The sequence below is a fragment of the Sander lucioperca genome, chromosome 10 (assembly GCF_008315115.2).
Source record: "Sander lucioperca isolate FBNREF2018 chromosome 10, SLUC_FBN_1.2, whole genome shotgun sequence".
In the NCBI taxonomy this organism is placed as follows: domain Eukaryota; kingdom Metazoa; phylum Chordata; class Actinopteri; order Perciformes; family Percidae; genus Sander; species Sander lucioperca.
In genome coordinates this window covers 25526802-25597727 of record NC_050182.1, presented here as the reverse complement: position 1 = coordinate 25597727, position 70926 = coordinate 25526802, and the positions used below count along the sequence as shown (strand labels likewise).

The 70926-nt window shown below is 40.6% G+C and overlaps 4 protein-coding genes across 17 annotated transcripts in view; 3 read left to right on the top strand and 1 right to left on the bottom strand.

Annotated features, from left to right (window-relative positions):
• ca14 (carbonic anhydrase XIV) overlaps positions 1 to 4440 on the bottom strand; it is a 12433-nt gene extending 7993 nt beyond the window's left edge. For 3 of the 6 annotated variants that reach the window (XR_004104879.2, XR_004104877.2, XM_036006406.1), the window contains exons 1-4: positions 4050 to 4440; positions 3653 to 3676; positions 1261 to 1440; positions 849 to 994 (exon numbers count right to left, since the gene is read on the bottom strand). Coding sequence is in view for 4 of the 6 variants with exons in the window: in XM_036006406.1 (XP_035862299.1) it covers positions 849 to 994; positions 1261 to 1440; positions 3653 to 3676; positions 4050 to 4119 (420 nt within the window). In the remaining 2 variants the exon portion in view is untranslated. The remainder of the gene's footprint in view (positions 1 to 848; positions 995 to 1260; positions 1441 to 3652; positions 3677 to 4049) is intronic. The other 3 variants (XM_031299371.2, XM_031299374.2, XM_031299372.2) reach the window with 2 other exon arrangements.
• A 7892-nt stretch (positions 4441 to 12332) lies between these two features.
• On the top strand, positions 12333 to 17929 carry LOC116049583 (circadian-associated transcriptional repressor-like). 2 transcript variants are annotated; one of them, XM_031299377.2, is made up of 6 exons: positions 12333 to 12643; positions 14208 to 14560; positions 14684 to 14759; positions 15115 to 15193; positions 15581 to 15764; positions 15892 to 17929. In XM_031299377.2, exons 2-6 carry the CDS (start codon positions 14210 to 14212, stop codon positions 16498 to 16500), a joined length of 1299 nt encoding a protein of 432 aa, XP_031155237.1. In that variant the 5' UTR covers positions 12333 to 12643; positions 14208 to 14209; the 3' UTR covers positions 16501 to 17929. The 2 variants fall into 2 exon arrangements, with proteins under 2 accessions (XP_031155237.1, XP_035862379.1); XM_036006486.1 differs by lacking the exon at positions 12333 to 12643 and adding an exon at positions 13416 to 13674.
• Positions 17930 to 26536: 8607 nt separating this feature from the next.
• On the top strand, positions 26537 to 33329 carry prpf3 (PRP3 pre-mRNA processing factor 3 homolog (yeast)). Its single transcript, XM_031299379.2, has 17 exons — positions 26537 to 26716; positions 27078 to 27231; positions 28171 to 28301; positions 28726 to 28893; positions 29003 to 29089; positions 29229 to 29479; positions 29572 to 29690; positions 29795 to 29982; positions 30117 to 30283; positions 30467 to 30549; positions 31218 to 31361; positions 31448 to 31547; positions 31662 to 31775; positions 31883 to 32001; positions 32559 to 32636; positions 32732 to 32787; positions 32885 to 33329. The coding sequence occupies exons 2-17, from the start codon at positions 27087 to 27089 to the stop codon at positions 33032 to 33034; spliced, it is 2100 nt and encodes a 699-aa protein (XP_031155239.1). The 5' UTR covers positions 26537 to 26716; positions 27078 to 27086; the 3' UTR covers positions 33035 to 33329.
• Positions 33330 to 34374: 1045 nt separating this feature from the next.
• Positions 34375 to 69035, top strand: LOC116049586 (threonine--tRNA ligase 1, cytoplasmic-like). 8 transcript variants are annotated; one of them, XM_031299382.2, is made up of 19 exons: positions 49590 to 49820; positions 53597 to 53650; positions 55419 to 55594; positions 55680 to 55794; positions 56292 to 56413; positions 56853 to 56961; positions 57467 to 57531; positions 57622 to 57700; positions 61194 to 61340; positions 61451 to 61549; positions 62554 to 62723; positions 63467 to 63629; positions 64235 to 64372; positions 65519 to 65596; positions 66394 to 66494; positions 67024 to 67125; positions 67230 to 67302; positions 68548 to 68662; positions 68759 to 69035. In XM_031299382.2, exons 2-19 carry the CDS (start codon positions 53597 to 53599, stop codon positions 68899 to 68901), a joined length of 2049 nt encoding a protein of 682 aa, XP_031155242.1. In that variant the 5' UTR covers positions 49590 to 49820; the 3' UTR covers positions 68902 to 69035. The 8 variants fall into 8 exon arrangements, 5 of the variants coding, with proteins under 5 accessions (XP_035861728.1, XP_035861729.1, XP_031155238.1 ...); XM_031299380.2 differs by lacking the exons at positions 49590 to 49820; positions 53597 to 53650 and adding an exon at positions 54408 to 54621; XR_004898441.1 differs by lacking the exons at positions 55680 to 55794; positions 56292 to 56413; positions 56853 to 56961; ... (11 more) ...; positions 68548 to 68662; positions 68759 to 69035 and adding exons at positions 34377 to 34621; positions 43433 to 43562; positions 43708 to 43925; ... (4 more) ...; positions 46629 to 46877; positions 47441 to 47608 and having other exon boundaries at positions 47747 to 49820; positions 55419 to 55592.
• The last annotated feature ends 1891 nt before the right edge of the window (positions 69036 to 70926 follow it).

The following is a 70926-nucleotide window of genomic DNA, read 5'->3' as shown; positions in this document are numbered from 1 at the left end:
GGGACTCAAACTTCCTTTAGTTCCACCATGTTTGTCAATTTTGCTGGAAAAATGACTGAAACGATTCAACGGCTTCATTTTCTGTCGATCAACTAATCAATTAATCAACTAATTGTTGCCAGGCACAAATATTTGCAGCTGGGTACTGTAGCTTTTAGCAAACCATTACTCCAACCAGAGTAAACTATGTATTTGTTGGAGACCATTTTCAACTGCGGATTAATACAAATTTGGTGAGTATGTATTTATTCGATCACATATTGCGTTCACAATAATGTGAACAAAATGTTAAGGGTTTGCTCGCTGACCGGTGTACTTTGCTTGAATTCAGACTTTCATGTCAATCCAATGGAAGCTTGTGTATCCAGTAGAAATATATTCATACACTGTTAAAATCGGCAGTGTGATCCATTTTGTATCTGCTGTTAAATCTTTGTATAATTATAAAGGCTCAATTAAATCACACTTATTGCCACAAGTTAGAAAATTAATTCCTGTAAACACCAGTTGGCAACCTGGTTCATCTTAATTTTTTTAACCCTACAAATGTCACCTCATTAGCCTGGTAGAATTGACACTTTTTCATCTTCCTTCATTTTGGACTCTTGATTCAGAGTCAAAGCTTTTTAAAGTAATTTTTTTATTTTGCCTTGGACATTGTTGTACATCTATTTGTGTTTTTTTCCCCATTTAAATAAAATCCGAATTGTCATATCACAAGTGGTACACTCTCAGTTTATATTTTTGTATAAATTATTATTATATTACAATTATTACACTACTTGACCGCCCCTTTACTCTATCAGTACTGGGTTTTAATATTTACAGTGAGCAGTGTTTGAACGTACCTCTGCATCTGCACTCAGTCCGTTGATGGTGTGTTCACTGCCCCCGTGACTCGGGCCGCCGCTGCCCCAGTGGAGGTGCATCTGCACAGCTGTAAAGAGCCAGGGCAGCCCCCCCAGTCCCATCCAGTCTGGCAGGTCAATGACCGCTGAGAGAAGAGCATAACAAGAGCTGACTTTCTCTCTCTGAGTTTAACAGAGAAATGGGGAAAGATAACTGGACAAGAAATAACTCTGTGGGCATATGATGAGAAAGTGCAATTTTTTATGAAAAATCTATATAAAAATCTCAAAATTTAAACTAATCTCCTGAATTTGTAAATGGAGAGTAAAAGGTTTTCTGCCAGGTTTTGATTGAGGTTGGTGCAATGTAAACAGATCAACTACCTGGGAGACGGCTAGCTGCCATGGTTACCTGTGTGTCCGTTGTTGTACAGAGTGAAGGGCTTGTTGCCGTGCTGGCTGTAGCCCAGTGGGGTCAGAGGGATCAAACTAGGGTCATATTTAGTCTGGGTGGTTACCACATCAACAGGGGACTGAGAAGTACCACCACAGTCGGGGAAATACTGCGACCACTCGGACTGACCCACCAAGCCTTTGACAAGAGAAAAGACAGAAAACCGTGATCTCACCAAATCACACAGCCCACTGGCTCCCAGTGAAAAGCCTCCATTGATCAGTCTCTTGTTATACAAGACAATTATTCTTGTTCTCTTTAGGTTCACAGGCTCGTGGTGGTGAATTTCATGAAGAGTATAATAAAAATAAATAAATAGGTTTTCACAATGATCATAATAGGCAGTGGAAGTACATACAACATATCAGTGACTGCACAAGGCTTTTTTTTAATGTTTGAGCCATTCGGGTTATAAATGATGAACAATGTTCTCTTTGCTGTTGATAGTATTATAAAATGAACAGAAAAATATTGAGATAGTAACTGAGGGAGATGAGAGTGAATCAGGCTCTGGTTCACTGAGTAAAAAAGAAACTGGTCTCCCCATTGCATAATAAAAGAAAGTTAGAGAAAAGAGTGAAAGAAAAAGAGAGTGACATGTGAGTCAAAAAATCTGAATTTCAATTGCAAGGAGAGGAATGCTTTAGAAAACAGACAACACAAAAAAATGTGTCTGCAGTGTGCAAAGAAACGTATCAAATCATATATTTGCAATTGTAAATGTTAAAGTTGTTAAAAACAAGCGTGTATGTTTATGAAAAAAAGCTGAAGGAAAAGTTATAGACCGAATAAACCCCACAATGCAAAACGGTGCCATGCTTATGAGATAGATCATGGTTTGGTTGGTGATTCCCCCCCCCCCCCAATCTGTTCTCTGCCCCCTGCCCCTCACTACTCTCCACAGCAAAGCCCACCACCATGACCCAACTTCAAAAGTGAGTCCCGCGGGCCGCTACTGGTCACCATGGAGGTCTCCATGGTAACCAGAGGCCGACAATTCTGTGCCTCTGTGCATGTTCTACCTCTCCTAGCATGCCATCCCGGTCCTGAATGCAGACAGAGACAAAGACACACACACACACACACACACACACATGCAGATTCACTCACTCAAAGCATGATCAGGAAATAATGGAATGTAGGACTGACTTTCCCTCAATTACTTTACATAACACTCCGTCTCTGGTGGAAAGAAACCATGTAATCCTGCTCTTTCATGTGACAAAATGTTGTGTACTTCAGCTAACGCTCAGCGAGGGCCACATCATGCAATGCTGTGTCACACAACATGCCACACACACACACCCTCAGTCCATATTATGGACTTTGGATGAATCCCAGTGACTTTTATTTTCAAAGTCTTGACAAAAAGACAGGTTAAACCCATCTGAATGCAAGACACATGTCAATAAACATATTGACAACCAGTCCAAGATTACACCACATGTTTCTGCACAATACACTTGCTTCCCTATCTACTATAATAATGCCTAAATGGCCTGGCATGTATAGATACCAGTTTGCTCCAGTCACAGCTTCTACAGTTTGCTGTGTATTCTGCATGTACTGTAGATCGGTGTAGCTCTCCTGAATACATGCAGAGAGTGGGGGTCTGTGTGCCCCATTCATTCCCACAATGTCATTGTCCACGGCATAGGCAGCCAGTGTGCATCCACAACACAATAAACACATAGGTTATTGTGCGCTGCTACAATACAGGGCACAATTTGGTATGCTTTTGCTTCATCCCGTCCCATCTCCCTCTCTCTGTCGAGCACCCTCATCCTTGTGCACCTGCCTCCCTCCGCCTGCCTCTCTCTCTCTGCCTTTTTCTTGATTTCTTCCTCTCTATCTCCCTCCACCCCTTCATCATCTCTGTGTGACTGCTGTGCTTATGCCAGCTTGTTGAACTGTAACTAATACTGACAGAAAGAGAAGTAGAGAAAAACAGAGGGTGAGGGGCTAGGAGATATGAGGGGGGAAAGCACAAATTCTTACACTTACAGGAGCTTTTATGATAATTTTAATATTTTAGAGATACATGTTTAACATGCGAAAAGACTGCATATGAGTAGTTTCATCGAGATAGTTGCAATTATTTTCAGTAAACTTCAACAAAAAGAATTAATCATATCAAATGCTAATCCTTTATTACAGAATTGACTTCTGGATTTTGCTTGTGGTCTATAAAGCTTTTAATAGCCTAGCCCCAAATTATACAGTATGTCTGACATAAAATGTATCTAAATCATATGTTGTATGTTGTTGTTTGTCTTTTTTTTATCATCATCTTTTACTCTTTGAATCACCTTTGCATGAGATTTTCCTCTACAAATAAACTTGAACTCACCAGTGTAGGTCCAGGTAACTTCCTCTGAAAAAGAAGAAAAAAATTCAAAATTCTTATTCTTAGCCAGTTCTTTAAGTTCACAGTGGTTCTAAATTTGATTTTTAACAAAAACTGACCACATTAAAAGCATCACATCTGTGGGATTAAATATTATATATGTTTACTTTCTCAACTATTTATGTTGTGTTTTCATCACTTCTTCTTCCACAACCAGTGCTGCTCCTAATATCATTACAGTACAACTCTAAACAACAAGTGCACAAATATTACTAAAATCCAAGTGTAATTTTTGTATTTTTACTACAGCTCACACTGAACACCCAAACAATCGACAACAGCAATATCAAAGCAAAACAATCTTACATGATGCTGATTATTTTGTAGATTAAAACCTTACCAGCAGCAGGGGCAGTTGTCCACTGGAAACACAGAAGCATTAGAAGGATAAAAAGACCCAAAGAGTCCATGTTAGCCCTCCTTGCCCATACACAGAAATGAATAAAAGCGAACGAGGAGATGAGGAGAAAGTGAGAGAGAAAGAAAGAGAGAGGGATGGGGGGAGACCGACTGGGTCCAGCAATCCCACCTGCCACAGCTCTGTTAACAGCCAGAGTGGGGGTGTTACATGCCGGCTCCACTCTGGCATACAGGGCACCACAGCAGGTCTCAGGAAGAGAGAGATGAAGAGAAGAGAGAGAAAGAGTAGGCAGAGATGGAGATAAATCCAGGAAGCAAAGAGGAACCAGTGAGTGAGAACTAATTCAGTGTTAGGGTAAAAGGACAGAATACAGCACTGAGAAAAGGAGGTTACTGCGTGGAGACAATGGATGGCAATAGGGGCCATATGATGCAAAAAAGCACAGATCACAGGGGAGAAATGTATGAATCTGAGACAAGGTGGCTCACTTGCTAAACTTAAAAAACTTTAAAATGTTTCTAAATTCTTTCAGTTTGACAATAAATTAACTCTGACCTCATTTGTCCTCATAACTTTATTAGCAAATACCAGATATAAGAAGATTCAAGAGATTTATTTGCCATTTGCACAGGTAGAGTGCAGTAAAGGTAGATTGTAATTATTGTGCATATCTCTCAAAGTCAAATTAATTATTTTCTTTTTTTAAATAAAAAAAAAAAGCAATGAAAGGAGCTGAGAGAAACAGCAAAGAGAGGATGAGGGTGTATCACACAGTGGTTCCTGCTTAAAACGAAGCAATAAACAATATGTGAGCAATCAATTAAAGAGCGATCTTCCTTTTTCAGACTGTTTTGAACACCATTGTACTTCAGCCTATACCAACATGTCAATATCTTTCATATAAATGTGAATTTGCTCATTTATGGTCTACACTTTGTGAGGAACATCTTTTTTATACTACGTCTTATATTTCTTATATTAATTGTATTCTGTATTGTATTTTCATTTTTTGTTTTTTATTGAGTGCTTTGGTACAATCATTTTATTATATAGATTGTTGTGGTTTATATACATGTTAGATGTATGAATAGCTGAAACTACACAGTGAAGTACAGTACAGTAAAATGAGCCTTTTCTTTTTACCCGAGTAATCATCTTATGACCCCTTGTGGTTTCCCACCGCCATGTTGGGAAACTCAAAAAGGCCATTTTAAACAAATTACCTTAAAATTGTGTAATATACTGTATAGGTATGGTATCTTTATTTTCAATAAAATTTGATTACTTATATTGTGTGTTTTTATATGTTTGTCATTATACAGTATATGATATCATATGAATGTTTATTTCATGTGCAAAACAGGCTACTAAAGTATAAATACTGTATGTGGTTCTCGGAAGTTGTAAGTATAAGAGTATAAGAATAATTTGTAATGTAATGAAAGAAAAACAAATTAAACCAGCCAGAATCAAACACACATGGCCTTTTTCACAGAAGACATTTTATCACAGCTATAAAAGCACGTGTAAATAATAAAATGAATGATGGCTGAATTCCATTTAGCTGCTTTAGTTTTAGGGTTCAGGTATTGTGCATGTTGGTTCAGTGTCACACTGTCAGGATTTACTGGGACACTTGAACAGAATGAAGCCATTATTAATGTGATCAGTAACACCTGTGCTTTTCTCACTATGACAAGTCAAAATGTCTACTGTGGAAAAGGTCTGTTGTTATTTCCTCTTCAGTTCTCTGCATTGCCAAATGCAGTGTATAACCTTTTTAGTAGTAATGTTTTTAATTGTCTCTGTTAGGATTGCATGAGCTTACATCATTCTGTGTAGAAACATGTTTTAAGTTTTTTGTAGAACAAACAAAGACTTTTTTTTATTTGTTTATTTTTTAAATGTTATGTTTCGGATTTACAGTATGTCTCTATTTAAAAGGTTATATAAACTGAACATATTGTACAGGAACTTTATTGGACAACTTGTTCAGGTTTGAACACAAGGGGGAGCCATCTCCACGTGACATATTTTAGGCTGATTTCTTATTTGAAAAGTCCACCCGAAAATCCACCCAAAAAATGTACATTGCCATTCCTTCCTAACCCATAGATTTTGATGGGAAATGGTGAGACACAGCTACATTAGAAAAATCATTTGGACATAACATCCGAAAGATGCACTGATTAGATAGTTAGTCACTATAAACTATACATTTTAGGTGTTTTTTTTTACTTAATCAATGGAATGTCAGTCCAAATGTTTGCAATATCATATTCCATCCTCTTTCTTTCAAACGCTGCACATACAACATATATTTTCACATTTTGTATTGTAAAATGTTCTATTTTATATTTATGCTTCTTGGCTTTTGCAGTACTTGTTTGTTTTCTTTTCTCTTACTGTGTTTGTTGTTATGCACCAAAATACCAAGGCAAATCCCTTATGTGAAAATATACTTGGCAAAAAAAAATATATATATTTCTAATTCTAATTCAAATTGTGTTTTTAGGGTGGATTTACCTTTAAATTATCAAAGGCAATTCAGCAGGGAGTTTTCTGATCTAGATTACATCACATTCAGGAGTCAAGGATAAACTTAAAACATTAACATGAAAACTGCAAAACGTTGCATCACTTACTGCATTGTGTATGGCAATTCTAGAAGAGCCATTATCTTTATTAGACTTTAAATTAGATAGATAGATAGATAGATAGATAGATAGATAGACTATATGACTTTCTGATTAGTAGTCTACTAAATTAAGTATTAAGTATTGATTAGCCTATTACTAGGCTATTAGTTTTGTCAAACTCTTACAGTAGGCTACTTTTTTCCAGAATTAATTTAAATAAATTGTTATTATTTTTATTATTATTTAAGTATAAAACATCTTGTGTGTCCCGGGGTAGACATGATACAAATAATATGTTATTAGATATGACCTAATATAATAAAGTTCTTTCAGTCTCATCCTGGCATAAACTGCAGAAGCATTTACTGTGCTGCAGGTCACCTGAGGACACAAGCCTCAGCAGTGAATCTACAAATCATTAACAACTGTAGGCCTATTGTAACTTCAGGGGCAACATGTCTGTTTTTATTATAGATGTACATCACTCCATTCCCACTTTGAGTGAGAACTATTAAGTAGTAACTAATAGCCTCTGGATTATTTCCTGTAAGAAATATGGGCTTTTTTTGTTTTTTTGTATCACATCACGAGATAACCAGACTGTTTAACTTTGTCAAAACTAATAACAGGTCTGTCTGTATATTAAGCCTACAGTCATTTGTTTCATCGGTGACTATATGTCTCACATGAGCACAAATCTCTGGAACTATAAAGCCACAGCTGTATTTGTTCTCCACCTCCTCTCTCTGTCTCTCAGCTCCATCTCTTCACACTGTGTCACCCGCTCAACCTGAAGCACTACAGCCAAATTATGCAACAGCAATCACCTTTGTGGCCTCCCATTGGTCGCTCAGTGTTCCATTGAGGGGCGTGGTTAGAGAACATTCTCTTCTGATTTCATTCACAAATCTAGCAACAGATTTATCTGTCGCCATGTGAGGATCCCTCTGTTTATACTGCAGCTCCGTAAATGTGAGTGGGCGGAAAACGCTGCAGCCTCGGCAGAAGAAGGACTGGTTTCGTAACAACGTTAATGCTTGTAGTGATCTATGGTCATATTAGATATGATAACATAAATAATCCTTTAATAGTAGCCTACTGTTCCTGCATGTCATGGCATTAAATATGAACTGTAGGCCTACTGTCCAGATACTGAGGCATGCTACCATACACAAACAGTAGAAAGGGAATATATATATAGCCTATTTCATCTTGTTTCTTTGTCAAAGTTGTTTGGCCTAACTGCAGTATGCCAGTTATTATTAAAAGTATTGTATTTGAGAGGAGGATGAAGAAGATAGACAGACAGACAGACAGACAGACATGTGCAGTGCAATGAGGACACAGCAGTAGTGTGTACCTTTTTCCCTGCTGTACTTAATTCCAGGTGAAACTTGATATGTTGCTCTGTCTCTGCAAAGAGAATGGGGGAGACTGTTTACAATGTAGTCTCTCTTTAGGCCTCTCTCTTTCCCCAGGCAGATCAGATATCTGTTGTGGCATCTTGCTCTGACCACACCTGCTTGTGCGTTTGGCCTTACAGGAACTCCTGCATGCTTTCATTACCCAAACGCTTGCATACTTTCACAATGAGCAAGACTTCAAGACAAACGTCTCCTGGGTAAAGTCATTACAGGACTATCAAACAATATGTTATTAAATATGACTGAATATAATAAAGTTCTTTCAGTCTCGTCCTGGCATAAACTGCAGAAGCATTTACTGTGCTGCAGGTCACCTGAGGACACAAGCCTCAGCAGTGAATCTACAAATCATTAACAACCGTATTGTAACTTCAGGAGCAACATGTCTGTTTGTATTATAGATGTATATCTCTCCATTCCCACTTTGAGTAACCCAACAGAAGAAGGCTGTATTTTCTATATTAGGGACCAGTTTTATGCACTACACTTTGACCCACTTCATTGACAAAAGCTCCATCCATAGGCTTGACATGTTCACTCCTATTGAATTCTCAAGCTTGTAAACACAAGGGCATGATAATGAGAAGAGGTTGGAGACACACAACATAGAAACCAGGTGGGGGATGGGATGAAAAGGAAATGAAAAGATGGTAATGATGGGGGTGGTCTTCAACACCCATGAACTCAGAGTAGGTTCATTGGGTTCATGTGCTGCAGAGGAATGCTGTGTGGGTTGGAGAGCTTTTTCTATCGACCTGGTCCCTGTTACACACAAACAGAAAACCCTTCTTTGGGTCACTATTACCAAAGGTCAACCATTATTGTGTTTTGAAATTAGGAGGGGTTGGTTTGCTCACCTGGTGTTAAGGTGACAAAGTGACGGTACATAGTTACAAGACTCAAGGGTTCAGTGGGTTCATGTACATACGTATAGGCTAGTGGGGGAAGGGCATCCATAACTCTAGGGATGAAGAGGTCGACATGCAAGTGCTTAGAGGCATCCACCACTCATTGTGCTTTAATCTGGCATTTCACCTCTAAAAATACAAGTAAAAGCCAGCAACTGACCTGCAATTCAGCCATTATTGTGTTTTGAAATTACAGTAAAAGTGCTTACACACCAAATCTGTGAATAACTTTACATCTGAAGCGTTTAAAGACTCTATTTGTCCATTGTTTATTTCTAAAGAAACACGACAATGTATAAAAGGCTCCATTACCTTGTACCTCACGTTATGGCTCCGTAGCAGACGTTTTTGTAAAAATAGGCTAACGATTGTGTCTTAACCATGCGACTTACTGTCGCACAGTAGAGAAATTACCGTACAGTACAGGAGAAGCGCAGTCTCACATTAGCTGTTTAAGTTTAATTACTAATGTTAACTAGCATTTTAGTTAGCAATAATTAGCCTGTGCCTATGTTATCTCCTTACATATACCTACGCTCTCCATCCCTGCAAGATTCGGAATGATTGAGATTTCTCTTGGCACAGCTACCAGAAGACTTACAACTTTCAGACACGTTGCTCACGTCACATTTACGTCTTCGAACTCAGTTGGAGGCTGCGCAGTAACGCTAGCCATCACCGGAAAAGTGCTTCTAAGTGGCCTTCACTGGTTTCCGTCCAGAGCAACGGGATCTGTTGGTCCATTTTATATATGTCAATGGGGAAATTCCATAGACTTTATATAAGAATGGACCAACAGATCCCGTTGCTCTGGACGGAGACCAGTGAAGGCCATTAGAAGCACTGTTCCGGTGAGGGAAATTCAAAGCCAGACTGCCATGGCGGCTTGTTCAGATTACGATCTCATATTGTACTAAAATAGTTCACCGAAACGTGTTTCTGAAAACATTTTAAGCGAGAAATAGGTCATACTGTTGCTGAATCTGTCTTCATTTCAGATCGACAAAGGTTAGTTTAAAAGATTTTCGTCAGATTTTGAGAGGCTCATCCGCTCGCCATTTCTGGGTGAATCCCGACTGCCCTGTCTCCGACTGAGCATGTCGGGTCAGCCAAAATAAAGGCTGACAGCTCCTCCGACGGACGACGACATGAACACACCGAACAGACTCGAGTCACCGACCTCGCCAGACTGTCCGACGGCCAATAATCGGCTTGGTGTGTCAGCTCTCTAAGAGGGGTTGGTTTGCTCATCTGGTGTTAAGGTGACTAAGTGACGGTACATATAGTAGTTACAAGGCGCAAAGTGTCAATCAGATAAGGACATGGCTTGTTATTGAGGAAAGGGTTCAGTGGGTTCATGTATATACGTATAGGCTAGTGGGGGAAGGGCAGACCCTTCATCAATAACTGTAGGGATGAATGGGTCGACATGCAAGTGCTTAGAGGCATCCACCACTCCTTATGGTTTAATCTGGCATTTCACCTCTAAAAATACAAGTAAAAGCCAGCAACCGACCTGCAGGTCTTATAAGAAGAGAAAATACCAAAACATATGATGAGTATGGGAAAGAAAATCTGTGTGTGTGTGTGTGTGTGTGTGTGTGTGTGTGTGTGTGTGTGTGTGTGTGTGTATGGCGGTTTACTGCACTGCCTGTTTCTCGTGAGGGTTACTGAGTTCACTCCACTCTGTAGTACCCTTAAGTAGTGGGGGAAGCTGCTATACATGGCCTTATCTCATGGACCTGGAAACTGACTTACTGCATTATGGTCAAATCCCTTACTTATCAATTACATGTTGATGTATTAGTGATCTTAATATAACAACACAACCACGATGACACAAAATAGCATCAAATATAACATTTCTAATAAGATAAATTATCACCATTTTTTATTAATTTTTTTCACCTTTTACCTCCTGTCTTTAGCCATGATTTCCAGTTGCGTAACCTGAACACTGACAACACTTTTTGTAAGAGAATGCTATGTTTAGGAATGTAACGACACTAAATGTTTGAGTCGCAGAGCCTGTTTTTTGGTTAACATACAAGACAAATGAAAAAATACCGAAAAATGTACATCTCTTGAAGTAAAACTCCAAGAAATATACAAAACTAAAACAATATAACAGTGACATTATATTATATATAGCCATGATATCTCAGATAGGGTTAAGAATTGTATTGGAATAGTAGGTCAACCTATTCCTGGCAATGCTGAATACCCTAACCAATAAACATATATTTCTTGTCTGTTACTGAAATCGTCACATTTTAGGTGTTTTCTCCTATAGGATCTTCAAGTAAGGCAGCCTATAGGCAAATTGATGACTGATGAATTGACTTTACTCTTGAAGAGCATTATTAGTTGTTAGTAGTAGCAAGTGCTGTACAGACCAAAGCAGGTTGCTAAAATCACAAAAAAGAACATAAACACACATTGCACACATCTTATAGGCACAAATAAACATTAAACATTGAATCAAATAGGGGTATATAGATGTTGCTTGGAGACAGACTCTGTTCATGTAAGGTAGAGTGCTATATTTCACTATAATCTCATAAGGTGACAATGACATTGTCCATGGTGAGCTGTGGCCAGTGTGGCCGGACGTAGTTATCAAAAATAGTGGCAGCCTTTAAATTATATTTTCTTTTGACATAGGTCATTCTCAATATTGTATCATTTAGTAGGCTATGAACGATAGAGATGATGAGTGGTATTGTGCCTGAGTGGATTTTACATCCCAACACCACTGTATTTCTCCATCTGAGTTATAGACTTCTTCTCCTCTAATTAAATGTCCGTCGTCTTCCACAGCGAGGAGGGAAAGTCATCTATGCTTTGCTGGTGTTCGTTAGTTCTGCATGCATTTATTCAATTAAACATAATCAGTATGATCGGTGAGCTGGGTTGCATATGGTTTCTTATTTAGGCTATTGTATGGTGCGTTCAGTGCGCGAGTGCTTTAATGTTTTGGTAGTGAGCGTGAGGAGGTGGGGTAATAAATACTGTGCACATCAGATGCATAGAACCAAAGAATGCTTTGATAGAACACTCTTTGCGTGCATGTGTTTACACCCGCTCGCTGTAGTAGAGCCGAGCACCCCAGGCCTTCCCCGACACCACGCACACGGTCGACACACGAGTAGGCAGGACCGTGAGTGCCCGGTTCGCCGTCCAATCAGCATCTAGTAAAGCAATCACTGGCTGGAAGGGTCAGCCAATGACCTGCGACACAGCCGGGCCGGCAGCCAATAGAATGCGTGCTAAACGTGGGCACGTGGATCTGCGCACATGTTGACGCTCGTAAACTGCCGAGAGAAAGAACTAGCAAAGACACAAACCGATGAACTGCCGGCTAGTCGGTGGGTGAGAGAGAGAGAGAGAGAGAGAGAGAGAGAGAGAGAGAGAGAGAGAGAGAGAGCGAGAGAGCGAGAGAGCGAGAGAGAGAGAGAGAGAGAGAGAGAGAGCTGATGCTGGACGCCCCGATGCTGCTCAAGCAACGGAGTGTGTATTGACGGATCTGTCGTATCAAAGTAGGAGATAGAGCCGTTAACGACTGTTTCTGGAAGCTGCTGTTTTATCTCACATTGGTGAAGGTGAATATTTCCTCCAACTTAACGTTTCTTTTGTTTTATGGCTAAGGTATTCCGAAGTTGGTAGGCTAGCCTAAAGGAATTTCCTGTCCCGCTGTATCCTGTTTGTGCTCCCGGTACTATTTGTTAATATATAGCTACCCAAAAGCTATTTTTTTTCTCACGTGGCTTTGTTACATCTATTTTTGATAATAGAACATTACCGTGTAGTAATGATTACCAAGGCTTTAATACTGCCAGAACATTGCATTGATAAAACATGTTTCTTTTGTAATTCGTATTTGTTGTGATGTCATCCGGGTTTATTTCCGATATTTTAAAATGATATAGCCTTGTTAGAAATTCCTGTTGTGGGTGAACCAAAGCGCAGAGGGCGTGGAAACATTAGAAATGTAATTATAGTGTTCCACTATTTGTTTCAGTTTACTCGTGCACATGCATGTAAACAACGTGACATTTGGTTTTAAAAGGAATCAGCTTGCCTGAAGAGAAGCCAACAATCAGACTCAAATACAATCTGAATGACATTTTGTTGTTGTAAAGCTGATAATGCTTGTTGACAATGTTTGCATATTCCTGTTACTGAAACATTTGCAGCAGTGTTGCTTCGATGAGTTCTTGCTCCCTTTCGTCACTGGCCACACTGCAAACAACTGTATCACTCTCCTTTGTCTTAGAGCAAATTCAGACTTTTTTTTCTCATAATGATAACATCTGTATTGGTGTGTGTACTTGTTTATTTATCTGACCCCTTTTAATTCCCCCCTCTGTGTTGATGGGATCAAAGACCAGCAGGCAGAGATTACACAGATACCGAAAAGAAATGGAAAGACAGTTAGAGAAAGGTGCACATGGCCAAAGATACAGAATGTAAAATGTGAATAAGAGAGAAGGAGGAGGAGGAAAAAGGCTGGTCTGTGGAAAATGAAAGAAAGAGGAGCACCAGCCTTGTGTGCATAATGAACAGGATGAGCTGAAGGGAGAGCAGCAGAGAGAGATGAGAGGCATACAGAAATACAGCCGTAGAGGAAGAGGTTTGTGTGTGTGACTGTGTGTGTGAGAACCCAAGGGGGGATGGAGAGCAAGCCCGAGACAGAGAGGAGGGGCTATAGACAGAGAGGAGGGGCTAGAGAGATCACCGGAGGCATTTGGAGAGAAAGAGAGACTGCCTATTCTGATTTCACTACTCTACAAGCTCCCATCCCCCTCACATTTACTCTCCTCTCCAGTCTCCAATCTCCTCAATGGGAGCCAGACATGCACTACCATTGTGTGCCTACTGCCTACCCCCAGTCCCACTCTGCATCATGTTAAACTAGGGCATTGGTCTACCCACCATTTTGAGTAATTGGGGTTATATATTTTTGGTAGCGAGATAGGGAAAAACTGAGTATTATATGTCATATGGAATGCAGCTCTTTGCTATGATTCTGTCTCAATTTGCCTCACCTCTCACTATAATAACAACTTACTGGTTTTAAGTGCTACGCCAAGACTTTTTTTTTGTTTCTTTCTTAGCTGAATTAACTGTTATAATAACTCAAACCCTCTGCTTCTGCCCCAACAGCAATGCAGTCCCAGGGCAGCACTTCCTCTCAGCCCTCCTTTGATTCCCTGAGTTTCAGTGACAGCCTCTTGTTGAGCGACTCAGAGCAGGCAGAGGACGACGCAGACGTCTTCCTGACAGACAGCTCATCCCCTGTCATCATCAGTGACGTGGGCGGGGCTACGACTAATGGAGACAGAGGGTCGGAGAGTCCCGGGTCCCAGTGGACGTGCGACGGCTTCACAGATAAAGAGGAAGAGGAGGAGTCATACAGGTCGGAGAACAGCACCAAGGCAGCTCACATCAGTTTGGGCGAGACAGATCCCACAAGCCAGATTCCTAAATCACAGGGAGACCTACTGTTTGCTCAAAAGGTAAGGGACTGATGAGAAGAGGGATGACAGAGCAATGTGTGCAGAGGAAAGCCCAGCAGACTGATTCAGACAGCAAGGCCAAACCCAAACTCAGTAGTAATCTATCTTCTCTTCCTCTGTCAGTGTGCTGAGCTACAGGGTTTTGTCAGGCCCCTTCTGGAGCTGCTGAATGGACTGAAGAGGGGCCGCTTCGATCGAGGTAAGCATCCTTACACCACTGCTTTCAGTCTGCCATGTATGCAGGCTGGCAGCTAAAGTTGTAGTTACTGAACACAGGTTTATATGATCTGAGTGGCCTCTGTCCATTTCAATAGTGTTCCTTTATGCAGCAGTCTGTACTATTGATGCAGTATATTGATATAGTCCAAAGTGCAGAGTGTGTGAAGCGACAGTCTTGTGGCTGACTCATCAGCTCACGAGCATTTACTGATATCACAAGTGAAAGTGGTGTGTGCGCATGTCTACATGGACATGCATTTTTCGTGACTATGAAGTGTTACAAATGTTGCAAATTTTGCAAATGCTGACTGGGGGATTTTGTTTTTGATCGTCAGGTTTGAGTAGTTTCCAGCAGAGCGTCGCCATGGATCGGATCCAGAGGATCGTGGGTGTTTTACAGAGACCCAACAGCGGGTAAGATGTTGTTCACATTGTCCCACCATCCACCCTCAGTGTTTCTATCTCTTACTCGTTCTTATCTTGCCTATGCATTACTAGACACTACATCTTATTTGAATTTTACCATGTAAATGATTATTAAATTGTAGTTATAACAAGAAAGGACCAGTAAGGTACTCTTTCTATTTCAAGTCTCATCGCCTGAACCTTGTTTTATTGAACAGTCCTTGGGGTAGGTAGAGTTAAAGCATTCACCGGTAGTGCAGAAAACACCAAACTTCAGAAGAAAATGTATCTAGATCTATATGCAGAACCATAGTCGTCCAGATGTGTTGTTGCATTGCCATCTGTTCCTCACTTCACATTTATATCGTCTTTTTGAACGTGTCTTATGTTTTGTAGGGAGAAGTACCTGAACACTCTGCTCCAGGTGGAGATGATGCTGAAGCTTTGGTTTCCTCAGATCCACACTCAGCCTGTCTCTGCCGCCTCCAGCGTGGCCGCATCCCCTGTCCACTCAATCCAAGACACTTCCAGCTCCACCCCGCCGCACAAGCACAGGGATCAGTTACACATTCCTGTCAAGGTGAGAAAAATGGCATTCCTGTGTGTGCAATAGCCTAATTGTGCACACACAAACACCCCTCACACCAACACCACCACAAATTGAATTCTATATTCACTTGCAAACTACTCTCCTGCTCATTTTCTAGAAGCGCAGACTCAGCTGGACAAGTATGGACTCCCCCACGCCTTCCCCTGTGCTTCTCAAGTGCCCTCATATCAGTGTGAAAGAGAAGAAGGGGAAGCAAGATTGTGATGAAAGGGACAGCCCTCTTCCTCCATCATTGGAACCTGGTGCAAACCAAAATTCACCAGATGTTGCTAGTAACAGCCAGCTAAATGAGGATACAAAGGGAAAGGACAGTGGCAGCGAGGAACTAGGCAAGCAATCAAAATACCAAGCAGGTCAGAGCTCTGAGCCAAGCCTGACATGGGTTCACGTTGCCCCTATCCTGTCCCCACGAAAGGCTTGCCCTCCACATAAGGGCACAACAGTGGCAGACAACAATGAAAACCAGCCAGTCACTGTCATCCTCCCACCTAGCAGGAGGGGCAGTCCAGCTATGCAAGACAGCTCCATCTCTTCTACCACACCTTACAAGCACCCCAAAAATCTGAAGAAGCCAATCGGGTGCCAAAGCCAGCCAATTGCTGGACAACAGAGTGAGACCACAGAGACATGTCCGGGTGAAAGTCAGTCTCCTCAAGTCACGCTTACGCCTTTGCCCGAGGTATGCCCCACTCCCTTGGAGACCTGATGCATTGAACAACGTCAAGCAAAGAGCCGGCAGCCTTGCTTTGTTACACCACCGGGCTAAAAGCTGCTGTGTGAGGAGGAGGCTGAAGGCCTGTGATTATAGATGCATTAAAGGAAGGAAGGGGAGGAAAGAATTTTATGTGATAAATGTTTAAGAGAAATTATGGATCATACATAACCCCTCATGAAAACCACAATTGCAACCGATATTTCAAACAGCAGGACATAATGTGTTTAAATGAATCAAATCTATTAGAGTTGATCATCAGAATAACATAATAATCTAAACGGGCACAAAAGCAGTTGTGGTTGAGGGGGATGAGAAAGAACACCTAAAGCTAGAAGGCTATTTACAGCTTGTTGAGTAATGATCGATCGGAGAGATTTTGAAGAATTTTGTGGAGCAAATAATAGATTCTTCTCAGCATGAAAGCAATCACTATATTCAGAGATGACTGTTTAGGCAGACATCTAACTTGAGGGACAAACTTGATCCGAAATTAGAAAAGCTGATGTCAGTATTTAGAATGAAAGCTTCCAAGGTTTGTTGTGATGAGGTAACTTCAATCAAGAGTGAGTAACGCAGTGTGAGCTGAATTTGAAGAGGCCTTACGGTAGGAGACACGCTTGACGTTACATTCACTTGTAGATAGAATTGAGGCATCTGGCTTGAAGAGGAAAAGTGACATTGAAGTCATTAATAATCTTGTAGCTAGAGATGGGAGAAATACTGTGTACAGAACGCAGCATTATACTGTACGTGTGGTGTGTTAAGAGTCATCAGAGACTGGAAAAAGTTATGTTGATAAAATTACGAATGTAGTCCAAGAACCGTTTGGGCACTTGACATCGAGAGGTGTGACATCACTGCAATCAGAAGTAAACTTTTCTTGTCATGCTGTGGATCTGATGTTTCTGCCCGGTCCTCGGCTGCAAACTGACCGGCCAGGAGGAAAAAAAACAAGGACCACTCAAAGACATATGACTCTTGAATCCCACGGTTAATTTATTCATGTGTTGATTGGACACTGCATTTATTTATTGTTTATATTTATTTATTGGGCAGATGAATATTGCCTGCTGTGCGCTTGCATAGATTGGCTTACAATTCTTTGGGAATATGCTGTGGACAGTTTGTGGTTTTTTTATTTGCTATCATAAGGAGAAAAAAAACAAACAAAGGAAGTGAAATATATGATTTGACTTTTGGACTACTGTGCCTTTTTACCAAATAGGATGTTCAGAAAAGCATTTGGGGCTTTCAGTGCATTCATACTGCGTTTTGATTGTTTGCTTGTATTTCACAAAAGCAGTGCACATTCAATCATGAAAGCCCACATGTATTCATTTTTCAATCTTGCTTCTACAGTTAATACACACAGCATCCAAACCAACAGTATCATCAACTATCTATCTACTGCTTAAAAAAACGGCATCCAGCTCTAGTATTCAGACATCTACAGTTACGTAAACTGCCTACACCTTCAACTATTACACACACCAACAGCAGTGTCTACGTATTCAAGTGTCGCCTTCCTTTGGAGCTTTTCTTTTGGTTGTGATCAACAGAGGAAAGCCTGAACTGCACCACAGTAGCTGGTGCTCTTGAAAACTTGAAAAAAACTAAATATACATCTAAGGGAGGAAATCTTTATTTGCACCACCCTCTACTGCTGCTATTGTTATTCTGATTCCTGTTCTAATTTAGATGTTTGATAGGAGAAATCTACTCACAATATTCTTCTAAATCTAGGAGGGGTTTTAGCGGTGTGATTGGATATAACTATATTAAGAAAGTATTGTAAATATTAAGACTAAAATATTTTTAAAATTGGTATGAGTGATTCATACACCATTTACATAAATAGAGAGGAGGGATATTCACGTACCTGTCTCCTCCAAAAAAAAGCACCATATGTGAACACAGAGCCACTGGCAGCCTCTATGTTTGTGGAGTAAGAGTGTACAACCCTCAGTCACAGATCCAGAGTCAGACCATCTTACCCCATCCCATCTTAAAACGTGACAGTATGGCGTGTGTGACGCTGTCTCTCGATCAGAGGCTGGGGCTGTCCTCCACCCCACTCCTGTTTACGGTTGTGGTGTGACGGAAACCAATTGCACTTATTTTTCATTGTTAATGTCCTATTTTCATGTATGCTTTCTACTGCAGCAACCACTGCTGATTGGTCACAAATAATATGTCTTGTTTATTTTCGCTGCCTTTTTTTCCTTCTTAAACTGTAAAAGCTGACTGTAGTTTCCTCCTCCCCTCCCCTCCCCTTCCCCTCCCCCACTCTGCTGCATTCGTCTGCCCTTGCCCTCTCTCCTTCAATCCTGTTAGTATCTTTTCTATCTAAACTAAACTCTTTCTCTCACCCCATCTTTACATGATATAACTGTCTACTTTTTCAATAATGATGAACAGGGAAAAATCTTTTAATAAATGACACATTTTTGAAAGCTGAACTGTCTGTAATTTGGTGCTTGTTTTTATTAAATTTAATACATTTAAATGTGTACAAAAATTGGCATTATATGTTTGTCATATAATATGTGATTAAGACTCGTGTTTTTGGAAAGCAGCTCTCACTAAACAGATGTGTGTCTCAATGGGGTGAAGATAGACTGTACATTTTGAAGTGTGTGTGTGTGCGTGTGTGTGAGAGAGAGAGGGGGAGGGGGGGGTGAGACTACAGCTTCAGTAATCTGACTGGCAGTAGTGGGGGGGCTGGCTGATCCTCCAACCAGCTGCTTCTACAGAGTGAAAACACAACTGCAGCTTATATGTGTGTTGTTTATTTTATGAGATCACAATGAGTAGATACCTCCTACAGGTAGTAGAGAAGAGCCTGGCATGGTTGTGTCTGCAGTGCATTCCTGCTACAGTAACAGAACAGTTAAAACGGGCTCAAGTCTGATCTCTGCACCCAGGAAAAATCAAATGGTGAAATTTAAAAGTTAACCTCACCGGTCACTTATCGAGATGTTACAGTCCATAAAACGTCTGTGTTGCCAGGGTTGATTTTCTATCCAAAACACAAAAGGTGATTATTATATTTCTGCAACATGATTGATTAAAAAAAAAAAATTGCTAACAGCTTAAACACACATGGTGGCAGTTAATTGTAAAATAGTGATAAATTCATAACTAATCTGCAACTATTTTCATAATCGAGTAATTGTTTTCAAGCAAAAACTACATTTATTCAATGGTTCCAGCTTCACCAATATGAGGATTTGCTGCTTTTTTTCAGTTTTATATCATTATAAACTGAATGTCTTTGGGTTTTGGATTCATGGGGAGATAAAACAAACTATTTGGTCTCTGGAAATTGTGATGGAAAATGTTCACTATATCTGACTTTTTATAGACTAAATGATTTGTAATTTAATTGAGAAAAAAACTGGCAGATTACTTGATAATAAAAATAATTGTAAGTTTCAGCTCTGATTTCATTTATGAAATCAAATATGACTCAAATTCCTGAATTACAAGTGGTGAAACATTCACCATTTTCTCCCCACTCCAGCATCAAATCCATGGATACAGCATGCACATGGGCACGAGTGGCACATTTTAAGAGGGTGTGGTTTGATTTCTCCCTGCTCAGACAGGATGAACTCAGCCATGCCGCACACACACACAAACATACCCAGAGTCGTAAAATACACACGCGTGCGCCACTCCCCTCCACCCGCTCTGACACACTGACTGGCTGATTTTGTGATGGGCCTGTTTCTGACACACTGACTGTGCTATGTTACAACAACAGAGACCGCCCTCCCTCCCTTCTGCCTCCCTCTCTCTCGGCCCCCCCTTGTATCCATGCAGTTTTTAGCAGAGAAGCCCTTGCCTTCCACCCCACCACCCCCACCACCCCCACCCCACCCCTGCCACTATTCCCCCCTTCCTACTCTGGAGAATGGAAACAAGGGGCAAGAGAAAAAGGACAGGAAGAGGATGTGTGGAGGGCACAGGGAGAAGATATGACCTCACTCAGTTCTGGGGAGTGTGGAGGACATTTGTGTTTTTTTCCCACTTGGTTTCAATAATGACTACATTGAACTAACCCTTTTTTTTAGTTCCACCCATTTGTTTTGTGTTTATGTGTTTTTCATCTTGCCTCTTACAGTTTTGTTAAAAAAAATAGTTTTATTTATTATAAAAAAAAAAAAAAAACAGTGATTGTTATTGCATCATAAATGTGCTCAGTACTTTTCACTTCTTTGAGTATCCAACCAGCATGTGTTGGAGTGTGTGTGCGATCATCAATAGGATTGCACATAATGAACTTACTGCCCCTTTTATCCCTTGCTGTGTAGGTTTTAATTGTAGTTCCAAGACCTGTTATTGGTTTTATGAGTTCAGGATTTTAGGGTGTCTGTCTAGTTCTGCTGCATGTTCTATGCGCATAATGAAGGGAATGACACAATGAGGTGCTTATTCGCTTATTCTGAACTACCCTTCCTAACAATATACCCAATGAACTCCAGTAAAACTCACGTGAGGGGAAGCCACACTGTGACATTACAACTAAAATCACTCTGGTTCACACAAATGCAATGAAATTGTAGGATCACACTCACACACTTGCTCTTACTCACCCAAAGTCCTCGGGGGGTTTTAGTGCAGACTACTCCCAAAACAGCCTCTATGCTCATTAAAATTGCACCGTGGCCGGCCCTGTGATGGAAATCTGAGCTACTTCGAAGTCATATCTGCCTTGCTGGAGCTCACAGCAATGACGGGCCTTGACGTGTGGGGTTGAAGACGTTTATCTGCCCCCCATCTGTGGTCCCCATCACCGTGATGCCACCAACAGGGGACACGGTAAAGACAACCAGGACTACATTTTCAAGGACGCACATGTATCTCATGACATTGTGTGTGATATTTGGGGCACAGCCGAGCTACAGGCAAATAACATCCTCATCAGTTTCTTTGGCCTGAATGTGTTCACAGGAGCTTGCTTGTGATGACGCCCTCTTACATGACTGCTGAATTATTCAAGTACAGTGAGTGAAAGGGAAACACCAGATAGAGGATAGAATATACAGAGCACAGAAAAAAGAAAGGTGCATAAAGAAGGCAGACTTGGCAAACAGTAGGGGGTAATGAATGAATAAAAAGGGAGAGATAAAAGCTTACAGTCTTAGTAGAGGACTTGGGATTTAGTACAAACACGTGCACTCACTCTGATTCACACACTGAGGTCCTAGCAGCCCATGTGCGTAAAGACAGCAGAGTCCCCTGAGATTATATCTTCCAAGATGATTTACAGCCCCTGTCAGATATAATGAAATAAAACTGGGTCAGCATGATGAAATATACCATAACTACACACTTGATGAATCAAAAAACTGTGTGAAGGAACATAGGGAATATCTTCAATGAAAGTCATAGAATATGCACTTATGTAATATTCATAGCGTGGCAATAATGAACATCTACACTCATCTGACATCATGTCGTGATTTATATGTTGAGGAAGAAATGGTTCAGTCAAAGAAACACGTGTGTGTGTGTGTGTGTGTGAGACTCAACAATTAGTGCTTTGCCGATATTGGACTTGAAATAACTGCATACTAAATGCCTGGCATTCCAGTAATATAATAGATGAATTCATACAGCTCTCACCACCACCCTCATGATGCTTGTTTTAGCTGCACAGACAAGTGGAAGTCACTGCTTGCCAGTGTGGGTAAGAGCATGTGTGTGTGTGTGTGTGTGTGTGTGTGTGTGTGTGTGTGTGTGTGCATGTGTGATAGTGTGTTTTGTTTTTGTGTGTGTACTTGTTTAGAAATATCTGTGGTATTGTTATATTATGTGCTGAGGTGTTGTTACATAACAGAGTTGGCAAGAGAGGGGGGGGTGGGCATGTGGGGTGCTGACGGGTGTTTGTAGTTGTGGTGATGGTGGAGGTAGTTTGGTGAATGAATAAATGTGTGTGGATGTGTTGTTTACTGGCCCGCTAATCATTTGATTACAACCAGATTAAGCCATTACTCTTTTAAATGTCTTGTAAATATTTAACCTGGTTGTTTAAGGTCAAAATTGGAGCGAACATTACCAGACTGACAGACCAGCTTTATGTATTAATCTTGCAATTACTGTCTCATAAATTGCTGAAATTAGTCATTAACTGATTTGTTGATCAACAGAAAATTAACCGATAGCATTTTATAATCATTTTAACCATTTATATAGCAAAAATACCATTTATTTTCTTGGCTAATCAAATAATCAGAATGTCAGCAAATAGCAAAAAAATTTAAAAAAAAACAAAACAAAATTACTTTAAAATTACAATTCATCTATTATCAAAACAGTTGTTGATTAAACTTTGGTTGATTGACTAAACAATTAATGAACCAATTGTATCAGCTTAGATGTCACCTTGGCCCTGCAAAATTGTGATGGAAGTTTTTCATAAATTTCTAACACTCCAGCCAGATTTATGTGAATAACCAGATTGAGTTTTGCAGTCCTCCAGTTTGACATGGGAATATATTTGGTAGTTTAAAAGAAACCTCTCATTAAAGGAGAAACTTTCATTGTATACTTTTTTTTTTCCAATGCTGATTGTAGGCTTTTCCTCCACCATAAGTCTCTTTGAAACTCGTTGAACCCAGTTCACTTGGTGACCTTTCACAGGTGAATGGGCAGATTCAAAACACATGAAGAAATGAGACTAAGGGTTATATATAGTGTGAAATAGAATAGGGCTGCAACCAAAATTTGTTTTTGCTTATTGATTAATCTGTTAATTCTTTTCCCGGTCTACACATGTTAACATGGATGTAAACACAGTGAGTAAGTGGGTGACTGATGTGAGTGAGTAAGGGGTTGATGATGGGGGTGTGCTGTTCAGAAGGAGTAATTGAATGTAGCAATAATGAATGGCTGAAACCTTGATGACTGTTATGACTGCAGAAAGAACATGTCTGGCAAACTATAATATGCTGTGCAAATAGTTTATCCCGACACTAAACACGTTAGTGAGTGAAAGCATAAACGTGGATGGTTGTAGAGGGAGGGAGAGGGAGGGGTGTGTGTGTGTGTGTGGGGGACTGGGGAAGCCTCAGGCTCATTACTACAACTGCACTCAGTTTACCCACATCATGCAAAGACAGAGAAGAATGAGGGGGTATACGCCCACAAAGGAATTGAACAGAGATCACTTGATAATGTCATGTTTTTAACATAGGGGTGTTTTTAGGACAAGCCTGTGATTAGTTGGGCAATAGCTAGGCAATGTTTCACTAGACTGAGTAGTCACAAGAGCTGATCATGGATAGGTTGTACTTGTGTCATGTAAACAAAGTCCTGAGCCATAGGGAGACTATTGGAAACATAAGGTAATCAAACCCATATTGTGGACAGTTAATCAGTTAATTTCCTGCATGGTGTATAGACTATTTAATGCACTTAATATCAATTTTGTGATATGGATCAAACAACTCTATGTTTGCTGACAACTTTTACAGAAGAAGGATGAAAATTATATGTAGTTAATAATTGCAACAAATAATAGTTATTGCGGTCCACATTTACTCTTTATCTAAATTTAGTAATTTAACATGACCAACTTTGGCTGGCTTAATTAAACGCTTTCATAAATGAGCCCAAGCTGCAAAGAAAGTGGAAGACCCAGTAAAAACGGTCCGTGTACTTGGTGGCCAACGGATTTTCGTTTTGAAAGGAAAAAAACAAAAACGAAAAACGGCCAGTTTCCCAATTACCATTAGTAAATAGGAAAACAAAAAACGGAAAACAACCCATTATTCGTTTTTTGTTTTAATATTAAAAAACGGAAAACGAAAAACAATCCGATTGTCTTTGATGTATTTGTAGATGGAACTCGGAAATTAAAATACGTGTGTATAAGTCGTATTCCTTAATTTTGCATTGGTATTTTTTTCGTGACCCGGAAGTTACTCCCGCCACGCCAAGACCCGCCCTTCAATAGCATTTATTGGCCAGTACCGCCTGTAATATCCGTTCTGTGCATGCGCATAATTACGTAGTAGAAAACTAACAATGTCCCTGTGCGATTTGTAACTGTCGGTACACGATCCATCCTGCCTAGCCCGATAGACTGTATATAAGTAACATGTGTCAACACTTTACGACCAAACATTACAACTTTTTTATTAAATCTTTTTTTATTAAATCTTTATTATACAATAGTCATAGCTACAAACATTCGAAACTTGTCACTGATCCAAAACCGTGTAGCGACATCGTTGTTGTGTTGTTTACGTTAATGTTTTTACCTAATACTTCGTCTTGACTAATAACCATAGACTGTCTATTATTAATGCGATGAAGTGTAAACGTACATAAGTGTCCTTTTGAAGATGGGATGACAGCTCTCCCAGCCACCACTGCTGTATACCACTATAGTAGCTACATGCTAACGGCAGTAAACACTATAGTAGCTACATGCTAACGGTCATCTTAGCTGGCAATGTTGTTAAATTCTCCCCAATTCCGGGTCACATTCCTGCTGAAACATGTCCGATTGTGTAGTGTTTGGTCCGCGATTTTTGACGTTAGAAAGTGCTGCTTCGTTCCACTACAATCTAACGTTAGCATACTCATAGCTAACTATTGTAGCTGCATGCTAACGCGACATAGCGGAGCATATATAGCTAGCTATGTACGTATGTAGCAGGACTTTGTACCGTAAAAAATCACCAATAAAGGCTTCTAAACCAAATACTAAACAAATACAAATACAGTAAAGTGACCGGAATTAGGGGTGAAATGTCCAGCATTGAGCTACATAATAGTTTGCTAGGAGTATGCTGGTCTCTCACAGAGATCTCATTTGTAGCCCTGTTTTTACCTGATACTTTCATAAAAGTACAAACACATGAAGTGAGAGGTATACACATGCTTAAACTTTATTTAAAACATGGTTAACCTGAAGCAGGACGGAGTCATGACTTATAACACCAAAGCAAGGCTTCTAGCTCAGGCTAGCTAGCGTTAGCAAATTACCTTCAAAGTTGCAAAGAAATGACGAAACGTAAAATTTGAAGCCTTTATTTAATTTGCTACATGGTGTTGTACTGGATGGCCGGACGACGCTCCGTATATCATTAACAGATACTTTAGGCAACTCCAGCAAACACCTTGTAAACTTCATCTTTGCCATCATAACGGTCTACTGTCACTGTCTAATGTTTTCTTCCGGTAACCGGGAATGTCCAAACATCCTTACGCCAATGCGTGCATAGAGCTGTGAAGTTTGCCGGTGTTCGCGCAAGCGTAGAACTGATCAGGCAGTGCACAGAACGGATTTTACAGGCGGTACAGATCGGGTACTGACAAAGGAATAAGATTTATACACACATTTTAATTTCCGAGTTCCATCTACAAATACATCAAAGAAAATCGGATAACGAGATTGTTTTTCGTTTTCCGTTTTTTAATATCAAAACAAAAAACGAATAATGGGTTGTTTTCCGTTTTTTGTTTTCCTATTTACTAATGGTAATTGGGAAACTGGCCATTTTTCGTTTTTGTTTTTTTCCTTTCAAAACGAAAATCCGTTGGCCACCAAGTACACGGACCAAAAACCATCATAAATACAACAATGTGAATATGATTGATGGACACCCAATAAGTCCGCTATGGTCCACTGTTGCTTTCAGATCAACTTCACCAAGTAGGCTAATTTGGACAGAAATTGCCTCCTAATCTCAATGCACAAACAATATTTAAAATATCAGTTATAGGCTATTATAAATATAAACATATTTACCCAGTTCGTAACAATGACAATGCCAGTTCGTTACAAAGCGTAACAATGCCACTGTTTAACATGTTCTATTATACCTTTTTAATGTTATTTTGATGAAATACAAACTTTAAAAGATAGCTGACTTATCTAAAAACACGATTTTTCATCACAATTTTCAAAGAGTTTCCTTGAAGGACAAACGGGACACTTCTTCTCGCGTGCGGCTAGGTGGAAACAACGAACATTTGACCGACTCGACTGCGCGGAAATGGTCACGAAGAAGAAACAGCGTCCATTTCCTCTTCCGGTCTTGGATCAGAAACGTCGTGTGAACGGCGCCACCAAACAGAAAGTTTTTACAGAAAACTTAGCAGGTTGAGTGTTTTTCGCTTCTTAGACTTGATCGTTTTTGTTTGACTTGTATTACGTAAGTCGGATAAAGGATAAAGACATAATCGAAAGGTTCGTACGTTTAATTAAGGCGGTTATTTGCTGATGTTGGTAGCTTGCAGACAGCGGTGTGCTAACGTTAACTAGCAGGTAACAGTTAGCCGGGGAGTTTTGGCGGATGTAATTGATTTTAGCTTGTATGTTTCTCCTGGTTAACGCATTTGTCAGCTAGTCAGTTTACAAACAAAAGCAAGTTTTGGACTAACTGTGAATATAATATATATGAGTAAATAACTGAACGTTTGTCTAAGTGGGTATGAGTGAGACAGTGGAGGGGGTTTGTGCTCATGTAGCTAGCCCTGTTTGGGACTGTCACGATGGTGACACAGCTTATGTTACATGGTGTAGTTAAATATGATATGATGTTCTGCAGGATTGGGATATGTCTCTTCCTAAGCGGGAGGTGGAGGAACTAAGGCCATGGGTGGAGCGGACTGTGAAGAAGGTGCTGGGTTTCTCAGAGCCCACAGTGGTTACTGCTGCTTTGCACTGTGTTGGAAAGGGACTGGACAAAAGGAAGACCATAGGTAACTGTATTGACCATTTGATACTGCTGTGTTTTATCCAGATCCATGAAGATTCAGTTCAGGAAAAAATGTCATTTGCACTTAACACAAGAAATCCAGGGTCTTAAGCAACGTCATAATCATAATTCATGTAAATATATATATGGAAGATACCGCCATGGTTTAAACAGAAAAAGGACAACTTGTTTGTTTTTAGAGAGCCAAAGAGAAGGATTGCAGTGATGGTTAACGTCACTGTATATATCACCTTCAAAAGGTTGTCCAAATGATTTGGGTAAACCATCAGTGTTTGGGATGATTGTCAAGCTGCAGTCTCACCACAGAGTTGATTAAATAGCCTTTCAATTAGATTAGGGACATAGTAGTGATGACCAAACCATTATATGTAGTTTTAGCTATCTGCAGTCAAAAAAGAGATTTTCACATTTTATTTTTATTTTCAAAAGAAAGAAATAGGCACTTTGTTAATACCTCAATGGGTAAAATTCGATTTTTGCACTTGTTTGTTATTAGACTACACACACAGGCCCAAAATACACACATGCAAACACAGGACCCATAAACATGCAGGAGAGGTGTCAGAGTGAAGGGGCCGCCACATAGTCGGCGCTCCAAGCAACGGAACCTCTCCAGGTACCAGTCCACACTCTGTACTTAGGTTCATACTGGGACCCTCTGGTTCGGTAATAGAGACTACAGGTAATAGTTTGTTTTCATAAAAACTCTGTAAATTGATCCATGTGAAAAATGCTATGCCAACAAGGTCCCCATTTTCCTTATTTTATTTTTGAAGGACAGAAGGTAATTGGCTGTAGTGTACTGCACCTCCTTCTAGACTCATCTGTCAGGCACTTTGAGAAATTACCTAAATTGAGACAATAATCAAAGGAGTCCTGCTAATTGCTATTGCTAATTGTTTGACGCTCATTTCCACCTCAGACCAGCTGCGTCCCTTCCTTGATGACTCCGCAGGAGGTTTTGTGGAGCGTCTTTTTGAAGCTTTGGAGGAAAGCCGCAGTGCACGTGGCAACAAAGGAGGAGGAGAAAAGCACCGCAAGAGAGACCTCAAGGTAAGCAAACTTGAACTAGCCACCTCTGTATTATCATGACATACCTAAACACATTTACATGCACTATTATGAAAGTGTGAAGTCAGAAAGAGGCTTGGACCGCTGCTTTGTCACTTTTTTTAATGTCAAATTTGTAAACTGATTGTATTAAAGGTGCTGTAGGTAGGATTGGGAAGATCCAGGACTTAGCCAAAAAATTTAAGCAGTGAAAGACACGCAGTTAGACACCCCCCACCCCCCCACCCCCACCCCGGCCCCGATTGGGGCATCTGAACAGGGAGCTGTGGATTTTTGTAAATCGCACTACAGGCTGTAGGTGGTGCCAGAGGAGCCGGATTTTTTTAGAATAATTGTAAACACAGTCACGTTTGGCTTAATGATGACCTGTTATATTGGTGTTTCTGTTTTGGCTGGTTGGTCACAGGATGTGTTTGGTGATGAGCCTGAAACGGGTGCAGTGCGAGAAATTCAGGAGTCAGGAGATGGGACAGCACCGAAGAGGAAACGGGTCCCTCGCTTCGAGGAGGTGGAGGAGCCTGAGGTCATACCTGGACCTCCATCTGAGAGCCCTGGCATGCTGACCAAAATGCAGGTAAGAGATTCTTTCCTCGGTGCAGTGCAGTTAAGATTGTTCCTAAATAAGTTGTTTTGATTTTTTATGATGAACTTTCTGCTTACTAACCTCTTCTCTGTTTTATTAGATAAAACAGATGATGGAAGCAGCCACGAAACAGATCGAGGAGAGGAAGAAACAGCTGAGCTTTTCCTCTTCAGTCCCTGCTGCACCAGTAAAGAAATAACTTTTTGACTTCAAGACTTAACATACTGAAAAAGAAGTATCAGTAATTCCAGGCAATGCATTCAGTATGACACCATTTTCATTTTCACTGACTTTAACAATTCCCACTTCCCACACCACCGTCACAGCTGGAAACCCCTCCAGTCTCACGGCTTCTTGGCACATCTGCAGCGGCAGGTGGTGGCTCATCTATCGCCCCCTCCCAGGCTGCCAGCTTCATGAATGATGCTATCGAGAAGGCCCGCAAAGCTGCTGAGCTGCAGGCCCGCATCCAGTCCCAGTTAGCCATGAAACCTGGTATCCTCGGAGCCTTGGGGAACACTGGGCCTCACAACCTAGTGGCACTAGCTAATCTACACGCTATGGGAATTGCCCCACCGTGAGTAATGTCACAGTATTTAGGATTTTAATATCTAAAGATGTCGTGGCAGTGTGAAAATAGTGCTTTCTCTGTGTGTCCCTTTTTTATAGAAAAGTAGAAATCAAGGAGGTGAACAAGCCAACACCTCTTATTCTGGATGACAAGGGAAGAACTGTGGATGCCAGTGGCAAAGAGGTTGAACTCACACACCGCATGCCAACACTGAAAGGTATGTGTACACAGTGTGTGTGTGTGTGTGTGTGTGTGTGTGAGTGAGAGTGACACACACACTTCTTGCCTTGTTCCTCAATTAATTTCCCTCTGTCTGTGTAGCAAACATTCGAGCAGTAAAGAGGGAGCAGTTTCGTCAGCAGCTGAAGGAGAAGCCTGGAGAGGACTTGGAGTCCACGTCCTACTTCGACCAACGTGTGACGATTACACCGGCTCAGCGCCCTCGCAGAGGCTTTAAGTTCCATGACCAGGGGCGCTTCGAGAAGATTGCTCAGAGAATTAGAACTAAGGTTGGTTTTAGCTCCTAAACTGTCACCTGTCAGCAGTTGTCTCACGCTGGTTATTTGGATTAGATATAAAAGTAAATAATGGTTTGAAAAAACTTGTCTTTTTCCCTCCTTTGTTTGATTTTGACCTAAATCAGGCCCAGTTGGAAAGGTTGCAGAATGAGATTGCCCAGGCAGCGAAGAAGACCGGAATCCAGGCATCCACCAAACTGGCACTGATTGCCCCTAGGAAAGAGATTGGAGAAGGGGAGGTGCCCAACATTGAGTGGTGGGACTCCTACATCCTGCCCTACAACATAGACATGTAAGAAACTACTAACAACTACAACTAACCCAGGAACTTAAGCACTTGATGTTAAGGGTTAAATGTTAAAACTGTCCTTTGTCTCATTGTCACTGCCATGGTGAAGCTGTAGAATACATAATGCAGCCTGTGCTATTAACTTACTGTAGTTAACTGACATGTTTTTCCTCTTATCCTATGAAGAACACCCGACACAAAATTTGAAGAGTTGGAGCTCTTTGGTGTGACCAACCTGGTAGAACATCCTGCCCAAATTAGCCCTCCAGGTCAGTGTATGGAAGTTAAACAGTCTGCACACTGTTAAAGGTGCTCCTAGAGGATGTGTGTTAAAAAGATGAACATTTCTGTCCCATAAAGATCTCCATTATGAGGTAGAAGTGCACTCATAGAGAAATACCAATTGGCGTTGAAATTAACATGACCCTGGTGAGTTAATTAGTAGTATACCGGTAGTTAATTATATGAACATTTTAAATGAAGTCAGACTACATAAAGAGTAAAAAAAAAAAAAAAAAAATATATATATATATATATACATATATACACATACAAATTTGAAAATAGACAATGTATCATGAACATAACTCCCATTGATTCAGAAATGTGGGATTAGATGATGCATTTTCATTCCAACTTGTTTTTGTCACCCACATCTTGATCTCTGGTTTTAACAGCCAAAATGGATTATTTTACATTTTTGCAGTACCTTTTAACAATGTGCAGACGTAACATACTTTTAGATTTTTATGCTCGGTCTGTCCTGCCCCTGAGCAGTATGTTGTATGTGCATGCTCTGATTTATGAAAGCAATTATACATCTTTACCCTGTCTACAAGCCCATACACATCATATAATTGAAGTCCTATCTGGAATTATTTCACAACTACCATAATTTGCTGGAATTGTTACAATATATATGGTGTTTTTTACTCAGTTGACGCAGATAAGCCGGTAACGCTGGGCGTATACCTGACAAAGAAAGAACAGAAGAAGCTGAGAAGACAGACACGAAGGGAGGGGCAAAAAGAAGTTCAAGAGAAGGTTCGCCTGGGACTGATGCCTCCACCAGAACCCAAAGGTACCCACATACAAATTACTAGTATTACAAACTACTACAATAAATATTTAACAGAATGTAACTGATGTTTGGTTTCATTTTCTCAGTACGCATCTCTAACCTGATGAGAGTGCTGGGGACGGAAGCGGTTCAAGACCCCACGAAGGTGGAGGCCCACGTCAGAGCGCAGATGGCCAAGAGACAGAAGTTAGTAACACAGTTAACCTCCACACTGCTGCCCTCTCTCATTTCTTGCACTATTGTGATATTTCCATTTAACATTGTATGATAAACCATCATCCATAATCTCCCTCTTTGCAGGGCTCATGAGGAGGCAAATGCAGCACGCAAGCTCACAGCGGAGCAGAGGAAAGAGAAGAAGGTCAAGAAGTTAAAAGAAGACCTCAGTAATGGTGTTCACATTGCAGTGTACAGGTGTGCATTTGCAGCAAGAGAGCACATACTCGTCGTTCAAGTATATAGTGCAGAGTGAGTTGCAACGTAGAAGTGTCTAATTTAAGCACCTTATCTTCCCTGTACAGGATCCGTAACCTGCAAAATCCTGCTAAGAAGTTTAAAGTGGAGGCCAATGCCAACCAGCTGTACCTGACCGGCACGGTAGTTCTGCACAGAGATGTCAACCTTGTTGTGGTGGAGGGAGGTAAGGGTTGACACCGACAAGTGCCAAATTAAATTGTCGGTTTCACAAATCACAGCTGGTACTTTTCATGAAACGTGATTTGTAATAATCTGTAAATTGCTGTGAGGGAATAACGTCTGTGCTACGACATTTTATACATCATCATCAAATGTATAATATGTGGGATTTTCCTTGAAAACTAATCCTTCTCAATCATCACTTATGACTAAGTAGAAGTGTGTGGCGGTGTATGTATCTGCAGAGACCCTGCCCTCTGTTTGTATTTTCTCTGAGTGCGGGAAGTTTTTGGAGCGTCAGCAAAGAGCATTTGGGCCCCGCGTGGGTGTGTGACCCCAAGCCAATAACGGTGTGCAGGTTGTGCAGCCTAGTCTCATTCTCAACCGCCACTTTGCCCCTCAGTGAGACGCACAAGTTTAACCAACACAAAAACAGACAGGATGAAGCTCTGCATTTTCTGTCTGTCTCTATGTGTGTGCTATGTGCTATCCCTTTAACAAGATAAGTAGTTGGATTATCAAAATCAAACTTAAAATCTAAATTTCTCCCTCCTTTTTTAGGCCCCAAGTCCCAGAAAAAGTTCAAGAGGATGATGTTGCACAGAATCAAATGGGAGGAACACAACAGTAAAAGAGATGGTAGGAGGGGCTTGATGTTTGAGTCTTTTGTGCTAGTTGCCATTCCTTTGCTTATTTCAGGGATACTTAACTCTTTACCATTGATTCTCAATTAGATCCAGATGGTGATGATGATACAAAGAGGAACAACAAGTGCTGGCTGATTTGGGAAGTGAGTGTTCATGCATCCTGGGTTACGAAAAGCTATTTAAATTGAATGTTTTTGTTTGTGAATTAATTCAAGTCTAATGATTCCTATGGTTCTCCAGGGCACAGCTAAAGAGCGTAGTTTTGGGGAGATGAAGTTCAAGCAGTGCCCCACAGAGAACATGGCCAGAGAACACTTCAAGAAACACGGCACAGAACACTACTGGGATCTAGCTCTCAGCCAGAGTGTGTTGGACGGCACAGATGACTGAAACCTCAATCAACGTCCCTTTCTACAAGCCCAACAGCCTCACAGTCAGTTGGCCTTCACTGTTGACTGGCTGTCTTCAACTGAGGAAAGACGGACTTAATCAAGAGACTTGAACATAGAAAAGGAGGAACAATAAACTGTGTGTGTGTGTGTGTGTGTGTGTGTGTGTGTGTGTGTGTGTGTGTGCGTGCGTCTGCATCAGTGTTCCATCTTTGTCATTAGGCTATTCTGTCAGATGTTGTGTTGTCTATTATTGAATAAAATCTGACAGATTGCTCTGTGATGTAAATCACTTACCCAAAGCTTTTTGTGATGACGAGAAATATTGTCAGATTATGTTATGGCATTTTTTTGTGCTGGGGGGGGGGGTCGGCAGAAGAGAGAGAGAAAGTGAAATGTGACCGGAGCAGAGTTGGTGTTAAGTTTTGTACACAGTGTGTGCGGTGTCCAAGATAAACTCCAGACTGAAAACCAAGTTCATTCATCTGCTCACCAGAAACGGGATTTTAACCCCAACGTTATATAACGTCGACCCTGGAGGTAACGAGTCTCCCCTGGTTTTCTGATCACGGTCGGAATCGAAGCGATCAGGAAAGGTTAACACATTGAACATTTTAAATTAAACAGCTTATTAACATGAGCTTGTTCCCCCGTGTGCGCTGATGCGCTCATCTGTTGACATTTCCGAATGCCTTCTAGTTGCTTAATAAAAGCGGGTTTTCCACACAAACAAACGTACATGTGTCATTAGTATGAGGAAAAAAAAACAATGAGATTTTAAATGTGTCGGGCTCGGACGGAAAAATTCGGCCCGATCCAGGCTCTAATGTACACTAATAATCCATGAGTCAAAGCAGTTCATAAAAAAACACCCCATTACTGAATTACCCCACTGCTATTGTGCTAACACGTTTAGACTAAACCTGGGCAATGTTAGAACATTGTTATATGACTTATTGTGGTCATTACAGGTGCATTTAAAAAGAAAAAATTCCCAAATCAATTTTTTTCTTTTGGAGAAACGAGCAAATGTTTGATTCACCTGTAGTTATATTTCTCTCTAACGTTACAGTCTCACAGCCTTAAATAAACAACAAAATGCAAACCACTTGTGTTCGTTTTTCCGTCAATTGGAATTGACTCCGCTCATATATACTTTAACATTAAACATACATCGACTATTATTTTATTATTATTTTTAATTCTGTTTTGTACTGTGACTTGCACATAGGTATGCGCTTACATTACCTCTATACATGTACCTCTATTCTATATGTTCTAAACCGTCTCTCATTAAAGTAAAAACATGGGGGCGTGTTTCTAGTCCTAGCTCCTTCATGCGCATCAGCAACCAGCAACGAGAGATCAGCAGACACAGACAGAGCTGGAAAGATGGCGGCCGGTTCAGGGGCTGCAAGCGGGCACGGTGCCCGCAGCTCCAACGCTGGTCTGGAAGCGTCTTTGGACCGACGGTTTCAAGGAGTATCCAACACTATGGAGTCGATACAGGGACTTTCAAACTGGTGCATTGAAAACAAAAAGTACCACGGCCTTATCGTTCGTCACTGGATGAAGTGGCTCAAGAAATGTGAGTAGCTCGCCACTCAGCCTAATTTAGCTTACTTGAGCTAACGTTAATTCAAATGCATGTCTGCGTTGACCGTGATCAGCTTGTCAAATTCAGCTTCTTGTGATAGCTTTGAGTGAAGTGAACGGTCATTCAGTGCATCACAAACCAATGAATAAAAAGTAAATTGCACATGTTTAATTGACTGCGTGTTTGAAATGCTGGCGTTGTAATCACCCCTTAACATTAGCCGCTAATGGTAGCTAAGCTAACGCTAACGTTTCGCTGCTAGCGTGACGGTCTCACTGCTACCACTGTTTACAGGCCTCCTGGTCTAGATTAGATCGATGCTGCTTTTCACGAAGAAATAGCATGCACTAAACTGCTTATCTGAAAGAATGAACTCTCGAGATAAAGATGGCCACAAGGTGCTTCGTTAGATTTAGTTATATGTCAGCTTTAGTAGTTTTTTGGAGTTTAATCTGTGTGCAAGTTCAGTTCTGGCTGACTGTTAGTAGTCTAACATGCATGCATTGTTGATGTGATGCGGTGGATAATATTTTTGTAGGGTACACGGTTGAATAAAATAAAGGGAAACACTCTACTCGAATTGTATCGTCCATTTTCCGTTGAGTATGCCAATTGCCAAAAGTAGAACGAGTTGCCAATAGTAACAACACACGGAGTTAAAAGCGATCCACAGTTCAATATCATGTTGTGAATTATTGATGCGCTAAACAGCAGCACCCTAAAATATTTCCTCCAACTTTGCCGACTAAGTTGTCATTGCTTCTAATGCAAGTCTATTTCCGTCAACGTGATTAAAAAAAGATCCTGTAAGTCATTATAATGTGAAACTTTCTCAAAATAATGACTTAGTATCTCAAAATAACGACGTAACTTTAGTAGGAAGTTCTCATTGTTTTGAGATACTAATTAATTGTTTTGAGATACTAATTTATTATTTTAAGATACCAATTCATTGAGAAATTATCATTATTTTTGAGATACTAACATTATTCTGAGAACGTTTCTCATCAGGCTATAATGACTTCCAGGATCATTTTTTTCATCACATTGGCTGAAATGGGCGTTTCTTACCAACCTGTATATTCTTTAAATGTTAAACGTTTTTGATAAATGTCCCTTATCAGCGAAGCAGCACAGTAGCCTTTACAAACTAGTGTGAGGGTGCATTCATACCAGCTGAAGGGGATCCGGTGATATTCCGCAGGGTTGTGCTGCGGTGAGAGTGTCACTGAAACGGCCCATTTGTGTGACGTCCTGTTGTGTTCTTTAACCCTCCAATGTAGCACAAGTAGATTTTATATTTCACAATTACGGTGTTCCGTCAGATCGTTTATAGATCCCGACATTTCTGATCGCACTTGAAGGCAGCTTCAGTTCATGGAGAAAGAAAAGAGATGGAACGACTGCGCTTTGTTTTTGCAGTAAACGGTCTGCTTTATGTTTGAAATCTGTATTATAATTACTGCTATGTTTTATATACATTACAACACAGCACTCTGACCCCATCCTACAGCGATGTCAACAAAGTTCCTTCATAGCTCTGTCTTATGAGGTATTATGGGTCATGCATGCAGCATTTGAAATGCTGCCATGGTGATAGGAGATCCACTTTTAGTTTTGAAATTAGATGTAATCTCAAAACTACATTCCATAACCTAAACAACACCTGTGCAGCATCTAACTTCATTAATATGAAAGTAGGCATACCCATAGTCGTCTTTGTCAAATATGGGATCTTTTGAAGAGTTTAATTAAATTGAGGTAACAAGGTGCCAGCCACTGAACTGCTCTCACTTCTTTAGGTCATGCTCTTAGACTACAGTGTCATCAATGAAGTGGTTATGTTTACACTTGGTTGTTTCGTGAGTGTCATTTTGTCTTCTTAAGATTATATCAAAAATTCAGAATAGCAACATCAGAAATTATATTCTTATTACTTACAGTTACAGTATGCATTTAGCTGTCTTTTAGCAGGTTTACAGAAATGTGCATGGTCTCTAACCTCACACCATTCTGAAGAAAACAAGAATCATGAACATTTGTAGAGGAATTATTGTGTTATAAGCTGACTAACCTTGGAGTAATTATTCAGTAGATTGATGACAGATTGTATCAGCTTGTCAGCTGAGTGTGGGCAGAACAAGGCAGCAGAGTACCCCACATATTCTGTGCTTGGGCCATAGATGTTAGTTAGTGAATGCAGGAATGAATGTAATTGATATTGCATCTGCTTGATGGAGGCATAATTTAGCATTTGAGCCTTTTGCGTTGTTTTTGGTAGTGTGCGAAATTGGTAGAACTCAAACCAAATGTTGGAAAATTGTATCTGTTAGTTGATTACATTCTGTGTAGAATAATTTAGTATTTACTCCTTAGGCTTGGACTTATTACAGTGGCACAAGAATAATCTATCTGTACTATTTACTTATCACTGTGGCAGGTTTTAAAAAGTTTAGTTTGCCATCTGTTTTTGAAAAGAAATGCCAGTTGATATGTCATTTAATTTGTAAGAAGATTGGTGGCCTATTATGAAGTAAATATCTAGAAGCTGATATCTTATGTTTACTTTATGTTACCTAGTTTGTTTGAAGCAGGATTTAAAAGATTAATTGGATTGCATTTGATTGACTTCGACTTTTTTTACATAATGCTAATTTGATTGTTCAGATGTATGGAAGCCAATGTGTGTAAAAACATTAATGATTATAACATCTCATAGGAGCATTTACATGAAAGCTAGATGCAAGGAACTATGTTGATTCAAAAATAGTTTTTAATCTTAACCTGTATTAAATATATTAATTATGAAATGTGAAAAGAAGTAAGTAGAATGAATGAATCCACATTATGAAATAGTCTTTAAAGTGGAGTTTCTAGAACAGTGTCTTGCAAATTTGGCTGCTGGAACAACATCAGAAAGTACATTTTGATTGCATTTGTGATATAATTGTATTGTGTCCTGAAAACCATTGTGCTGCAGATCTTTAATAGATGCCTCAGCCCTAAAATGTGGAGCTGTTTAGTTATCCATTAGGGGGTTTCAAGTTAAATCGCCAGTGTCTGTCAAATCATCATGTAGGCATTTCTTATCCCTGCGCATTACTGCCCACAAATCAATGCATGATAAAAGCTAATGCTGACAACACACGGCGACCTGCTGTGCGCTGGCTGAGCCATTGTTTTCTGATGGAGAGCAGTACCAACTCACCAAGAGTCAATCTACCGATCGTCATCCATTGCTCGCTGTAGGCTATTACATATTTGGTTCGATCTCAAAAAGGTCTATACATGTCTAAAAAGTGGATGCATTTTGAGTAAAGATAGTCCATGCCAACCAGTTTCCAAAGCGGACAACAGATTTTTTTCAAAACAGAAATGGATCAAAACAGAGATCCATTAGTTTGCATTCATTTTAGTATGGTATGTCATCTTTCATTGTTTTTTGAATGGTAATGTAGATTGGAAAAGAGACCGAAAAACTCTTCTCTGATGAAAAAAGCTTTTCAGATGTGTGGGAGAGTGTTGTAAATTATCTAAATGCCAGCATTATATCTTCGAGCACCACTGCCAACATGCCATTTCTTTGACATTTGTATATTTGTAGCATAAGTTCTGTTGTTTTGTATACTACAGTCTAAACTGTACTTTCAGTATTGGTGCGTGGCAAATGAACTTTATTGATCAATACTCTATTAGGGCTTTGAGATGTTTATTACATGGGATAATAAACATGTTCCAGTGGTAGTTGAGAAGTGTTACTTTCAGTGAGGATGATAGAAAGTGAGGAGGCAAACATAATAAGGTACAGTTATAATTTCATGTGAACTGTGCGTTAGTGCATTAAAGGACTGTGTTAGGATAGGATAAACAGAATTGACCATACATTCATGTATGACATTTACTCACTACAACAATTATCAATATAATTACTACCCAAATTAATTCTTGGCATTAGATGATTCATGCAATGTAGTTTGTTGTTGTGATGGATCTGAATCAAATTGGGTGTATACAATATCCAAAGAGAGCTAAACAGTACTTTTTAAAATAGGGAACTATTATTGTTTGTGAAAAAGTCAGTTTGTTTGTTCATTTTATTGCTTCAATGCTAAGTTTTGAATGTATGCCATATATTTGATATTCAACTCGATTAAATCTTGTATTGATTTACTCTTTGAAAGTATTGGATAAAAGCTATATTTAGGGAAATCACTTTTTTTGTAGTATTTTTATTATTTTATTTACTATTAAGTATTCAATACATATGCACAACAAATGATTCTGAGTAGTGAATTTTGTACTCAAGTAGAACATTATTAAATGGATTGGCTGTTATTTGTTCCTTTTTATGGTGTTAAAGGAAACCTACATCTGATATAATCTCACAGTTTGTTGTTACAAAAGTAGTTTATATTAAATAAAGCCTTCGGTTTTCTGCCCAAATAGGCACTAACTTTGGCATGACGCTTTCACCTCGTATAATAATAATAATTAGGGCTGAAACTAATGACTACTTTGATACATCTGTTGGTTATTACTTTGATCAATCAGTTATTACTCGGATAAACAAAACTGATTTTTTTATTATTATTCCTAGCTAAACAGGTGGCAGGTATTTCTGTCTGTCACGTTTGTTTTTAAAATGAACCCTTTAGTTGTGCGTTTGTCCATCAAAAGGGACACAAATCTGCAGGAGACGACGGATTTAGCTTACGCTTATTAGCTGAATTGAGTTCGAGACACACAAGTACACTCACCTTGAAGATTATTAGGAACACCATACTAATAGCGTGTTTGACCCCCTTTCGCCTTCAGAACTGCCTTAATTCTTCGTGGCATTAATTCAACAAGGTGCTGGAAGCATTCTTTAGAAATGTTGGCCCATATTGATAGGATAGCATCTTGCAGTTGATGGAGATTTGTGGGATGCACATCCAGGCCACGAAGCTCCCGTTTCACCACATCCCAAAGATGTTCTATTGGGTTGATATCTGGTGACTGTGGGGGCCATTTTAGTACGGTGAACTCATTGTCATGTTCAAGAAACCAATTTGAAATGATTTGAGCTTTGTGACATCGTGCATTATCCTGCTGGAAGTAGCCATCGGAGGATGGGTACATGGTGGTCATAAAGGGATGGACATGGTCAGAAACAATTCTCAGGTAGGCTGTGGCATTTAAACAATGCCCAATTGGTACTAAGGGGCCTAAAGTGTGCCAAGAAAACATCCCCCACACCATTACACCACCACCAGCCTGCCCAGTGGTAACAAGGCATGGCGGATCCATGTTCTCATTCTGTTTACGCCAAATTCTGACTCTACCATCTGAACGTCTCAACAGAAATGGAGACTCATCAGACCAGGCAACATTTTTCCAGTCTTGAAAGGTCCAATTTTGGTGAGCTTGTGCAAATTGTAGCCTCATTTTCCTATTTTTAGTGGAGATGAGTGATACCCGGTGGGGTCTTCTGCTGGTGTAGCCCATCTGCCTCAAGGTTGTGCGTGTGTGCCTTCACAAATGCTTGGCTGCATACCTCGTTTGTAACGAATGGTTATTTGAGTCAAAGTTGATCTTCTATCAGCTTGAATCAGTCGGCCCATTCTCCTCTGACCTCTAGCATCAACAAGGCATTTTCGCCCACAGGACTGCCGCATACTGGTAGTTTTTCCTTTTTCAGACCATTCTTTGTAAACCCTAGAAATGGTTGTGCATATGACAATCCCAGTAACTGAGCAGATTGGAAAATACTCAAACCAGCCGGTCTGGCACCAACAACCATGCCACGCTCAAAGTTGCTTAGATCACCTTTCTTTCCCATTCTGACATTCAGTTTGGAGTTCAGGAGATGGTATAGACCTGGACAACACCCCTAAATGCATTGAAGCAGCTTCCATGTGATTGGTTGATTAGATAATTGCATTAACGAAAAGTTGAACAGGTGTTCCTAATAATCTTCAAGGTGAGTGTATAACATGTATGATACCGTGCATCATAACATAGACCCCGTTAATCCATTATGACATTTTTTGGCAACTATTTTTGAATCAAGTTTAATTGATTTAATCAATTAGTTTTTGCAGCCCTAATGAAAATGACAAAACCTGATTTTTAGATATGTTTCCACCATGTATTGTTTCAGCAGTCTTAGCAAATTATATGTTAACTTTTGGCACGTATTATACCCTTTTTGGCATAAATAATACTTAAGTTGTCATTTTTATGTTTCATAGTGTTTGACATACAAATGCTAAGCCCTAAATGACGTTGGTGCTGCATAGTGTGGATCTTTTCTAAATGGCTCATTCAAGTCACAAAATCTTCGCTGCTTTGATGTTTCCCGTTGTACTTTTTATGTCATTTAGAAGCTTTTTGAGTGACATTTGCAAACTGTTTGAGAGTTGGATGGTGGAGTAGAATTAGATGCAAGTACATATGTTGTTATTTGAGAAATTTACTGTTTGGGTGTCATAACTGTCTTTTGTTTCGAGTAATTAGTGCAGTGTGTTTGGCTTTGTATGTGCATGAGCGTGTGTTGACTTTTAGTAGGGAATTGTCCTCTGTTGTTAAAGCTATAGTTATATACAGTATATACTCAAGAGGCTGTATCTATGTATTTGAGGCATTATTGTGAATCTGGTAAAAAATAATTATAATATAAGACCAGATCAGGTTCTACTGATTGTTACCCCTTATTGTGATTTTAAAGAAATCCTGGTGTTTTTCTTTTTTTTTTCTTTTTTTTTTTTTTTATATATATAAATATTTTTGTTTTAAAAGCCTCAGATTCTGTCGTTTGTGGGTTAATGCTGTCCTGATATTAAAAGTAAAAGATCTCAGGAAAAATATTTTAAAAAATAGTTTGCAAAGATCTCTGTGTGTTGTGAACAGTGAAGAGCATATAGTTTGCATATTGTCAGTATAAGCTGATATGATATATGTGAATATTAACCTCCTTAGATAATTGTAGGGCCCTAGTTTCTTTTTTCCTTTTTGTGTACTTGTTTTTTTTGACTTTTCCTTTTTTCTTCATCTTGCGGAGCTGACTATTAGATTAAGTTAACATAGGCTACACTTTCTTTGTATAGACTCTTAGACTATCAGTGATGGTTTGCTGATTGATCTTGTGTCTTTCAGACTAAGATGCTAACCTCTGCTAAAATGTAGCAATGTTAAATAGAGAGTCAGACGTTTTCTTTTTAGCCAAAATAATTGTATTTCTTTTGGAAATGTGTGACTGATACTAAAGTGAGGTGACTGGAAACAGATTTCTGGATCTTTGACTAAACTTACCGTAACAAGAGACGTAGGCACAGTCTTCAGCCTTCTGTTTAATCATAGCTGTTCTATTCACTGACAGGAGTTTAATAGATCAGACTTTTAAATGAAGCACAAGTGACATCGAAGGGCTGAAAGTATTGGATGATATTCAGTTATGAATACAGCGGGTGTATTTGTATCTGTGTATATGTATATTATGTGATGGTGCATATACAACAAATTAAGAGAAGATGTTATTATAGCATGGTTCTGACCATTGCATTATGTTATGGTAGTAGTATAGCCTGGTTAAGTCTAATAATTTGATGTTGATTTGATATTTGAGTGTTTTTTTTAATATTCAGATAACGATACAGATTGATTTAATTTTTTTACTAAAACATGTTTGATAACGATCATAAGATTTTTTTTTTTTTTTTTAAATATGTACTGAGTAGGACATTTTACAGTTGAAAAACAACTATGTGATGGCTTCACTGGTTCTCAATTAGTTCAAACAGTTTCAGTACCAACAGTATCAGCATTTCTATATAACAACGTTTTGTTACTTATATATATATATATATATATATATATATATATATATATATATATGTATATGTATGTATATATATATATATATATATATATATATATGTATATGTATATATGTGTGTGTGTGTGTGTGTATATATATATATATATATATATATATATATATATATATATATATATATATATATATATATATATATATATATATATATATATATATATATATATAATTTATTTCCTTGCCTTGCTTCCTTCCCTTGCATTTCCTTTTTCTCGCTGTGTGACTACTTGCAACTTTTGAAACATATTTGTTATAATCCATAATTAAAATAAACATAAGAATTTACTTTCTATGATCAACTGTTTTTTTTATTACGACTATCTTTTATTAATACAATAGTAGTAACAAATGGAAGAGATGTGTCAACTGCAAGGATTTGCCAACATATTTCACTACACTGAAGCTACCCCCACAGAGACATGTAGCAGGCTAAGCTACAGCAACATGGCAAAAGAAGGCTACACATACAGTGTCCATGTATGGTGGTGGTGTCAGTACTGATCCTTAGCTGTTTTATTTCAGACCGCAGCAGAGAGCTCCGCTGCATTTGAGTTTCAGAAATACTTGGGAAAATGTAGCTTGTGTGGATGCTACCGCACTACTTGATCAATGAAAGAGCTAAGCTTTTTGATTCAGAAAACGGCGACACTCCCACCATGCTACTGAGAATATACGAGACATAATATTTCGAGAGAGAACCGTAATGCATCTAAGAATATATTTGTATCTGTTTAGCTATAAAATAATCAGCTTATGGATATAAATTGTTATGATTCTTGCTCTTGAAAGTCTTGTAGTCAGTTATTGAAAATGTTTTATTCCCAAATATCTGAATCAGTCACACAATGTCAATACAGGTTTTTAAGTTGTCAGATTTTTAGCCGTAGGAATCTTATCCTTTCTTGTGTCTTTTTTTTTCTCTCCAGCTGACAACAATCACCGCTTGAATCTCTTCTACCTTGCCAACGATGTGATACAGAACTGCAAAAGAAAGAACGCCATTGTGTTTCGTTCAGCCTTTGCAGAAGTCCTTCCTAATGCTGCTCAGTTCATCAGGTGAGTACACCGTTTTTATTCAGCTATAGTATTGGACCAACATGATTTAAAGTGTCTGATCTACAAGTAAGAAATGCCAAGTCTGTCTTCCCGTTCTTTTAGTACTGAGGTGTGCAATGTTGTTTCCATTTTGCATTATTGTCAGAGATGTAAAGGTCCGCAAGTCAGTGGAAAGGATTTTTACAATTTGGGAGGAGAGGAGCGTGTATCCTGAGGAGGTGATTGCCCAGTTCAAAGCCGGCATTAACAAAAAGGAAAAGGAGCGAGAAAAGCAGAAGCAGAAGGAAAAGGAAAAGGAAAAAGAGAAGGAGAAGGAAAAGGTGAAAGACAAGGAAAAAGAAAAGGAGACTCCACCGGCAACTGGTCAGTTTGGTACTTAGTTTTTGCTCTACAGTTGGAAGTAGTCATGTTTATCAAATTTTAAAAGTGAAAGAACGTCCTAAAGTTTGAACCGCATAATCATTTATTTCAAATTATTTACCGTTGCAATTATGATTGCATGCTATTAAGTTCATGTTTAACTTTTATTCTCTAGCCTCAGCTAACACCAAAGCTGCCCTGAAGTCCAAGATTGTAGCAGAGTTCACAGTAAGTCTTGTTTATTAGTGTTGTCTTGCAACTTACTGTTGTGTTAGAATGGGTCTAAAGCATTATATTATATTATAATTGCTACTTAACTTATTTCTTTGCACTCTGGTTCTTTTTTAGCCCTACTCCCTCATTGAGCAGTTGTCGAGATATAAGCGAGCGGTCGCAGAAGAGGAGTTGAGGGAGAAGCAGCTGGCAGCTCTCAGGGTGGATGTCTGCAGCACGGAGGCTCTTAAGAGACTAAAAGGTAAACTGAGCTTATTTCTGCTTCATCACACACTTATTGTCCTGTGTGCTGTATGTCTTAAGTTGCAAACATACTTGACACTTGATATGTCCTCTTCATGCCATATCAACAAGTGTTTACACTAAGGTATGTGTATTATCCTGGGGGGGGAGGGGATGAAACACAGGCGTTAAAAATAATATTATTTTGATACTTTTTGCATTCTGATGTTTTTCAATGAATGTGATCTGCATTTTATGTTGACATTGACAGTGTCTTGTATTGAACCATATACAGCTATTATAAACCTTGTATTTAACTTTTTGCTTGTTTGTCAATTGTCTCCTATTCCAGACAAGGCAGGTGGGAACAAGTTTGCGAAGGACTTTGAGGATGGCAGTCTGAAGCTGCAGGAGTTTGTCAGCTTCATGGAGAAGGAATTGAAAACAGGGCCTCCTCTGCTGGAAGCTTTGGGAAACGCAGACATTTTCTATGAGATGCAGTACAAGGAGGTTAAGATTGTGGCGAATGTGAGTGTTTGGTTTTTGTGGATTGAAATTGAAAATGGTTCAGCAGAGAATGTTTTGGTATTTGTTGATTTATGTGAAACTAGTACAGTGCCCGTTCAAAATGTTTGGAACGGGGCCGATTGCTTGGCCTGTGGTATTGCTGCTTGTAGAATTCATCAAAACCAAATTGTACGCCAAAATTACTTACATAAGGACCCCAAACCACTTAATATGCAACTCCACTGTATAGCCTACTACTGACTTACATTGTAGGCTACGTCTACATCAGAGGAAGACACTGTACTACTGTATTTACCTGACAGAGAACGGGGAAGATTCAGAATGTAATCACAAAATATCACAATGACAATGTGGAGTAATCAGACATTAGCCTCATGGACTCATGGCAGTGCGCTACCCACCTGGCCTGTTATGAGAGCTAATCATTGTGTGTGCGGGTGTGGGTGAAGAGACGGTGTTGGATTGTTAACGAATTTAACATTTCAGCAGAGGTGTTAACGGTGAAGTAGGGGACTTGATTCGCGGGGTATTTTGGTGACGGTAATCTTATTAGTTAGCAGTATACTTAATTAACCCGGGGTGAGTCTGATGTGTCTGCCCGGTTCTGCTCTGAGATGTTCTCGCATTGCACAGCGCTATGAAGGAACTTGAAGGATTACTTTATATTCTGCCTCTGGTTAGAAGTGGTGAATGTAGGCTACAGCTCACAGCAACTTAATACTATATAGTGTCTGGCTTTTGTTTGATATTTAGTGTTGGCAAATGGCTTTTTGCTGAGTTTCCTCTTAGCGGAAAAGCGCCTTTTTTTCGCCAACCTCTGTGTCTGGTGCTGCCCTGTGCTCACTCAGTGTTGCAGTGTGAGAGGTGGAGTGGCCAGCGGCTAGAGCGGCAAAAGCCAATGTGTGCTTTTTTTACTGATTATATATTTAACGATATCTTTTGCATTTCTAATCCAAACAACGTCAAACTGGGCACTGCACTTACTCATGCCCGTAGCAAGACGCCTGTCAAGTTTGAAATCCATCGGACTAACGGTTCTAGAGATTTGCGCATAACACACACACACACACACAGACAGACAGACAGACATACATTCCTGCAATTTATAGATAGATGGTACTGTTTCTCTATTTATTAGAAAATTCATTAAAAAAAAATGGTGACTCAGACATTTATTATTATTCCTACGTTGCTTTGTATCAATGACTGTTGGTGAATTGATCCTAGAAACTAGCTGGAACTTGATTCATTTTTATCTTCTTCATATCTCCCATTGAATTCTCTTTCCTCTTAATCTACTACTCAGGCATACAATGCCTTTGCCAACCGTGTGGGCAGTCTTAAAAGGAAATTGGATTCCCTCAAGTCGACTCTACCTGGACCTGAGGACTCTCCCATCCCCTCACCCTCTGAAGACGCCCCCTCTCCCACTGGCTCTGACTCCCCCTTCCTGGGACTGGGGGCTAGCAGGGCCCAGGTGGATCCAGAGCTGGATGGCAAGGCCATGGATGATGGCGAAATACCCAGTGACAACCGAGATATGGAGGACATGGACTTGTCTGATGAAGAGGCTGGTGCTGCCACAGCAGGGGGTTAGTGGCTCCAGATTGTTGTAGTAGAGTGATAATTGTCTTTTCCATATAGATCCATATTGGGCTGCTCAGTTGTTGTGTTGTGATTCAGATTTGAAAAATGTGTCGGCTTTTTGATTATTTTTAATAGCAGATGACAAGAAGGACAAGACGTCCACTGCTGTTGCCAAGTCAGATGCGGCATCAAAGCCTCCCACCACACCTACAAAAGCGTCTAAGATCAACACTCCTGCTGCTGCCACAGCGGCCCCAGTGACTCCCACCGCTGCTGCTGCTCAAAGTGCCCCAACAACCCCGATGGGAGTCAATCTGGAGAAGGTGGACCTGGGAAAGATCAGCTCCATTCTCAGCTCACTCACATCTGCCATGAAAAATACAGGTGTGTTCAAGGGTTGGGTGAAGATGAGTGTAATAATGATCAGAACCTGCAGCTAAAAGCTCACAGATTTTGTAGAAGTCCTTGTGAGACAAAATGCAACACATGGTCATGTTCAGAAAATTGATTAAATTATCACTGATGATTTTTTTCCCCTTTTTGTTTGAGCCACAAGAAGCTACAAGGTGTTTGTCAGAACCTGCAATCATTTTTCTTCCACTGTAGCATCAAGGTGTTTGTATTTTGGCCATAATAAAAACAAATTGTGCCTGTGACTAACGGCATGACTCATCATTGACACTCTTTTAGCTTCAGTAGGTTATTCAACAATAAATGTAATTTCTGTAACGTAATTAGAACATTTTATAAACCTTGATATAATTACTTTAAGATGTTAAGTATGAGACTGAAAAAAGTTCTGCCAGAATTTGTATTGTATTAGATGGTCGTAGGAATAGAGACTTAAAAAACCCTGAACGATGTAAATGTAGGTTTAGCATTTTACAGGGACTTTCTGGGCCTCCCGTTAAAACCCATCCCTCTTTGTCTCCTTGAATTTTTCCCAGCAGCTAGCCCATCACCTCGGCCATCTCCAGGAACACCCACCACTCCCTCTGGCCAATCAGCAGCTTCCAAAGCGACCTCTTCGAGCCCTCACCTGGCCAGCATCTTGTCACGTGTTGACATCACACCTGAAGGCATACTCAATGCTCTGTCTAAAACAAACACACCAGGTAACACACACACACACAGTTCATTTTGGTAATAAAAAATTGAATTTATAAAATATGACTAGTCATATATTTTTTTCCTATGTCATTATCTCTTTTTCTCTGACTCCCCCGTCCCACCTTATTTCTCTCTTGGTGCAGGTTTGTCCTCTCTCCTGCAAAGTGTGACAAACAGCACCTCTGCTCCTTCCACTCGAACCTCTCCAGAATCATCAGGAGTTAAAAGCCTGCTCACCCCAACCACCCCAAAAACAAAACCCACTCTGGGGAACAGCCTCAAACGAGACACACCTGGGAGAACCAGAGATTGGGAGAAGGAGAGACAGCTGTCCCCTCCTCCTCCACCCCCTCCTCGTCCCTCAGCTTCTTCTGTCTCTCCCCCGAGCCTAGAGTCAAAAATCAACAGTTTCCTGCAGGGTAATCCAGGTTTTAGTCTCGCTCTCGGTGAGGTCAGTCCCGATGGGGTGGATGGGACCCCAGTGAGAGACGAGGCTGCTGGCACCCCCACCCAGGACGAGATCATGGACACACCTGGGAGTGTGCCAGAATCTTTAGGGTCATCTGGAGGCCATAACCTCTCACCCACAGCCTACCGCAGCGAACCCTGGGATGCTGTGATCACCCCGTCAGGAAGCAACAGCAATGGAGACTTTCTGGCCTCTTCCTCCTCTTCCCGGTATGGAGCTGGAAAAAAGAGTGGCACAAAATTAAAGGACGATGAAGTGATTAATGTAAGAAAGCAGGTCTCCTCCTCCCCCAGTAATGACATAAAGGGTAAGAAAGATGGCCAACACGGCCAAATCAGGATGATGGTAAACAACAGAGGGATTGGAGAAAGGAGACTCTCTGCAGGTTCTCGTAAGGCCAGCAGCAGCTCAGATGATGGAGGTCTTAGTGGAAAAAGAGAGGGGAAAAGTCAGGCGTCTCCAGGTGGGGATGGGAATGAGGGCCAGTACCATCGTATTGAGACACTAGTGTCGCCCTGCACTGAAGGGGCCCCCATCCAAACTCTAGGCTACTCGAATCGCCCACTCGCTGGAGAGCGCATCAAGACGGTAGAGAGCATCCGTGTGATTGGCCGAGGCTCTCGGCGAGGGGGAGGGACTGGCGGTCGGCCAGGGGGGGCGATGTGGTACGAAGAGGAGGAATACATGGAAGCTCAGCCTCCCTCACCCCATGCTGCCCCCCCTCCTCTTAACATTGGCACCGAGGACAGGACCCCATCTATGCCTCCTCCCCCACATCTCCTCCTCCCACATCTCCACCCTCTTCCGTCCCATCCTCACGCACATCCTCCTCCCCAAGCTCAGTTCCAAATGCCCTACCACACGGAGAACATTCAGACTCCTCCTCCATCACTCCTCCACCAGCATCCTCCTCCTCAGTCCCATTTCTTCAGCCCTCCTCCACCGATCCCTCGACCCCCTCCGCCTCCCATACCGCAGCGCCCTTCCCCTCCACCTACCCACCACGCTGTGCCCTCTGCAGTCATGGTGGGGGGAATGTTGGTCCCTGTTGACCGTCCCCTTCCTCCCTCAGTCAGACCTGAAGGTGTAGAGCGAGGTGGTGGAGGGCCCAGAGGAAGCAAAATGGCCCCTCCACCCCTCATGTCATCGTTGCTAGGCGAGCCCCCTAAGCTGCCCCGTCCTGGCACAGTTAAAGAGCCTTTTGTCCCCCGCCATGCACCCCCTCTCCACCGCGTAGGTACCCCTGGTGTTCCTCTACCCTTACTGGGCAGAGTGAAAGAGCCTCTGAATCTACCTCTTCCACCCCCCTCTCCCACATCCTCCACACCCTCTCCCTCCACGCCTAATTCTCCTGCAGTCGAAACTCTCCCCACTCGCCTCACTGCTCAGTCCGCTGCCCCTCCTCTCCAAAAGCCCCCCACTAGTCCTCCAGCTCAGCCCCGCAATCAAACCTCTAACCCTGTTCCCCTCCTTAACTTGCCCAGTCCTCGACCCCCGATCCTCTCAGTCCCCATCCCACAGAGACCTCTGCTGCGAGGCCGAACCCCCTCTCAGCAGTTTAACCAAGATCGCCACATGGGGGGATTTCGTGGGGGCAAGCGGTCCGGTCCTCCATTCACAGGCAGTCCCTTCCATGCACAGAAGAGACCCTTCCTACCCCCACGCTACTGAAGTGGTCATCTAACACATGCTGAATGAGAAGTGGAAGCGCCCTGCACTGATGTGCAGAGTGTGTGTTAGCCCTGCTGGTATGAGCCCAGATATCTTTACTCTGTTATTTAGCTTGAATTAAAACTACCATAGGTTGTGTGTAAATAGCTGACTAAATCTTCATGCTTCAGCAAAGTAGCCAGCCAGTCATCTTACACTGTACAGTGCAGCTATGAGGTTATCAGTTACATAGTGCAACCCTCAGTCTATCCCATTTCTCAATACAATGTAGATGAAACTTTCATTAGGTCAGGTGCCATAACCTTAGGAAGAAAACACAGATAGTTCAAGCTGAAATGAAACTATAGTTTATTTAGAGTTTGCATACCTGTGTGATTGTTGGGTTACCTGAGAGAGAGCAGGAGAGTGAACGAGAGGTATGGGTCTCATAGGATACAGAGGAAAGAAACTAAAAGCAAAAGTTTGAGATTTTGGGAAATAAGCTTATTTGCTTACTAACTTGAGTTGGATGAGAAGATCAATACCACTCTCGTGTGCTAAATATGAAGTTACAGCTATGACCACTTAGCTTAGCATAAAAACTGGAAACAGGGCAACAGTTATCCTGGATTTGTCCAGAGGTTAAAAAAACAACCTCATGAACACATTAGTCTTTATGTTGTTAATTCATCTGTACGAAACCTAAGGTGTTAAAATTATGTTTTACGTCGAATCATGTGCCAGACATTTTTGTGAATGGGTGCAGCGACTTCATTGAGTCTCTACTGCCGCACTCAAACCGCACAGCCACAAGACTCCAGGAAGTCACTGCTCCTCACCAGAAAAAGCAGGTTGACTTTATTACCTGTAGACAGAACCAGGCTAGCTTTCTGCTGCCATTTCCTGTCTTTATACTATGCTAAGCTAATGGTCTCCTGTCCCCAACTTCATGTCATACAACTCTATGCAAGAAAGCCAATAACTGTACTTCCCAAAATGTTCCTCTAAAAATGTTTTATGAAAGTAAGTCCCAAAATAATCTCTTCTTCCATGAGTGTATGGGTGTGTGCTGTGTGTCCTAACATGGTGTTTCTCATTTAAAGTGATGAGATTCGTGTTGCAGGGGAGGTTAACACTTTTTCCTTTCTTCGGAGTACCGGCTGTAAATAATCTTCTTCTCTTGCTCGACCGTTTTCACCCTTCCATCTCTCCCACTGTATATTCCTAAGCTTGTAAATATAAAAACTGAGATGACACAGCTTTTTTTTTTTCTCTTCAAGCCCTTGTTTCTGTTAATGAGGACAATGATCGTCACTCTCGCACCCTGTCTTTACTGTGATTCAGGCCTTGGATAAGCTTTAGCTCCGGAAGAATTACTCTGCAGTATCTGTCGCACCTTTCTGTCCTCCTTTTGAAACCACCATGCAGAAGAGGAGGGCGAAGATAATTACGTATTTTTTATTTACAACATAAATGTGTGCCTGTGCACACTTCAAGTCAGACTGAGTCATGAAGATACTCGGTAGTTGATGGCGGGTGGGGGGAGGAATTTCACCTGAACCACACTCCTTACTAGGCTTCAACATGTACTGACTTGAATAAAATCCAGTTTCAATTCAACTGGGGGGGGGGGGGATTTTATTTGGTCACTATCACTTGAATTGCGCTGTTGTAATTTATCTGCGCTGTTCAGCTGATTTATCTGTCTGTTTTCAGAGAAATTGTTTTCATATATTTACATAGCTGCTGCCATTTTCATAATGCATTAACATGCATTTATTTTTTGCGCTGTATTTTTCTGCTTGACTGAATTGGCAATGTCCCGTTTTGCAGCAGCGCCGACAGATGATATCGGGGGCGAAAACATTTGAGCTAATTACGATTGTTTTGAAAATGGTTTATTTAAATACTCCAGTTGTTTTGGCCCCTTCCTCTGTTTTGTTTCTTTGCTAATTTCATGCTTTTGTCCTCAAGCCCCTGTGCCTACCTTGTGCTCACATTGCTTCATCCAGAAACACTTGTGCACCTCTCAAAACTTCTGAGCGTAAAAAAAAATGGCAGTAATCCTCCGTTATGTGCAGGAGTTATTGCCGTTTGGCTTCCCTCTGTTCTACACTGATGTAGTTTGCCCACGCAGTGAGAGGTGCATGTTGGGTGTTGCTGCTCAAAGCCTCATGTCTCCTGTGTTTGTCTGATCATGGAGTGTGTGTTGTCTCCTGTGCTCATTTACAGTTCATCAAGATACACTGAGCACCTGCAAACGTTACCGCATAAAGTTAGATACATTGTAAAAATGTAACCACAGAAGAGAATATTTGTCACTACAGTGTTAGCACATCATCAGAGTTCTGATGTTTTACTGAATGTTATACAAGTCTGTTACCACCTTCTGTAAACTGTATGTCTTTTTTTCTGATCACTCATTGAAACAGCTAAATATCAACCCAAATTAGTTTGGTGTGAGAGAAGCTAGATTCTTATAAAAAAAAATCCTTCTGCTTACTAAGCATCTATCAAGTTCAACATTTCAATTGTCCCTGTAAATAACCTCTCTGTTTCCTCTTTGACAAATTGAGTTGGAAATTTACTGAAGATGTGACAAAAGCTGATGGTCTGTGTATATTTGATAAGTTGAATCTCTTACTGCTGTTCTCATCAATGATGCTATATCACCGGTCTTTGAGTGTCCAATCCTTTCTGGTGTGATGAACATGCACTCATTCTATTATTGTCACAGTCAATATATGCATACTTTAAAAGCTAAATACATGTCCATATTTTTTAATCCGTTTTTATTTTGTTTTTACACAAAGCATATTACAGAATCCATAAGGCTACAATTTTTAGTGCTTTCATGGAGTTTCATTTTCCTCACATATTTAGTATATCTGTGGTTTTGTTTGTCTTTGCACCAGTGACTGTAAGCAGTCGGTGCGGTCTTAATTTAGCAGGGAGGTGATTTCCTGTTTTCTATGACTTTTTGCCTCTAGCAAAGACCTCAATTCAACATTTTCTCTCATTACCTCCTTGAGAAGACAGATTTTTTTGATTGTTGCTATACATTTGCGCACTACAATGCACACTGTTGTTGGAAAGCCACATTTCATAAATGCCATTCATTAACTTTGTGACTCTAGTGATGTCAGCTTTACACCGAGGTATTGACCATTACAGTACATGGACTGCATTTACAGAATCCACTTAATACATTGTGACATAGACTGTTTGATGACCCAGTTCCAGTGGACCAGCCATAACCTCAGTCACAACATTAACAGAATACACTAAGCAATGGCTGTACGCTTATTAGTAAATCACTTTTTTTAATTTAGTTAATATGATGTAAGGATGAATTACTTAATGCATTCATGTTGCTAAAGCATCTTTTCAGCTTCACCAGACATTCAAAGGGAAATGTTTTATTATGGCGTCTGTGCCATTATTTTACAGTAACAGTGAAACTGGTGATATTTTGTTAATTGTACAGCCAAGTCCGTTCCTTAATGTTAAATACTGATACCATTAGGCAAAACTATCAGTTCTCCTTTTTTTTTTTTTTAGGCATTTGTCTGACAAAGACCAACAGACCTCTTGCTTTAACTTGTTAATTTGCCAAACTTTGACTATGTACTTGTGTGCTTTCCATTATACTTCATGGACATGACGTGAAATAATAGCAAAGGTGGTCCCATATTTTGAGATCTATAAAAGGTTTATGCATAATTGGGTCCACCACAGTAAAATGGTCTATATGTGGCCAGTTAGTGATTGGTGAGATGAACACTTAAAGCTGTCTGAATTCAAAGTTTTCATACAATTAGATGCTTACGTGTATTTCAATATTGATAATAGATTGTTTTTCTTTACTATGTAGATGGACCATATTCTTTCCGAAAGAGGTGTAGCTCCCCCAAGTGGCAGTTCAGTGGTACGTCAGCTCTTAAGTCTTTAGATCGAACAAATCTACTACTGTGACTACAGTACTTCTGATTGCTTATTCCTCTGAAAATGGTGAAAACCAAAATACATTCACGTCCCTGGTTCAGATTTAATTGAGTTAATTAACTTGTTTAACCTGGCCATAGCAGTCCATCTGCCAGTTATTACTTGTTAAAAATTCCGATGATCAGTGCATTCAGATGTAACATTTCTAAACTTTGCAACTACAGTTTAGGTTTTCGTGAGGATAAAATATGAATTGTAAGTTAGATTTTCTTAATTTACTTAACAGATCTCAAAGACACCAATGCTTCTGGCATTAACATCTGGCTCTAAATGCAGCTGTAGTTTACAGCAGACGGCTCTTAAAGCGAAGTGCGCAGCTCCATAATGGAGCACATCGACTTTGCGGTTCAGCCTTGTTGCCTGTCGTGATGCTGTAAGTTTGTGTGAAAATACTTGCACACCAGTGGATCAGTGAACTGCAGGCGCAGTTTAGCTGATGCCCAGTGATCATTGGTGGGCTTGTGTTATGCTTCACCCATCGCCAACTCCCGAGAATGCAGAGTTTCGTAAAGATTTCAGCATATTTTAATCCTGCCAGAAGTACCTGATCTCAATGTGCATGGCTTTAGGTGTTAACGTCAAGCTATTAGCCCTCTAACAACTGCACGTGTCCCGTATGTGCAGCTCCAGTGTTGACGGGCGCTGTCATGTGGACGCCTGGGTGCGCGCACGCTGCTTCATAATAGCGTCATATGTTTACGCCCCCAACGTCACCGCTGCTGTCCTAATCTGGGTTTCCGGTGTTATGGCCGCTTGCAGAGAAGGGGGACAGTAATGTGGGATATTTGGAAATGACCGCGTGTGTTTAGGATGGCGATGACACAGCTGTTTCGAGTGGTTATCTGTCGGTCGGCAGCTCGTGCTACGCTTTGCGTGCACAGGAGGTACAGCAAGGTGCGCGAGCTTATTATTACTGCCGGACAGAAACTACAGCTAACGTTAGCTAACAGTACAGTTTGTGTTATGTCAGTGTTGAGAGGTAGAGGTTGTTCTTGGTGCTTGACAAATGTGTGAAGCTGTTTTGTGCTGTGCTAAACCTTATTTATTTTTAGTTCTAGAGCTATCTCAGTTTCAGTTGTATGGGACATGGTTTGGCACTTGTTTTTTGGATATACCTGTAATGTAGTTACTTACTGTAACGTTACAGTGTTTCATATGAGTGACATAGACCCCACCATTCTCCTTCCTCTCATTTAGCTCCCATGTGGTTCCCTAAAAAAGAAAGAAAACTAGTCACAATATTTTTTTAATGAATACCTCGAAATTGATAATTTGGGGTATGTCTGTCAGTATTTCATATACAATTTAATGTAAACTATGAGTGAGTGATAAAATAAGTGAGAAGAAAATTATCAAGGTAATAGATACTTTAACTAAAGAATGAGGTACCACTTCCCCATAATGCAGCCATCAAGCTGAGGAAAAGACAAAATTGAAGCTTTATCACATATTGTTTCATCACACTATTGCTATTAGTGTATCAATACACACTCTTTATTAGGTACACAGAGTTAAAACTAATGCAGTCTAATACAACAGCCCAGAAGTAAATCAAACCTTCATGAATGTCACCATGTCCAGTTTTAAAAAAAAAAAAAAGGTTTATAGAGGTGTTTATTTAACTTCATGGTTGCATTGCACTCTCTTCAGCCCTTTTCATCTTGATCTACGTCTTTCCTGTTCGTCTTCAGGTGTGCCCAGCTTCATCTGAGCGACTGCGAGTCTTTGAGTCCTTTAGGGAAAAACATAGCAATAAGAGGAGAACTGATGTTCCAGAAACTCGTCTCAGTATCCAACTGGCTGACGGCCGGACAGTAAAGGGAACAGCTGGTGTCACCACACCTCTCTTTGTTGCTCAGAGTGTCCGGTAAATTCATTTTACAGAAATGTGTTCTGTTATTATTTTTGTTCTTACTTAAGTGATATAACAGGGTTGTCATCTCTGCTTGCAGTGTGAAAGGTGCGCTGGTCAGTAAAGTGAATGGAGAGTTGTGGGAGCTTGGACGGCCCCTAGAGGCAGACTGCGAACTACAACTTCTGGGGTTTGACACAGTTGAGGGAAGACAGGTGATCATACTTTTGTTTTTTTCACACTTGTTTTTTGCTTTTGTGTTGTTTCAATTTATTTGTAATTGATTGTGTCACATTTCTTCTCTCAGTCTCCCTTCCTTGACTTCAGTGGGAAATGCCCTGAAGTCAAGGAAGGATATATCAGTTAGAAGGAAACATAAGGCAGTAAAAGACAAAAATTGTCATCAAGAGATTACAAATAACCTTAAAAAGTCACATAACATAGTTCATATTGTTAGTCATGTTTTAAATATTGCTGGAACAAGTAATTCAAGGATAAGAGTGTCTTTAGGTCTTTTGTAAAGGATGGTTCTGTTTTTCTAAGGCTAGATAGTTAATTGGGCTCTGAAGATCATTTCCTTAGTATTAAGAGTATTTCACTAGCTGTTATTTGGTATGTTTTCAGGTCAGTTGGGGACATTTGTTATACAAAAAGACTGTTCAAAACACACTTTAGATCTCTACAAATACTCTTTACCACCCTCCCTGTCTAGGCGGCATGGAGGACAGGAGCATGCGTCCTGGGCGGAGTGTTGGAGAAGGTATTTGGTGCAGAGGTGTGCAGAGAAGGAGTGTCAGAGCTCGGGCTTTACTGCGACCATCTGCTGGACAACAGGTGAGATTTTCATGTAACTGTCTCTGATACAGGACTCCAGGTGCAATCTGTTCTGCAAACAAGATCAGGTGTGTGCTTTTAGCCACAATGTAGTCTGCAAAATCTATCAATGTGGTCTTGTGTGGACCATTTGCACTTGTAGAGTGCTTTAAGAATTACTGACCTACACAACAAAATAGACTTTCTTTAATATTTTGGGGCTTCTCTTCCCTGCCTTAGGTGGCTTCTTCACATGTATACATCCGTGTTAACAATATCATTTTTCTTATATCTATACATTATTTAGCGCTGCTATAATGACCCCTTTTCCAGTACAGGGATTATTAAATGTTTATTTCACATAATCTTTACAGAGCCACTGACCTCTTTTCCTTTCACTTACTGCCGCAGATTTTTCGGCTTTCAATGTTTTACCTGAATATTTCCTCTCCACATGCAGTGCCTTGCCTCTGAGTGATGTTGAGGACAGATTTAAACAGGCGGCAGCCCTCAAACTTCCTCTGTCCAGACTGGAGCTGAATACAGAAGAGGTCCAAGAGCTCTTCCAGGTCAGATATACTAATGTCTTTTGTTTTCTGTTATTAATGTTAATACTTACAGCTGTGCTTTCCTTTCAATTATATGTTATTTGGCAGATAAATCTTAACGTAGGCTTGGTGAACCTTTTCTACCTGGGCACAGTACTCTTTGTAACTCACAGTGAGTCAAAGTATTAACAGAATAATATATTATTGCAATGAATAAACATTGTTAGTTTGCTCTTGTGCTATTTGTTATTGCAGGTCATTATTCTGCCATGGTGAACTGCTCTGGTCATGTTGCAGCTTGTGTAACTGAGTGTTTATTTAAATGTTACCTTTGATAACATAGAGCCATGATATTACTTACTGTTTTGGAGTGGCTCCTGTTTATGGTGTGCCGGTGATTTTTTTTCTACTGTCCCTCCCCGTGTTTACTTACTGAGGTCAGGCCCCTTCCTATTGTCCCACTGTCCATATTGATTGATATACTGTATATGAATTTTCTGTATTTTGTGGGGTGTACTTCTTATAGAACAGTAAGCTAAGAATGCAGCTTGTTGAGGAGCAGATGAATGGCCCCACCATCACAGTATACAGGTATTAATATATACACACACACACACACACACACACACACACATCCCTGACTTTCACCTAAACATTTTTCATGCTTTCTGTGTGGATCAGGTGTGGAGACAGTATAGCGGTCTGCGACAGCCCCCTCCTCCCACACACTGGCCTCCTCAAGGTCTTCAAGACAATCCAGGTGTGTGTGTGTGTGTGTGTGTGTGTGTGTGTGTGTGTGTGCGCTCTGCTTGCTTCTTTGTAGTTTTATGTACTCTTGACTATTCTCTCATTTTTGTTAACTTGAATCTTTGTTGCACAACTGCTCCCAAATTTGCCTTGTACATTAGCTCTTTTATTCCTTTTCATCTTACGGATTGATAAAATCATGCATTATTTTATTTATTCAATTTCATCAGGTTTAAAATCTAGAGCCCTGGCTTCACAATTGTTTTTTTTTTTTTTACTATTTTCCCCCATATTGAGCCATTTTGTAATGTTATTCATATGGGGCAAATACATAATATTTTCCTAGTTCCACTAGGGTTATTGCTGCTGTATTATGGACACACAGTGTTGTTGCTAAATATTGATATATGCATTTAGTATATGGAAAATAATTAAAAAAAAAAAATGACTGAAGTATGTTAAAAGATTTAACTCTGTGAAAGTGGAAAATAATAATTTATAATTCTATGGCAGTTTTGCGACGCAAACATTTTTGTCCTCTAAGGACATCAGAGCAGGGCTGTAGTACTTGAGTCCGGACTCAAGACGTTTTTCTATTGTCTCAGAATTGTCTTGGACTCGTTGGTATTTGGTATCCGAAAATGGACGTTAGAGGGAACTGAAACATGGCCGCACGGGACGCTAGTCAACACTACACTTAGCAGCAGCTAACGTTAGCCTACTGTTAGCTAGCAGCTGGAGTAAACACGGTTAAAATGCTGACAGCTAAACGGTGTAAAAGTGTGACTGTCTTTCACTGGAGAGGATTCTAACACCAGACTGTAGCTGCCGTTGTCTGAAAAACACAGACTCAGCCTCGTGGTGCATTCCAAGTTATTGTTAAATACCCTTTTCCCATCCAGTGGTTGTTTACGCCGTTTTGTGCTCCCTTTTTTTTTTTTTTTTTTTTTTTAAAAGATGCTTTTTTTTATTGTTTATTTTTGAACAGACAAATACAATTGAACAAGGTGCTTGTTTTTTTTACACACACACACACACACACACACGTACGTATGTATTTGATACACTGCCGATTTTGCAGGTTTTCCCACTTACAAAGCATGTAGAGGTCTGTAATTTTTATCATAGGTACACTTCAACTGTGAGTGACGGAATCTTAAACAAAAACCCAGAAAATCACGTTGTATGATTTTTAAGTAATTCATTTGCATTTTATTGCATGACATAAGTATTTGATACATCAGAAAAGCAGAACTTAATATTTGGTACAGAAACCTTTGTTTGCAATTACAGAGATCATACGTTTCCTGTAGTTCTTGACCAGGTTTGCACACACTGCAGCAGAGATTTTGGCCCACTCCTCCATACAGACCTTCTCCAGATCCTTCAGGTTTCGGGGCTGTCGCTGGACAATACGGACTTTCAGCTCCCTACAAAGATTTTCTATTGGGTCCAGGTCTGGAGACTGGCTAGGCCACTCCAGGACCTTGAGATGCTTCTTACGGAGCCACTCCTTAGTTGCCCTGGCTGTGTGTTTCGGGTCGTTGTCATGCTGGAAGACCCAGCTACGACCCATCTTCTATGCTCTTACTGAGGGAAGGAGGTTGTTGGCCAAGATCTCGCGATACATGGCCCCATCCATCCTCCCCTCAATACGGTGCAGTCGTCCTGTCCCCTTTGCAGAATAGCATCCCCAAAGAATGATGTTTCCACCTCCATGCTTCACGGTTGGGATGGTGTTCTTAGGGTTGTACTCATCCTTCTTCTTCCTCCAAACACGGCAAGGGGGACCTTGCGTGCGCTGCAGGATTTTAATCCATGACGGCGTAGTGTGTTACTAATGGTTTTCTTTGAGACTGTGGTCCCAGCTCTCTTCAGGTCATTGACCAGGTCCTGCTGTGTAGTTCTGGGCTGATCCCTCACCTTCCTCATGATCATTGATGCCCCACGAGGTGAGATCTTGCATGGAGCCCCAGACCGAGGGAGATTGACCATCATCTTGAACTTCTTCCATTTTCTAATAATTGCGCCAACAATTGTTGCCTTCTCACCAAGCTGCTTGCCTATTGTCCTGTAGCCCATCCCAGCCTTGTGCAGGTCTACAATTTTATCCCTGATGTCCTTACACAGCTCTCTGGTCTTGGCCATTGTGGAGAGGTTGGAGTCTGTTTGATTGAGTGTGTGGACAGGTGTCTTTTTATACAGGTAACGAGTTCAAACAGGTGCAGTTAATACTAGAAAAACTAACAGGTCTATGAGAGCTGGAATTCTTACTGATTGGTAGGTGATCAAATACTTATGTCATGCAATAAAATGCAAATTAATTATTTAAAAATCATACAATGTGATTTTCTGGATTTTTGTTTCCGTCTCTCACAGTTGAAGTGTACCTATGATAAAAATTACAGACCTCTACATGCTTTGTAAGTGGGAAAACCTGCAAAATTGGCAGTGTATCAAATACTTGTTCTCCCCACAGTATATGTATATAAATCTTTCGGTTCGGGCACTGTTTTGAAAGTATCGTATCATGTTGATAAGAGCATTAAAATGAGAAAAAATAATGGGACAAAAAGAAATCGAGGAACATTTAGAATAGAGAAAAATGTGCGATTAATTGCGAGTTAACTATGACATTAATGCGATTAAATATTTTAATCGTTTGACAGCACTAATAAAGCGTGTTTGTTCAGAAAACGGGTGTTTTTTTAATTAAAAAACGGGCATTGGCATTGGTCCCCTGGTATATGCCTGGCTGTGTCATATACCTCAATCATCAGGCATCAATCCTTTTCATTTTGGCCACAGACATAATGTCAGTGAGCACTTTGTACTCTTGTGATTCTTTTAAGACAAGTATTAAGTTCAAGAATGGCAACATGTCAGTTTTTTTAGTGACACCTGTGTTGCTTGTTATTTGTTACATTTTCCATTAGCAGTCCAGAATGTTCTTGTTACACCAGAATAAAAAGACTGAACATCTAAAATGTGAAGTTGCACTTTAGCCTTTTGTGACTTAAGTGAAATTGTTATACTTAAATAAAATATGGCCTAATTTGATCCTATAGTGTTGTACTCTGCATTTGCTTTTTTGTCATTACAAATAATAATAGTCTATGGTAAAAAAATAAAAAGTTGTATTAGGAACCATTTGGCACAGTTCCCTGTGGGACACATGCTGGGCAAATAGAATTTTCCTCGTCTTTATTGATGCAGGGAGAGGGAGGAGTTTCCATACTGGTCTGCCACAGGATGGCTTGGATTCCATGGCAGCCAGGCTGGAAATATCAGCAGCAGGATGTTGTTTGTCAGAGGCCAGTTTCCTGTTCTCAGCCCTTACAAACACACTGCCATCCATCAGACGTTCTGTCACTCATCAGTTTACCCTCCCTTTTCTAGCTGACCCTCGCTTCCCCTTTCTCTTTTGTCACCTCTTTGTTCACTCATTATTGTGTCTCTCCCTCTTCTCCCCAACCTCTCCTCACTCTGCATCTGTAACATCCCAGCTGTCACCCGTGACTCTGGCCAATCAGACAGAGTCCTCAGGTTTGATGCGTCTTTTAGGTGTAGCCTTTCCAGGAGAGAAGGACAAGGAGGAGTGGGAGAGGGAGCAGGAGGAGGCAAGGAGAAGGGACCACAGACGCATCGGGACGGTAAGATGAAATCTAAATTAGAAAAGGTGCATAAAATGGAATCAAATAAAGCAAATGTTTTAAGAAGTGTTTTCTGGTCATAAATGCTATGTGTTCATGTTTTTGCTTAGGACCAGGAGTTGTTCTTCTTTAATGATGTAAGTCCAGGCAGCTGCTTTTTCCTGCCTAAAGGAGCATACATCTACAACACCCTCACTGACTTTATTAAGGTGAACATACACTCTATTCACAGTCACTGACTCCATGTAATTGGCCTGCAATACTCTGACTTTACAACTGATTCTATATAAGAGCATTTTACAAGAGAACTATAAGAACTAAAAAAAAAAAAAAAAAAAAGTCATAGGCCTATTTGATTATTTATATTTCAAGCCTTCAGTTATAGAACTATTCCATTCATATTCCCATTTTGCTTCAGATCACAGGACAGAAAGTATTGTTGCCTGTAACCTCTTGTGGTGTTCTGCAAATTTTGCAAAAGAAATCGGTGCTAAAGACCTTTTTTAGTTGCGCAGAATAGATTAAGACATACAAATGGAACCTCAAACAGAAACACCACTCTAATGGCCATATAGACACAAGTTTGTTTGTTTTTATTAAGATAGAGAGGGCTTACAAATTATGAAATAGTATAAGTGTAGTATAGCTTTTGGTGTGGAAGGATGAAACCAGATTTCAGTAGTATAGAGTTGTTACTGTAGAATGACTATGGTATTACTGTGTAACCCAATATTCTGTATTTTGACTGGCCATCCCAGACACAAATTATATATTTTTATAACTTTACCTGCACCCTCTGTTGCATTGAATCTGCAGCAACAACTTAAAATGAACTGAAACTTTATAACCCTGTTTAGCACTTATGCAACTAAAGCTGAAATACCCCACGTCTTAATTTAATTATGCAAACTCCAACTTTGACCTTAGTTGGGTTTAGGTAATCAGAAAATGCTGTTTACTTTATTTAGAATGTTTCCTTCATTGGGTTAAAACTGTAATGTCCATGTTAACATCTCTCACGCACACACAAACATGTACATGCATTAACATAACAATACATAAAGCTGTGTCGATTGGACGATATACGTGTTCATATCAACCGTCAGGATATTGCTCTTGTTAGCCTTCAGTTATTGCACTGTTGTGACAGTCTGCCCCCGTCCTGCACTCATTGTCACACACACACACATCCTTCCTTCTTAACGTCTTGTAGAGTGAATACCGAAGGCGAGGATTCAATGAGGTCGTGACTCCAACCCTGTACAGCACTGCGTTATGGGAGCGCTCGGGCCACTGGGAACACTACAGCGAGAACATGTTCACTGTGACATCAGTGGGCTCTCAGACCTACGCACTCAAACCCATGAACTGTCCTGCGCACTGGTAAACGCACGCACACAGACACGCACATGCACACATTTGGAGGATGGATACCCGACGGGCCGGGCTGGGTTCGGACAGATATTTAGAAATGATGTTCAGATTCGGCTCGGGCTCGGTCACATCAGCGCGATAAGGCATTTGTTGTAAAATGGTGCTGTGGCTCCTTTTTAAGAGAGCTGTGTGTGCACGCACGTGCAGAAGAGAGATAGAGAAAGAGGAAGCAGACGTGTTGTAGATGCGACCGGAGTAGAGTTGGTGGTTTAAGTTTTGTACACAGTGTGTGCGGTGTCCGAAATAAACCCCAGACTGAAAGCCAAGTTCATTCATTTGCTCACCAGAAACAGGAGTCGGCCCTGGAGGTAACGAGTCTCCCCTGGTTTTCTGATCACGGTCGGAAAAGAAGCAATCAGGAAAGGTTAACACATTTTAAATTTAAAACCGCTTATTAACGTGCGCTTGTTGACCCGTGTGCATTGATACTCATCTGTTGACATTTCCGAATGCCTTCTAGTTGCTTAATAAATGTGGGCTTTCCACACAAACAAACGTACATGTGTCATTAGTATGAGAAAAAAATTAGATTTTAACTGTGTTTGCCTCGGGCCGGGCTCGGACATAAATATCTTAATGCCTGTCAGACGCGGGCCGGGCTGGGACAGAAAAATCGGCCCGATCCGCACTCTACACACATTCTTGTACTCCAGTGTCTTAATAGAGACTTAACCTCACTCTCCTGTGTTTAGTCTTATGTTTGAGCAGCGTGTTCGCTCGTGGAGGGAGCTTCCTCTGCGATGGGCCGACTTTGGGGCGCTGCATCGAAATGAGCTCTCCGGAGCGCTGGGAGGTCTCACTCGTGTTCGAAGGTTCTGCCAGGACGATGCTCACATCTTCTGCACACCTGAGCAGGTACACATAACACATACAAACATGCATACCAAAATGTTTTGTTGCAGATTTAAGTAAGTGTGGTAGAACTTGAATGGGACACATGTGGGACCATATTACAGTGATTAGATGGGCTGTACAAATAACTCCAGAGACATTCCAGGAGGCCTCTGCCTGCATGAATGAAGGTCTTTGTCCTGCTCAAACATTACACCTCCATATGTGCATCACTCTGGCTGTACGGTCTCTATAATCCTGATCCCCTAAATAGAGCACTGGAAAGTGATACCATGATACCGATTGCATTCTTCCAGACCTTCTGTTGGCATTCTGTTAATTTACAGACATCATAGTCACAAGATAATCATCACTCTGTTAGCTGCTGAAATACTGATTCAATCTCTGGAGGCTTTACAGTAAATACTGTGTGTGTGTGTATGTATGTGTGTGTGTGTGTGTGTGTGTGTGTATATATATATATATATATATATATATATATATATATATATATATATATATATATATATATATATATATATATATATATATATATAACTTCCCTTTCTTTAGTCTCTTAATTTACATAATTATGTCCTTATTGCCCTTGTCTTCAACTTTCTTTCAAGCTGGAAGAAGAGATTGTGGCATGTTTGGATTTTGTGAAGAGTGTGTATCAAGTTTTTGGGTTTTCCTTCCACTGCCTCCTGTCTACACGTCCTACACCATGCCTCGGGGAGCCTGAACAATGGGATAATGCTGAGCAGGTAAACGCACATTCGCATTTCACACACATGCACACACTTTATCATATTGTGCTATGCCAAAATCATACCTAGTCCTAGATAGGCTCGATACTGGTGCTTAAACGACTTTTAAAACGATGTCGGTGTCTAGACAGTGCCTGAAGCTATAAAAGAGCACAAAACGACCGTCTGCGACATTAAAATAGCTGGTTTACTGCTAAGGCCATATGGTAAAATTCAACCCACCTTACAACAAGCCATTTCTGAGCATTTTTTGCTCCTATCACATTGTTACTCACTGTGGGCTCAAAGAATTTAATTAATCCGACAAACAATACGTTTTTTTCAGCTTCTTTCTGTGTTTTTTCTTTGGCAATCTTTTAAACAAAACATGCTTTTTTAAACCCGCCAGCGGTATTTGGTAGGTGGTAGGTAGGGTTAAATAATACATTTCAAAATGTAATAATAACTTATTTTGTTATTACTGTTACACGTCCCGGTGTTGCAGTCCTTTTCTAGTGAAATGCAGCCACACTTTAGACCGTTTAGTCAGCTACTAGCTAATAGTAGACTAACGTTACCTGCTGCAAGTGAAAAGTTCACTAGAGTCATGTGCAGTGATGCTTCTGTTGCCTGTGATGTCCATTTCAGAGCACCGGAGGGCAGGGCAGGCATTTAAGTGGCACCAAAATGTGCGTGCCATTCGGTCCGGTAGATACCGGCCATTTGGTTTCGGTACCTAGTCCTAGACAGGTCCAGCTGTTCAAATCTGTATGCACTGTATTTTGGACCCAGTTTATCACTGCAATAGGAAAAACTCTTGAAATGAAATACAATGATGTGGTGTAATGATTTCCACAATCAGTTATACGACAGTTGTACTTTTCCTATAGAAACTCGCTCCGCGTCGGGTTGCTGGGTAGATGTATATCTCTAAATCCCCACGGATGCCTTTTAAATAGGCCCAGTGGCACTTTAAGCTGAATGAATTGAGTGTAATTGAACATTATGGTTCCTCGCTCTCACAGCCATACGCACGCACGCACGCACGCACGCACACACACACACACACCATGACCAACCAACATGGTGGTGCATTAATGTTCTTACATTAACTTCTATGCCTACTTACTGTGTGTGTGTGTGTGTGTGTGTGTGTGTGTGTAGCAGTTGGAGAGGAGTCTGCAGCACTTTGGTGAACGTTGGGAGTTGAACCCAGGAGACGGAGCCTTCTATGGACCAAAGGTCAGTGGAAAGGGCGACATGCAGTAAAGGAAACTGATTTCCACACACAAGTGTAAATATTGTTTATCATAGTATCTGCTAACAGCAGCCAAAACATATTTGGTTTTGATGCTAAGCTAATCTGCTAGTGGCAGCTGATTTAATAGACAGACATGAGGGTGATCAATCTTCTCATCTAACTCTCAGGAAGAAAACCCTATTTCCCAAGTTCCCAAAAATGGTGTATAGATTTTCCATCTTCAATCCAATCTAACGGATTCTTGCAGATTAGAGAGCGACACGGATGTCTTTGTTTTCCTTTTGGCACTGCAAAGAGACATTTTGGAGCATTAAATGATACAGATCACACCACAGGAACCCCTAAAACACAGAAATGTGTGATGATTGTTCATAGAAAATGTATAGCTACTTGCGTTTTATGAAAACAGAAATTGGCTTAACTTTTGAATGACCTTGGTCTTCTTTGAGGCAATTTCATTATCACTTTTACTCGTGCAAGTCAGTAAGCAACAAGAGGAAGTCAGCTTCAGGCAGATGTTATGTGATCGAGCTCATGTAGAGGCACAGAGAGTGGAGGTAGGTCAAGTCAGCGTGGGGTTAGATACACACTGACACGCTCCATGTAACAAACAAACATTCCTCACAGTCATCTAGCTAGGGTGTGCTAGCCACAATTAGCTAGATCAGCTTCTCTTGGAAACCCATCTGTTACCACTTCTGTCCACAAAAATGCAGTTTGTCATCACAACAGAAAAGTGAAGCCTGATGCTAACACACTCCTACATGTTTCTTCATAGATTGACATCCAGATCAAAGATGCTATTGGCAGACAACACCAGTGTGCCACAATCCAGTTGGACTTCCAGCTGCCGATCAGATTTGATCTTCAGTATGTCGGGTGAGTCAGTCATAAATTTCTGTATTTGGCTTGAAATCTTAAACATTCCTAAATGTGTAGTTATTTAAATCTGCACGCTGGCACGTTTGTAACATATTCTTCACTTTTGAACCCACATGCTTGCTGTATAGGATGTCCTGTAATTGCTCAAGTTAAAATGGCAGAAGTCTAACTTCATAGGGACCTAATTTGATCACGAAAGATGAGTCCTTTTATTGAATTTATCAATTTAGGCCAACGTTTTCCCTGTTTCTGTCTTAAGTGGCTTTTGCCTCTTATTAGTCTGCCCTTCTTCCCTCATGGTCTCCTTTTACCAAAGTGGATTACCAAAAGAATTTTGCCAGAAAGGGCCCGGCCCTTTGCTTTGCAACATTGATTAATAATCGGAGAGATACTAAAGGAAAGCTGCTACAGTATAAATGCTGTGGCAAGAAGTCAGGTTTACGTCATCTGACATTATATATATCATCATATCACCCAACCCTCACTCTATGGTTAACCGTCTTTTCCTTCTTTTTACCTTTGTCAGTCGGGACGGACAGTTGCACAGGCCAGTGATGATCCACAGGGCAGTGCTGGGATCATTGGAGAGAATGATCGCTATACTGGCTGAAAACTTTGGAGGGAAATGGTGAGAAGACATTAATAATCACGTGGAGTCAGATGCATTTTATTAGGCTGTTATGATGCAGTCACTGTAACCAAACCCATCACCTCTCCTTTTACCTCACCCAGGCCACTGTGGTTGTCCCCAGCGCAGGTCATGGTAATTCCTGTTGGGGGCAACAGTGAGTCATACAGCAAACAGGTCAGTCTCATGATTTCTTTCTGTCATTATTAAAGGTGCAATATGTAATACTGACAGCTAGTTTTTCAAATAGTTACTGCAGTAGAAATTGAAAATACTGGAGAGAGTCGTCTCCCCCCACCCCCTCCTCCCCAGACTCGAAGTTCATGGAGGTTGATACCGCAGCATCCACAACAATGTTGCTAGACGCTTGTCTCACATAGCCAGACATTGCTTCACAGCACAGCGGAGTAGCTAACGTTAGATGCTGGCTATATTGACAGTCATAAAAGCCCGTGCTCATGCGGAGCTCTGTACCCAACTGACAGACACACTTTTTCTGCTTAGAATTAGGAAGGAACTGCTAAAAATAACACTACCTTGCCGTCCTCTCCACCCGACTGAACACACTTTATTGGCTTAGAATTACGGCAACAATCGCTAAACACACTGCAAACTCATGGTCCTCTCTTCCCGATTTACAGCCCCCCTCTCTTGTCTAAAATAACTCACCGTTGTTGGCTACGGCCGCTGAACAGGCTACATGTTGTAAACAGCCGTGGCCCGCTTGCCTGGTCCTCTGGTAATGTTAGCAGTTAGCTAACTTACTTAGCTAACTTACTAGCTAGATTCTACCACCATTCTAACCGCTCTACGACTGAGCCACAGCTGCCCCGAACGTTGAAATGACATAAAATGCCCGTCCCTTGTAGCCGTGATAAATTAGCCTGAAGCTAATTATTACCTGTTCAGGAAGAAATTAGCCAACTCGGCGTCCTTTTGGGCTCTAAGCTGTCTCCATCTTTCAAATACATCTCCAATATTTACCCAGGGTTTGTTACGTCTCTGGTCACACAACTGATAGAAACATGCCAGGTTTTTTTTAGGTCAGGTAGAATTTATCTCTATTGATCCTGTTCATTTGTTTGCTGCTTTCATGGCTGTACTAACGTTACAGCTGTAGCGCGCTTGGTTGTGTTTACAGGTATATCTGGCAACCCAGCCTGGCTGTCAATGTGGGCAGTTGTTAACAACACACAGGCCAAAACACAATGGAAATTTCAAGAGAAAATACTGGCATTAGCATTGTTGTCAGAAAAGATAGTATTTCAACTTAGCGTGTTTCCTTAACATCTGATAACGCATTGGGGTCATTTTGGGATTTATTACAGTAACTATATTACATATTGGACCTTTAAGTTGCCTGTTATTTTTAGAACAACAGTACAAATACAATCTTAAAAGAAGTGCCTCTCTTCTCTTAAGGTGGTCCGGCAGTTCTGTGAAGCTGGCTTCATGGCAGATTTGAATGATGATCAGGGAGCAACCTTAAATAAGAAGATTCGCTCTGCTCAGCTGGCCCAGTACAACTACATATTTGGTAAAGATGAATAATAGGATGAAAACTGTGGCTACTTAATATATTCATTGCTACTGATGTTAAATGTTAACATTTTATTTTTGTGTTTTTGTCCAGTGGTGGGGGATAAGGAGAGTGAGAGTGGAACAGTAAATGTGAGGAGCAGAGGGGGTAAACAGCTTGGGAGGAGGCCAACAGAGGAGGTGCTGACATCCCTCACCCAGCTACGAGACACCAGGAGCAACCTAGATGAGTTTTAATGGAAAAAGTCCTGGAAATAATGAGTCACTGATGTAATAAATGTTTGTTTTACATGTTCAAGCTGTTATACCTTGGCTTTGTCTGAAGAAATGGCTGCTAAAATTTGTAATTAAAGTATATAAAAGATTCCTTACTTGTTGGTTTGTGCATTAATGACATCCGCTGATAAATCTGTGAAAAAGTACAGAGAGGAGCTTTAAGGCTATATTAAGATCACAATCAGTCTCATATTGGCAATAAGCTACAGTTGCAGTTTGTTAGCTAGAATCCAATAAATATGCGAACCTCCCTCTTACGTAAGTGTGTGTCATGATATCAGAATAGAAAACCAGACATACCTTTAAAAGACTGGAAGAAAGGGAGGATACGAGGGGGGATTTGGCTAAAATAGGAGAGGGAGCAGCAGTGTCAGAGCTGTGTGTTTTCATGTGTGTTTAGTGGAAACAGCCAAGTCAAGGTAAAGGTCAAAAAGATTGGACGTTTTTCCTTTTAATTGAGAGAGGGCAGCAGGATGGAAAAGACATCAGTCACAACAGTGACAGAGGGCGAGATGGTACTCAGAGTCTGGGTCAACTGGACAAAAGCAGCCCCTTCAACAAAGCTGGTTGTGAAACCAGTGGAGGGGATTATGTTTTTAGTTCTTCTGGAGATCATTTAGTGGGCCAGAGGGGAAAGGTGGTGCTGTAAGTCAGACACAGGTCACCTCAGATTGGGGAAAAAGGTCTTCAACAAGCTCAGATTGGGCCGAAACAAAGTCAATGGCGTTCATGTTTCAAGCGCACACATGTAATAGAACATGTAAGAAATGCCTCTAAATTCCTCTCTATTTCTTTACAGGGGGTAGTGCTAAGTGGTGGAATCACAGAAGGCCATCAAAAGACCTGAGGCCCAACAGTATGGTGTTAAAGGGTCAGTTCACCCTTAAAGAAAATTCTCGTGTAGCTTATTGAGGCATGCAGGTAATTTCATGCCTCTGCGCTGGCGCCAGCCGTGGCTGGCTGCATTATGTTTTTGGGTTGTCCGTCCGTCCCTTTCCTGGAACGTGAGATCTCAGGAACACCGGAGGGGAATTTATTCAAATTTGTCACAAACGTCCACTTGGACTCAAGGATGAGATTTTGTAGGTCAAAGGTTAAGATCACTGTGACCTAATGAAACACATTTTTGGCCATAACTCAAGAATTCCTCCGCTAAATTGTGACAAACTTTCACACAAATTCTTAATAGGATAAAAAATAGAAAGTCAATTTCACTGACATAATAATGTTCTGCAAAAACACTTTTCTACCCAATATTCAATGCTATAACTTAGGAACAGAAGGGGATATTGTGACAATATTTCACATTTACTGAAGTACTGATACTGAATTGGTGACACTAAGCTGCCAAGTTGAAGATAAGTGTGAGGCATCCATGTTTCAGCAAAAAATTTACTTAATACCTTTTCATTAAATTGCTTCAAAGTCTTCACTATAACTATTATATGAGTCTGGACAGACTGGTTGGCAGAGGCATGACAACCGCAAGGTGGTAATTCTAGTTGATTTTACGTCTCAGGTTTTGACATTCGTCTGCTGGCATTGTAATATAATGGAGGTGAATGAAACTTAATTTGTGTTGCTCACAGAGTTGAAAAACAGCAATTAAACAAGACTAAGTATACAGCAGTGCTAGCAGCACTGTGAGACTGTGCTTAGGCATAGCAGTGCAATGTTCATCATTCATATGTTTATCATTTTTACCATTAGTTTAGCATGTTAGCATGCTTACATTTGCTAATTAATACTAAACACAAAGTACAGCTGAGGCTGATGGGAATGTCATTAGTTCTGCAGGTATTTGGTCCTACGCCAATAAGTATTGGACAAATTGAAATTTTGATGGTGGCATTAGATGAAATTGGCATTAGATGAAAAATCAGAGGAAGTCAAATTTGTTACTGTTCATCCTGAAGGGGACTTGAATGTCTGTACCAAATGTAATCCATTGAGATATTTCACTTAAACATTTTATTACACAAGCAC

Excerpts from the sequence above, each read along its gene's own strand:
- prpf3 (XM_031299379.2), top strand. The coding sequence starts at position 27,087 with ATGTCTCTTCCTAAGCGGGAGGTGGAGGAACTAAGGCCATGGGTGGAG. Across the intron at positions 30,284-30,466 it reads CTGCCCTACAACATAGACAT|AACACCCGACACAAAATTTG; the intron begins GTAAGAAACTAC and ends TATCCTATGAAG. Across the intron at positions 30,550-31,217 it reads TGCCCAAATTAGCCCTCCAG|TTGACGCAGATAAGCCGGTA; the intron begins GTCAGTGTATGG and ends TTTTTTACTCAG.
- LOC116049583 (XM_036006486.1), top strand. The coding sequence starts at position 13,638 with ATGAGAGGCATACAGAAATACAGCCGTAGAGGAAGAG. Across the intron at positions 15,194-15,580 it reads TTACAGAGACCCAACAGCGG|GGAGAAGTACCTGAACACTC; the intron begins GTAAGATGTTGT and ends TATGTTTTGTAG. Across the intron at positions 15,765-15,891 it reads AGTTACACATTCCTGTCAAG|AAGCGCAGACTCAGCTGGAC; the intron begins GTGAGAAAAATG and ends CTCATTTTCTAG.
- LOC116049586 (XM_031299378.2), top strand. The coding sequence starts at position 34,426 with ATGGCGGCCGGTTCAGGGGCTGCAAGCGGGCACGGTGCCCGCAGCTCC. Across the intron at positions 43,563-43,707 it reads AATGCTGCTCAGTTCATCAG|AGATGTAAAGGTCCGCAAGT; the intron begins GTGAGTACACCG and ends CATTATTGTCAG. Across the intron at positions 44,907-46,212 it reads AGGTTAAGATTGTGGCGAAT|GCATACAATGCCTTTGCCAA; the intron begins GTGAGTGTTTGG and ends TCTACTACTCAG.